Source organism: Haemaphysalis longicornis, unplaced genomic scaffold (genome assembly GCF_048455015.1).
Source record: "Haemaphysalis longicornis isolate Haplotype H1 unplaced genomic scaffold, Haemaphysalis longicornis Haplotype H1 scaffold_7, whole genome shotgun sequence".
Taxonomy (NCBI): domain Eukaryota; kingdom Metazoa; phylum Arthropoda; class Arachnida; order Ixodida; family Ixodidae; genus Haemaphysalis; species Haemaphysalis longicornis.
In genome coordinates this window covers 9,640,658-9,712,363 of record NW_027526422.1, presented here as the reverse complement: position 1 = coordinate 9,712,363, position 71,706 = coordinate 9,640,658, and the positions used below count along the sequence as shown (strand labels likewise).

General features: G+C 46.7%; 5 protein-coding genes across 5 annotated transcripts; 2 read left to right on the top strand and 3 right to left on the bottom strand.

The window, feature by feature from the left end:
* Window positions 1-4,358: 4,358 nt before the first annotated feature.
* LOC144144463 (uncharacterized) lies at window positions 4,359-11,246 on the top strand. Its single transcript, XM_077675922.1, has 5 exons — window positions 4,359-4,862; window positions 5,938-6,053; window positions 6,137-6,342; window positions 7,076-7,139; window positions 8,373-11,246. Exons 1-5 carry the CDS (start codon window positions 4,519-4,521, stop codon window positions 9,140-9,142), a joined length of 1,500 nt encoding a protein of 499 aa, XP_077532048.1. The 5' UTR covers window positions 4,359-4,518; the 3' UTR covers window positions 9,143-11,246.
* A 470-nt stretch (window positions 11,247-11,716) lies between these two features.
* On the bottom strand, window positions 11,717-13,973 carry LOC144144464 (uncharacterized). Its single transcript, XM_077675923.1, has one exon. It carries the CDS (start codon window positions 13,711-13,713, stop codon window positions 12,589-12,591), a length of 1,125 nt encoding a protein of 374 aa, XP_077532049.1. The 5' UTR covers window positions 13,714-13,973; the 3' UTR covers window positions 11,717-12,588.
* Window positions 13,974-26,214: 12,241 nt separating this feature from the next.
* LOC144146951 (uncharacterized) lies at window positions 26,215-28,447 on the bottom strand. The gene is made up of 3 exons (XM_077678925.1): window positions 28,410-28,447; window positions 27,535-27,811; window positions 26,215-26,296 (listed from the first exon to the last, which is right to left on the bottom strand). Coding segments are annotated over exons 1-3 (282 nt in total). The 5' UTR covers window positions 28,413-28,447; the 3' UTR covers window positions 26,215-26,294.
* Window positions 28,448-43,530: 15,083 nt separating this feature from the next.
* On the top strand, window positions 43,531-45,839 carry LOC144146949 (uncharacterized). Its single transcript, XM_077678921.1, has 3 exons — window positions 43,531-43,654; window positions 44,250-44,526; window positions 45,765-45,839. Coding segments are annotated over exons 1-3 (282 nt in total). The 5' UTR covers window positions 43,531-43,651; the 3' UTR covers window positions 45,767-45,839.
* Window positions 45,840-63,253: 17,414 nt separating this feature from the next.
* LOC144146948 (uncharacterized) lies at window positions 63,254-65,670 on the bottom strand. The gene is made up of 3 exons (XM_077678920.1): window positions 65,608-65,670; window positions 64,520-64,823; window positions 63,254-63,328 (listed from the first exon to the last, which is right to left on the bottom strand). Coding segments are annotated over exons 1-3 (309 nt in total). The 5' UTR covers window positions 65,611-65,670; the 3' UTR covers window positions 63,254-63,326.
* Between the last annotated feature and the right edge of the window lie 6,036 nt (window positions 65,671-71,706).

Sequence of the window (71,706 nt, the reverse complement as noted above, 5' to 3'; positions counted from 1 at the left end):
AGCCTCAAATGCACCACCGTGTGCTAAGCTGTTTTATCCCGAAGCATGTATGTCTAACGCTCTATGCAGGCTGGGAACACTTTGGGAACAATGAAGCTTGGAACACTTTCACCATACAATGAAATGCGTGCCCAAAATGACGCTGTTCACAAAACTCTTCAGAACCTTTTGAACACTGTTCCAAATCATGAGGGGAGTGTATCAACATGATAACCCGTAAGAGACCTGCTAGGTTCGCTCTCTACGCGCCAAGCAGGCTGTGTACAAGCTCCTTCTTCCTCGCGCGCCATTTCTCGCCCATTCAAGGTCACCTGCGGAATGGGTAGTCCGCACTTGTACCCCTCCTCCGGAGAACAGGTAGCCCTGAAAGAGAGACAACGGGAGGGGTCCCGTTAATTGAGTGCTGCCACAGCATTTCAAAGCTGATACAACTGTGTAAAATGCTTTCTTTGTATATGGAGATATCTCCCACGAAATTTGAACCGTAACCATTCAGTATAGAATAATTTGAATGCATTTTAATCTGAGCGCGCACGAGAAAGCTCAAAACGGATACCTTTTGAGCATCGGCATCAGCATGACGGCTTCTGCACGTGGCCACAAACTGCCGACGTCAGGTCTCCCGTGACCCGGCCAATGCGCTAGCGCAGTTGGCACGCGCTGTTGCGCCGTGTGTATGACTTCACTACAGTGTACTACGTCGTGGAGCGCGTCGTGCAGCCATTTTGTGAGTGGAACCCCTCATGTTAACGGTTGCGATAATTTGACTAGTATGCGTCAAGGAGGCTGCATATTTTGCGCATTCAAGGGATGGTTTTGCTGGCGTGCGTTCGCCCATCTCGTTTTAATAGGATCCAGTTTTGAAACACCGCATTCAGATAGGCTAGGACTATGTTTTCCTTCAATGGCGTTTCCAAAGAACATATATAACACCACCGTGTAGCCGTGGCGGCGGAGAAATTTTCCGCTCCAATGAAAATAAAACGCTCGAGTACACCTACGCACGTTTGAAAGCATAATGCCAGCTTAATGCCTTCGACGCCTTTTTTCGCCTCGCATTGTGGAAGAGCTCTACCAAAGTTGTCGCTGGAGGAGCGCTTTGTTTTCGAAAGGCTAGTCTTCGTGAAGGGGCCGTTATAGTTTGGACGCCGATGCCAGAAGCCGGGTTTTTCACTCAATCTCGGGTCTTGGAACGTCTCATAAAATATGATGCTTGCACATGACGACACCATTTTTAATCCGTCGTTCTCAGCTTGGTCAGCGCTGCTCGATGTAAGAGCTTTATATTTCCACCGCGCAAGCAGCCAACCAACACGGTAGCTACGGTCACGTCAGTGAGAGCTATCACGCCTCCTAAAAAACGTCGGTGAACTGTTTTGTTGTGTGCAAGCAAGGAGCTCGACAGATCACTGGGGCATTGCTGCCATGGCAGCCAAACAGGTGCACCACTTGGGTGCACGGCAGCCCTCGACTGCAAGAGATGTCCCCCTTCCTCACCCCCCCCCCCCCCCACGCACACCCATGCATACGAAAATGAGCGGTTTCAGTCCGACACCTACAGGTTTTGCCCGGGCTCTTAAAGGAACCGTGAAAAGAAAACACAAGTTTGGTTCATTCAAATCCTTGCCTCGTTAGAACTATACTGACACCATTTTTAACGTAAACTTCGCTCAAATAAGCTGTATACTTAGGAAAAAAGGGAACGGTAATCCGACCCACTAGCTCATTTCCCGCAACAGAATCCATTCGGCAGGCGCAAACATATACACTGCACACACCCACTCGGCTCCATCTGTTCCAACGCACGCCAGACACCCCTGTCCCACTCTGTCCCCACTGCCTTATTCCCCCTACCCAGGACCACATTCTGTGGGAGTGCCCCTACAACCCAACCCAACCACACAATTACACCGGAGAGTGGCTGGCTGTTGCGGCGAGTCTCCGCAATCAGGGCCCTCAGCGGCTGCCTGGACCGAGGCGGCTGATTCGCCCCACCATCCCATGAACAATAAAGTTTCTATCTATATATCTATCTATGACGTCATACCAGACAGCTCTGCGATTGGCGGAGGGCTATTTGCGCTTAAATTTAGGGCACATCCTTTTGAAAGCCCTAAGAATGGGGAAACAAACAATGCCTTAGAACCATCGCCCTAACAGTGCCTTAGAACAAATCGCTTTAGAACCATCATGTAAAACGCTCGCTGAGTAGCAAGATGACGTACTGTCAAGACGAAGTCCCACATTATAGTGTCTTGACCTTCAACAAAACGTTTCCTTCAGGAAACAGCCTATCGCTTCTTCACATAAACTGCAGAAGTATCAGAAACAAACAAGACGAAATAACCACACTACTTCAAATGCTACCTGTCAAATTTGACCTTATCCTACTTACAGAGACCTGGCTAACCATAAAGGACCTACCCCACCAATTGCCTGGGTATCAGTTTAAGCACCTGTGTCACGAAAATAAACGAAGAGGAGGTGTGGCAGTTTACATGAAAAATTCTATAAATTACGCAATTGTTGTAGAATTTTCCACAGTAAACAGCTATAGGGAGTGCTTTACGTTCAGCATAACAAGCACCACAATCTTTGTAGTCTACAGACCACCGACCAGAGATAAAAAATAGTTTTCTGAATTCATGGAACAGTTACTTAAGTTTGGTTGTTTCAATAATAATGCTTTTATCCTCATGGGTGACATCAACATTAGCATGATCTCCTCAGACTTCTGGTCTTCAGAACTTAACAATTTATTCTCAACCTATGGTTGCACAAATTATATTAGCATGCCGGCCAAGCTCACTACAAACTGTCAAACATTTCTGGACATATGCGTATCTAACCTAAATCAAAACGATCATACCTCCGGCATACTTTCTGCGAATATTAGCGACCATCTTCCCATTTCCTGCTTTGCCACTTAAAGGTCCACCGAACAGTGGCGTAACTAGCTAGGATGGCGCCCATGGCAAATATATTTTCGTGCCCCCCATGATAATAATAATAGTGGTTATATTATTATTATTATTATTATTATTATTATTATTATTATGCAGCATACCAGGGTGGACCTTGCCTTGAAACGGCTTGAAAGGCTGCCTTTTCAAGCCGTTTCAAGGCAAGGTCCACCCTGGTATGCTGCACAGCTCTGAAATAACTGAAAATGATCAGTAAGTACGAGAGTTTCGACATATACTATCAAAACACTAGAGGTCTACGAACTAAGTCCTCTGAATTTATTAGAAATATTGTATGCTCTAAATTTTCTGCTGTTGTCATTACTGAAACCTGTCTTTCCGATGATATCTCGTCTTCCGACTATTTCCCTTCTAACTATCAAATCTTTAGAAGCGGCAAAAAATTAACTGGACCTAAACAAAAAAATTCCCCCGCATTTCCCCGAGGGGGAGAATGTGAAAGTGCGAATGCACGGTTGTCGGCCCGCTTGCGGCGCTTGCGCTCGGCCCCCGCAGCCCACCGCCTCGCCGCCTTCTCTTCCATCTCTTCCATCGGGTTTGTAGTATCACGTGTACACCACGCAGTTATCAAGCCGCTATAACGCCGCTGAGTCGCCAACGCACGCCGCTGACGACGTAGTTTGAATGCGTTAAGGATATAAGGCGCGTCACTAACGCTGATATCACGTCGCGTCCGTGGCTTGGTCGGTAGAGCGTCGCGCTGCGGCCGCAAAGTCCGCGGATCGAAACCTGGCGCCGGATGCTGTTTCTTTATAGAGGAGCACTGCGGACGCCGACGCCGCCGCCGCCGCCGACGCCGGCGGTGGATGGTTTGGGGTCGCTTATAAAGTGCATTCGCACTTAAAAAGGTGGCGGGGTTCTCGTTGCCGTTGATCATTCAGTGCATTGCATGCGGCGTGCTGACCTCGAGACCCTAGACGAAGCAGTCTGGCTTGAGGTAGGTCTCACGAAGGGCGAGAAGCTACTCATCGGTGCATTCTATATATCCCCGGATGTATTACCTTCTGTATTTAATCGAACACTCACATCCATAGAAAATGTCTCAAATGCACACTCCAACCATAAGCTCATTATACTTGGAGACTTCAACACCCCAGGTATTCGCTGGAACAGTCTTTCCTTTGAGCACAAAAACCATTATGCAGCGCAGAAATGCAGCATGCTATTAGATTTTCAATCGTTCACCTCCATGCAGCAGTTTTGCCGCATAGAAAACTCTTGTGGTAATGTTCTAGATGTGTGCTTCTCAAACTTAAAAAACGTACAAGTGTGTGCCTCCGAAATATCCCTTGTGCACCCCGACAAGTTTCACCCCCCTCTTATTGTCTCTGTCTCGGTCACGACCCAGCATCGCTCTGGCGGTGTTGACAATCCGCCTTTTTCATTGCGGTGTGCTGCCACCTAGCGTGCCCAGCGGAAGTTGAAGCAGTAGGGTTCGCCGGCGTTTCCTCCTGCTGCGTTCTCGTTGTATGCACGGCATTAGGCGAGGAGCAGCCGAAGTTTTTCTTCTGTGTTCGTGTTATACCGCCTTAAGATGACAGCCCCTGGTCATCACATAATACCAGGCGGCTTCTTATTACTTAATGAGGGCTGGCAGAGAGATCTGGGACGTATCCGTGTGCCGTCCGAGCAGCAGAGCGAGCACTACTTGGCGTCGTCTGGCATGAACTGCGATCGCCAGCTCAACAAAGGCCGGCAGTTCGCACGCGAGGGCTATGTGCGAAACCTGATGTACAACGACCTGTCACGCGACGGCGATACCCGGGTCTTTCGAGGAATATGCTTACCGTCGATGAAGGGCGGCTACTACGTCGTGCACGCCGTTGCAAGTAAGAGCACGGGCGCCGTCGCAGAAGCACACTGCCTCTGTCCTGCGGGGTAAGTACACGTTACCTACAAACGAAGTCTTTGTTTATCGGAGACATTAGGTCCGAAAGAAAAGTTAGTAGCTACGATAAAGTTTTGGGTAATGTGATGGCGCTGGCCGAACATAAGATTTTGCAGTGTTTCTTCTCGCTAATCGTTTTTTTTTTTTTTGTTTACCGTGTTACCGGAAGCCGCTGGCGACGGTGAAGCCTGTGCCGGTAAGTTACCGTTCGCGGTAACTGTCGTGCTGCGCAGTCGACTACCGCAAACACGGTAAACGGTAACGTAAACACGGCAGCGATATGGTAAAACTCTCTATTTTCCCGTGAACGGCAACCAGATAACAGCAACTTAAGCCCCCACTCTACTCTGCGAAATGAGCCCTTCTTTTGGTCACACTGCGCGAAAGAGCACTGCAATGCGGAGTTTCGCAGGTTCCTTGTCATCGCCTCGACGATTCTCATCTGCGTTCTTTTTTTTCATCATCGCCTCGATGATTTTCGTCTGCGTTCTTTTTTTTTTCTGTGATTCAGGGTCGCTGTTTGGTTGGCAAGGCATACGGAATAAGGGAGAGCTTCATATGTACGCGTTTATTGTATTATAAAAGGAAGAAGGTCCACCTGATTAGAGGAACAACAACAGCCGTAAATTTGCCGCCTCACAGTGCGCGAACGTCAACGGCCTGCTGGTGTAGGGGTTGGGGAACGCGAGACAGAAGGCACGCAGGTCTAGGAGGAGGAAGGGGAACAGCTGGGGGTACAATAAAGATTGCAAGAGATGAATAGAGTGAATAAAAAATAGCAGCGTATGTACGCTGTGTGTCCGTGCATGCGTTTTAGGCAAAGCGTCAAGCTTCGGTACCTGTTTCAGTGAAAACATTCATATTGTGTTGACTTTAAAACTTGGTAAAAACAGGCTTTACATTTGGAACAAATGCCTGCTCAAGACGTAGTATTTCCACCTGCATTTATGAGTGTGATTCGTGCACTGCTAGCTTTTAAAACTTATGAAAGTTTTGCATATTGCATACTGCACAGGTTTCAGGAACAAGGTATTCATTTGCTTCTGTACCTTGCATGATCTGCAGCCTGAGTGGGACCTGCCAACACGTCGTGGGCCTACTGCTTACCGCAGCCAGCAGTGCAGCACAAGGGCAACCTACGTGTACAGATTTGCCCTGCAGATGGATTGTGCCACCTGAAGGTAGCTGTTACGCAGACGACCTACTTACACACGAGTGCCAAGAGATAACAAATTAAATAGTGCATTCATTTACTCTTTTGCAGCCAAGAGGCTTGAGCCATCCAAACCACTCGGTGACATAACCTTCAAAAAGAACGTTATAAATGAAGCCGACGGGAAGAAGCGCAAAAGGTCATACGACCCATGCCCAGGGTCAACACCCTCCGACGTCGATGGCTTCAGGATGAATTTGCAGGCTGCAACGCCCAGGGCACTGTGGCTGCGCTACAACAAGCCAGCACGGGTACAGGTGAGTTTTGTTGCTGGCCTGTTAGCGTTTTGATTGCTTCTTTTTGGCTATTCACATAAATTTGCCACTAAAGCACTTGGCCTTAGCATTACAGCTTAATACACACCCACTGTGATATCAAGCAACTAAAGTGGAGCAAATAATGTTGATCTACTATGTAGTTTACATGTCATGTAGGTTAACAGCTTGAAGAAACGTACAAACGAAATATAACGTTGTTATATTCGAAAGGTTTGGTGTTTTATAGTGCCCTCACCGCTTGTCCAGTTACGGTTAATAGTAATCATTTCATGAAACGTCGGGTATGACTTGACAAACAGGATCATGTAAAGGCAGTGTCGCTTATGCCAGTTGGCCATTGTCCTGTCAGACAGGCTGAACGTGCTGTATAGCTGTATAGGATCTTTAACGTGTGCCTAAATATCGAACACATGGGCGTTCTCACTTTTCGCCTTAATAAAAAAACCGGCTGCCGCGCCGGGCATCTAACCTGCGATTTTGGGATCGGCAGCATGCAACATGATGCCTTAGCCACTGAGCCACCGTGGTGAGTGAGTGAAGATTGCGTTAAAATGGTGTTAGTGTTATATTGAAGCAATGCTCAAATGGACCACAAAACTTGCATTTTGTATTCATGGCCTCTTTAAAGCAATGTGATATTCGCTCACACCAGCCATCTCAGTAGCCTGATTCTGCAGTTATGACTTGGATTCTTTACCTTGCCATTTTGCAGGCGGCAGATACATCAAGTGCAGCTGATGAGGTCCAGCCCCAAGTGCAAGCACCAAGCGCACCAGGTAAGATTTTACGTGACGTAATGTAATGCAGTCAAACACCGCTACAATGAATGCTTCTACTAGAAACAGCCTGTACAACGAAGCATGCCTAATGGCCTGGACACATTTCTACGTTTCCTATGTATTGTGAACCCCACTAGAGCAAAGACCACTACAGTGAATTTGCCTGTTGAACGAAGAACTGCATGCATTCCCCATCTCTGAATTGTTGTTTTGTAATGAATACGCCTAGTCGCACACGTAACACACAGCAGCGAATCAATACTGAGCTACCAGGCTGCTCCACATCAGCTCGGCGGTGCGTGGCCGCGTGCGTCCCAGTGGCACAGTGCTGGCTTGTGAAGCTGATGACAGCTGATAGGTGGGCCGACAGACGTGCGTCATCGAGTTCGGCAGCGGAGCTGCAGGAATCGATAATCATGTACAGTGCGTGTTGTGAGGCAGCATCACTTGTGATGACCCACGATTACGTCGTGATGGGCGACCAGGTCTTCCATTGATGTGACAACTGGCATCGTGGAGGCCATCATATAAAAAAAAGAAATTCCACAAATGATGAGGCCAGCACTGATGAAGGCTTGCAGAGTAGCCAAGTGTTATGACTACCTGCAGGGTGGTAGTGGCATTCGATGCGCGACAAACTTCGTCACTGCTTGACCTGTTGCCTCAACACGCTTTGATCCTCGACAGTATCAGGTCGGCGGTGGTTGTGCATCCAGTACGTCATACTACTGTGCAGAAGATCACTGACATTTTTTTCGAATATTAGAGTTTAAATCTGATGCTCATCTATTACAATATGCTCATCTGCTCTATAGGAAACCAGTGAAGTGCGCAACGCATGTAACGAAATGATGTGTATAACGAAGGGATCACAGTCCCACATGCAACATTATATAGGTATCTAACTGTATGCTCAAAATTAGCTTTGCACTAAAAAAAGTTGACAGCCATTACCCGTGCAGCCATGCCAGTAATTTCAAATAGTCTCACCCATATCTGCTGTGTTCATGCAGTTTGTTATGGCAGAAGTGCGTTTACAATGGGAACTGAAAACGACTTCGGAGAAAACTGGTGATGCAAAAAAAAAAAAAAACTAGTGACACAAAGCAAATATGTTCTTCGCATTTTAAGGTTTTGTTTTCGTATGTGTAATGTGTCCTGCAGTACAGACACCATCCATGTAGCCTTTCTGAGCTTGTGTTGACCTGAGTATACACTTTTTATTTTTAGCTCCGGAGAGCTTCAATGTTCCTGCCTTGGCCTTGGTGGATCTGGTGAAGTCCCACGGCCATTTAACTGGAGAGGAGTTCCTGGTCTGTTTGCAGGACACCTACACGGAAGCCGACATTTCCGAGATCGAGAGGCTGACGAGACTGCAGTCGAACTCTCCATTGTGGATGAGATACAGGCAAGGCATGGTGACTGCTAGTATAGCCCGTGCCTGTCTGACTCGAACAAAAAATTTAGACAAGGAACCACGACCCCACAATTTGCGGGGTGTCGTGAACCTAGTCTTACATGCTTCAACTTTTAAAAGCGCTGCCATGAAAGAAGGCATGCAAAAGGAATCAGAAGCCAAGAAAGCTTATGTCTTGATGTTGCAGGAGAAGGGCCACAGTGCTGCCATTGAAGATTGTGGCCTCACAATCTGCAAAGAGCTTCCCATTCTAGGCGCATCACCTGATGGTGTTGTAAAATTTTCTTGCGAGTGTTGTAAGCAGACAGTGCGCTTGCTTGAGGTGAAGTGCCCGCAGCAAACGAAAAACTCTTTCAGAGATGCTGACATGAGGCTGCCCAAACCCGTTTACGAGACGCAGATGAACGTCATAATGGGCATACTACACATCTCGAAGTGTGACTTTTTTGTGTATAGAAGCAAGGAAGAGACTGTAACTGTAACAACGGAGTTTGATGCAGAGAGTTTCAATGACTACGTAAACTCAATGAGGTACCTTTTTTTGGAGTACCTGTACCCAGCCCTGAAAAGTGAGTTTATTTAGCTAGCTCAGCAATATACGTGTTTGTCCTATTTAAGTAGACCACCTTATCAGCTTGTGTCACCCACCATGTAGTGCTGTTGTGTGGAAGTGTGTTGGTTGTTATTTACAGTGTTTTTGGTATATTTTTGCTTGAAGTATTCTTGCTCTGTCTTTTGTGATTGTTGCATACGGTCGTTTTATTCTCTGCAGTCATCCCATCTCTTGTTCGGCTAAAGCAGTGCATTGCGTCATGTGCAGTATTCAGCCGTATCATATTAAAGGGGCCACAGAGACAAAAACACAACTTTTGTTTGACTTGAATAAGAGGCAGCAGCTCACTTAGCGCCATTCCAGCCACAAAAGATGTGGTTTAAACTGGAAAGTGAATGAAATATTGGAAACCTCAAATTGCATGCTAGTGACATAATAGAGGCCAGCACGAAGAACAGTTATTAGTGTGTTAGCGTCCAAGTAATACAACGAAACAGAACTAGAAGCCGCACTACAGTCGGCCCAGTCATGTTCCTGGGCCGACTGTACAAGCCAGGTGTAAATACTGTCAAAAGCAAAGCAACGGCACAAGGCTGCATATGCTAGCACAACGTTGCCTGTATAAACAGTGCCTAACGCGTGAGCGAAAAATGGCCAAACAGCCACTCTCCTCTTGCTCTCTCCTACCCTTCCCCGCTCCGTAGCCTTCCAGCGTGCTTTCGTGTCCGCCAGCCAGCACCGCTTCTCGGAAACTATGCAAAATAGTGGAAAGTTTGTTTAGTGTTCCCGAGGCGGCGCTCCTACGCCTTCTTGTTTTTCACCATGCCTGTCTGGCTTGGTGTGTCACTGATAAAACTTCCTTTGTCACGAAGCAAAATCCCTTGCGCTGCCGCAGGCTGATGCCGGCTTTGCGCGCTTATCTACTCTGATCACAGGCCCTGAAATTTTCTGAGTGGGACATCCCCCCTCTATCCCCTCCGCACTTAGGTATTGTTTTGACCCCCCTGTTCGCACTCCGCATCGGTACGCACTTCTAAAATTGAGGACTGTACTGTAGAAGCGCCCGGACAGCGTGGTGGGATCGCAGCTGCTTATCCTTTTGTTTCCTATAATTTTCTTAAGTTTACAAGCACGTGATATTATTGGAAAGTAATCGTAGAAGTGAGCGCCTGAACAAAAAACGTGCACGCAAGTTTTTCTTCTCTAAATACTCCAGAAAGAAAAATATCAGTAAAATAATGGCTGCCCCATCCGAAAATATCGTTTTTCTGTTAGCAATATGTCTACCCGACAATCAGTGTGTTCTTAGACTATTTCAGTCCGCCTCCGTCTTTATCTTTGGAAAAATGCAGCAAGTATGAAGCGAGCGACACGTTGAACGAGATCCCCAGTGCGCCACAGAACTAGCGCCTCGTCACGGCTAAGATGTAAGCGAAACGGCCCTTGAAGCCCAACAGGCAAGCTGACAGACACACGTCGTAGAAGTGGGTGCAGCGTTCGCGACTCGCGAGCATTGACGTAAGGCGAGATGTCCGCCGGCACGCGCCACATAGCGGATCAGTGCCTGAACTAAGCGTCCCTACCCTTCCCATTGAAAAGCGCGCGACACGTCAGGCAATGTTAATACGGGCGGCGTTGGCTAGCACCATCTGGGAGGTTTGACGGCAGCAAGGCTGCAGAGCCGAATGGCACAGTGGAAGTTTGTTTGTGTCACCAAAACACACGATTTGGTGGGAGAATCAATATTTTAACCTAAATTGAATAATTTCTAGTGAATACAGCATCATTCGCTGCTGCGCAAGCACTGGGGATGCTGTAAAACACGAAATATTTCGAATAAAACAAACTTGTATTTTGTCTTCGTGGCTCCTTTAAGGGACATGGCGAAGGAAACCTGGCGGCACTGACTGTGAGGGAAGAACCCTTGTGTGAACGACTCTTGAAGGTTAAGCTTCAGAGTCCTCCAGTTCTTTTTAGTTGTGTCTTTGTGTGAAGTTAGCTGCCTTTGAGCATCATCACTGTACCTTGCTGCAAAGGAAAAAGCTGAACAGAGTAGACTGATGCAATTTCTCCTGGACTAGCATTTATTTCAAAAGAAACTGACTGTGCAAAAAAAAGGTTGCACAATAAATTTTGAACACATCCTCAACAATGCTTCATCTTTTCTTACTTCCACTATTGGTTTACTCCCATGCACGAGCCACACATGACGACAAAAAGTGCATGTACACACCAACAAATTCAAACAGAAAGGGGGGAACACAAGACAGTACAAGCTCTGCTTGGACACATAACTGAGAACAGCTAAGACAGTCAGTGAACCAAACTAAACAAACAAAAATAATAACCCAAGATAGGGAACAGTTAAAAAAATGTGAGTGAGCGGGATAGACACCAAAGCATAACTAGGAACACCTTAGAGAATGAAGTCAGTAAACAAATCTAACAAAATGCATTTTGAAAGGACACACCCTCCACAATGGATTGCTGTTCCGCCAAGTAAGGCGAAAACACCTCCTAGCTGTTTCATGCATAACAAGCTATGTACAAGAATAGTAAATGAAACTCCCGCACACAAGATGCGTATGCACAGCAACATAAAAAGGGGATGCGGAGGAGGGGAGACACCCTAAGGCAACGTACAAACTACAAATGTACAAAACAACTAGGTATAACAGGAAAAAGTAACTTTACTACACACTTAGAACACATACTTAGAGCAAAACAACAAAGCGGGGCTGTACAAAAGGGGATGCGGAGGAGGGGAGACACCCTAAGGCAACGTACAAACTACAAATGTACAAAACAACTATAACAGGAAAAAGTAACTTTACTACACACTTAGAACACATACTTAGAGCAAAACAACAAAGCGGGGCTGTACAAAGTGTGCAACTGCTCACATATCGTAAAGATGCGAAAGAACGGCCAACCAAATTTCAGAGATATGAAGTGAAAAATACAGGATAGGCAATCTTTTGGGTCAGGTGCGTAAAACTACAAACAGTGGCTGCACCTCCAACCAAAACTGCGGTGATATCAAGAAAACATACTAGGTGGGCGAACTGTCGGCTCAAGTGCAGGAAGGATAAATGAGTGGTTTGATCTTTGGGGTCTTTTAGTAAATTGAATATTGCACCCCTCGGAACTTTCGCTTGGAACTTTACGTAAAGTAGGCACATTACACATTCCATACACATTCTTTTTACCCACCGCGGTGGCTCAGTGGCTAAGGCGTTGTGCGGCTGAGCACGAGGACGTGGGTTTGATTCCCGGCTGCGGCAGCCGCTTTTCTGATGGAGGCAAAAAGCAAAAACGCCCGTGTGTTTTCGGGCGTTTCGGCGCACGTTAAAGATCTTCCCAGGTGGTCAAAATTAATCCGGAACCCGCCACTACGTCGCGCCTCATCGCCTGCGTTGCGTCGGCATGTTACACCCTACAATCAATCAATTACGCACTCCCTTTGTACACATTCTCTACAATGCTTCATCTTCCCTCACTTCCATTATCGGTGGCTGAAAGTTGCACAGGAATGCACACGTACGAAATATGCTGCTGGAAATGTCCAGCATGTTAATGGGTATCACCTTGTCAAAAAAATGGTACTCCTTAATGCGCCTGATCACCCTTTCAACATGAATCCTTGCACTAGCAAGCTTTCGCGTTGCTCCCACCTGTTCTCGCGAGAACTGGGGCGCTTTTTTGAAGGGTGGAATGTGGACAGTCACTCCAGGGGGCACAAGATTCTCCAAGCGAAAACCTTTATCAACCATTACGCCATCTCCTGGCTGAAGGATCTCTAGGATTCCACTTTTTTGAACCACCTCGGTGTCACTGGTGTGGCCTCCCCAGAGATCTGGCACAAACGACACGTAGCCATCGGGTGTCACGCCAACCAAAGCTTTAAACGTATTGTAATGTTTGTACGGTGAATACGTTTGCCGTTGTGCTGTCAACTTTGTGGACTTCTGAATCCTTACCTCTGTGCAATCAAGAACTATTCTGGTGTTAGGAAAGAATTTGAATGATTCTGGAAGGTTTTCCTTCACCTGCTCCAGTGTCGGAACAGTGGTCATGGCCGAGAGCTGTTTGTCTAGGAGGTTAATCCACGCACAAAATGTGCGGCTGACTGTGGCCTCAGACACCCCAAAGTTTCTTGCTGTTTCCTTCGTCGAAGAGCCTGTCCTTAAGCGGAAAAGCACAAGAAACAGTTCCTCTCGCTTGGACAGCTCTCGATCCCTGCCAGTTTCTTTTGCAGGCTGGTCGTTCCAGGGGTACATCATGCGTTCAGCGTTATCTTTAACAAGACCATACAGTGCATCAAACTGCCCTTTGTTGGCCAAGCCAGTGTAGAATTTGAAAACACTGTTGTCTAAGCTGTCGACAGCCAAGAGTTGGGACTTAAGCTTCCTGCACTCGGCCTCCAGTTTCACCACCTTCTTTTTTAACAACATGATCTCTTTCAAGAGCTTTGCTACAAGTTCTGTGCACGCAGCACTGCATTCCTTTGATGCGTCTGGAGGTGGCATGTTGGGCATCAGTAGTGCTGTGGCAGCCGTATGCTCATCGGGGCCTAAAGGATAAGATGTGAAAGTTTGCATAGATGCGCAACACAACTAGAAATTAAATGTGAGGTTGAAGTAAACACCAACCTATTTCAGTGGAGAAGTCTGCTGCACCACCGAACGTTGGAGCTGCAGTGTAGTCAGCTGCAATACCAAAAAAAACTGTAAGAACCCAGCCATAGTAAACCAACAACAGTTTAAAATCTTGTAGCCTCACTCACTTAATGGACTGCCACTGTCAACTAAGGCATCTTCACAAGGTGGGTTGCCTGCAAATGCACATGTTAAAAATAGAGCGTGCAACATAAATGGGAAAACACAAAAGCACTTGCAACGATATGTACCTGCTGTGCTTTGAGGCCTTGCACTTTCAACACCTGCAGCCACAGTGCTGTTGGCTGAAGTATGGGGGAGGGGGGGGGGGGGGAATGACAGTGAGTGGATAGTTTTGAAGTGAACTTAAGCTAGCTCTAAGCTAGAATAATCACACTATCTACCTTGGACACTTTGGAGGTTTTCGTCGTTAAAAGAACAGCCAGCTGCTCTTGGGTTACCTGAAAAAAAAAAACTCAATAAAGCCAAAGACAGTGGATAATGTAAACAAATAAACTGAAGTTGTACACTTGGCATTATCCAATCCTAACACATGACACTTGTTATTTTCCGGAATACAAACAGTACGCACACTGCGTTGACATCACCCTAAAAGGCACAACCTTACCACAGTCTCTCAAAAATACTGCATATAAGGGCAGTAAATTGCTTAAAGAAGGGAGCTCCAGAAGTGCTTTGGGTGACCTGTGCCGCAAACGCCGTGAAGTGTAGCAGTCCATTCTAGTTGAAAAATAACCCTGAGAAATATAAAGTGATTGATTGCCTCAGAAAAGGTGGCCATTGTAAAAAATAAAACATAACAAGATAACCATTATTTAAAAAAAAAATAACTGCACGTCAGAGCAACTAGGATTCGAACCCAGAGCTTCTGTGCCCAAGTCAGAGACTTCACCTCAAGACTACAAAGGCGACGCCACACTTCCGTTTTGTAAGAGATCATAAGAATGCACGAGTTTGTGTGCATAGCAGGTTAACTTCCATCGATGCTGCGCGCATAGCAGTCTAGTGCCGCTACATGACACGCACGCACGCACGCAGCGTTATGTAACAGCGTACCTGTTTGGGCAGCGCGCTAGTGAGCTGTGGCGTTAACGTTTTTCGGGCCGCAATCGCAAACGGATAGCGCCTCGTTAGGCTACGGTTAGCGTGCCCGCTAACGCTATCGGCGTTCTAAAGTGGTGATTTCCGCTATAGATAGCCAGACCATTTCATGAAAAAAAAAAAAAAAATGCTCAGTACAAGCTTCTATATCCGAGGGATCTCTGCACAAGGAGGTCATCTGAGGCACAAAAAACGACACGGCTCTTCTTCCTTCGCGCACCTGTTGCGCTCGCAGCTACCGTATGCTATTTTCTGCGCGCATCCATGAAATGTATCACGATCTTGTGTTTAACCTACCGTGCTCAGATCGCTTCTTTTTCGCCGACCGCTGTTGTTGGCGTAGAAAGCGCTCAAGCGCACTGCTCCGGCGGTACTCGTTTCCTGACGTGTGCGCAAACACCGACGGTACATAGTCCGGGTGTCGCGGTGAAAGCGACGGAGAGCCTGTCCGGAAAAAGAATAAAATTTAAGTACGGGAATAAATGCCATTAGGTTTTTTTGTAGTAAGGTACTTACCAGAGACGAAGTGTTTCCCGCATAACCGGGACCCACGACCCGGCTCCCATGGACGGCCATCTTTACTTTTGCGGCGCACGGCCTTTATCCATGCCAGCCGCCGTAGCCGATCGCGTGCGGCCGACGGGAAGCAGTAGAAGCCGACACCGTTCCCTTTTCGGCCCTCCGAGTTACAGCGGAACGCAGCACAAGTTGTGGGCATTGTTCCGCGCACAACGAGCACACACAAAAAATCAAACGATGTAAATACAACCACGACCCCTTCCCGCTTGTGCGGGAGCTGTGGGGAATGTCGTCTGCTGCCCCTACTGGACTGCTTCGGGACTTGGCCGCTAGGGGATTGCGCATGCGCAGTGGGGTTGTGAAAGAGGCGGATTGTGCAGTCCCGCGATATGCTTTCAAGCGTGGAGATTATGCTGGGCTGTATCACTTTTATTCATCTGCTGAATGGTCTAGTGTTTTGGATGTCAATGATGTTGACGAACAGGTTCGACGTTTCACTGAAATCGTCAGAAGGGACATGGAAAAGTATATCCCTTGTTATAAGCCTGTTCCTTCCAGATTTCCCCACTGGTTTTCTAAAGAACTTCGAAGTTCGTTTAAACTTAAGGATAGCGCCCACAAAAAGGCCAAGCGTTCTGGGCTTGACAAGTGGAAAGCGGAGTTTAGTCGGTATCGCTCACTTTGTAAAATCCTCTACCGGCGTGACCACCAGCTCTATATAGAATCGTTAGAGGCTGCTGCGTCTCAGAAACCGGCTGAATTCTGGAGGTATGTACGCGACCGTTCTAAGGCGTCTAAAGAACACGTTAGCCTGCTTAATTCCGATGGTGAAGAGGTTGAGGATGTTGCCACCAGTTTTGCTCAGTACTTTCATTCTGTCTTTTAACTGCCAGATGGCAACGACGAACGCCTATCGTTTAATAACTCTAATTTTAACACACTTAGGTTCGATGAAAAAATTGTCAATGATAGCCTTCAACGGATGAAACCATCATTTTCCTGTGGTGCAGATGGAATTCCAGCAGCCCTCATGAAGGCTTACGGCAACATTTTTGTGCCTGTCTTAACTTCCATTTATAATAACTGCTTACTTTTAGGTAAATTTCCTTGTGCATGGAAGATCGCTCGAATTTTTCCAATATTTAAGTCTGGTGATAAGTCAGCCATTTCTAACTATCGCCCGATCTCACTCCTTTGTGTCGCCTCAAAACTCTTTGAGTCAGTTCTGCACAAAGTTCTTGCTGCCTGCGTCAAGAACGTTGTGATACCAAATCAGCACGGCTTTTTCTCGGGTCGATCGACGGTCACAAATCTTGCAAGCTTTATGACACAGGCTTCGGCTGCAGTTTGTGAAAACGGCCAGTTGGACGTTATTTATTTTGACCTCAGTAAGGCGTTTGATGTGGTGAACCATCAGTTATTAATTAACAAGCTTGCTAAGTCCGGTGTAGACGCAAGCCTTGTTGCCTTGTTGTCCAACTATCTCCTTGACCGGTCCTTTTACGTAGATGTTAACTACAAAAAGTCTAGTGTTTACCCTGCAACAAGTGGTGTGCCCCAGGGTTCCGTGCTGGGTCCATTATTCTTTTCTGTCTTTATCAATGATGTGTCAACAGTGTTAACAAACTCTTCTTTTCTTCTCTATGCTGATGATGTCAAACTATTTAGGCACATTAGCGGTGTTCAGGACTGCTGTGCCTTGCAGAGGGATGTGTCGGAATTATCAGTCTGGTGCAGGAAAAACTGCCTAATTTTAAACCCCACTAAAACAAAGGTTGTCACCTACAGCCGGAAAACCCACCGTCTGCTGTTTTCCTAGAGTATTGAGGGAGCTCCTCTGCAAAGGGTTGAGGAGATTAGGGACCTAGGGGTGCTTTTCGACAGTACCCTCTCTTTTTCTCCTCATATTAGGCTCATCACCCGGCGAGCACTCCGAAGCCTTGGAAATGTGTGTCGTATTACAAAGGAATTCTCTTCTCCAGATCCATTTCTTATGCTATACAATGCAATATATATACCACAGTTAGAATATGCTTCTGTTGCCTGGAACGGCATCTCCAAATCTAGTAGTGAAATAATAGAACGTGTGCAGAAGACGTTTTTATCCATATTTAAGCACCGTCATCACAATCACAGTTTTCATCCTGATTCTGACTTACCCATAGTCCCTTCCATCCCTTCCTTGAACTGCAGACGTATGCGTGCAGACCTTAAATTTCTTCACAAAATTGTTCATGGTGACCTTTCTTGCGCAGACCTGCTTAACTGTTTAGAGTTTAGTGTACCACAAAGGCCCACCAGGTCACATCGCCCGTTCTTGACCGCTGCGCGCAACTCCAATCATTCTCCTGTGCGCAGAATACAGAATTGTTACAACCCCATATTTGAACGCCTTGACTTCTTTCAGAAATCCTTTACAATTTACCGTACAGCGCTGTTGAATACAGTATGTTAAACACCTATGATATGTCTGTCGTTCTTTTTTTTCTGGAATTTGGTTTCTCTGCGGTTGTGTCTATCCAACTGATAGTTGCCTATTTTTGAAACTGTTTACTGTCATTTGTTCGTCTTATCATTTGTCTCTACACTCTTGCCGTTGTTTTTGTTGTATTACTGTCAAACTTTGTTGCTCTGCCTGTCGTGTGGCCTTTACGACAGGCAGAGCAACATAGGCATCTTCTTTTTTTATTTTTTACCTGTACCCAGGCTCCGCCTGTGCTTTATTTGTCATTTTCACTACTTCAATTTGTGTGTCTTGTCGCTTGTTTGTTTCTTGCTATATGTTTCTTGTATTTTGTTTTCATGTAACTACCCGTGCGCCAGTACTCAGGCCTCTGGCTGTTCCTGGGCACGTAAATAAACATGATTGATTGATTGATTGATTGATTATTATGATTATCATCGTCATCTATGTTGAAAAAAGGCCATCTGGTTGTTTTCGGAAAGCGAATGACTGATTTTGTGATTGGTTGTTCGCTAGAGTGGACTATTGCCGTCTTAGCATATGTATGCATCGTACCATATACGCCAGAAGTCCACAAGGTACGAAAGAAAAGTGAAAGAAGAAATGAACCTCCTCGGTCACTAGCTCTCGTCTCGCTTGACACGAAATAGGACCATGAAATGTATTGCTCAAAATTATTTATTGCAAAGTTCATATCTGTATACCATGTCCCCATTTTTTTACTAATGCTAATGATACGTTAAAAAACTAATCCCGGCAATCCCTGTTGTCTCCACTTCACATATCACTGCCGCTTGTGACGACAGTGCTGATGCTCATCGTCAGCAAGTCGTCAAGAAAAAAAAACATTGGCTCCAATCCACGCTGTGAAGGTGAATGCAAAGCAAGCCTTTAAACGACACCCACAGCAACTACACCTGTGACGTCACTTGGATTCACACACGCGGCACTACAAAGAGTGAAAAAAGAGATTCTGCCAGCCGTTACCTAAAATTCGCGGGGGCGGCGTCACGAAGGCAGCAGCGCCGGCCATGGCAGGGCTAGAGCGGCGGATGCCGCCGCTGTAGCCCGGCCGTGCGTCGGCGAAAAGAAAACGGCGAGGAGCGTCTTTCGAAGGGTGAGACAGTGGAACCTAGCCATCGTTATGTGCCAGCTCGGGGCTGCACCACCACGCGACACTGGCTCAGACATCGAAACAATTCGGCATGTGAGCCTAGTGATCCCCATTTATACCTATTTAAACTATAGTTAGTTTAGCAAGTTTCAGAATTTAGAAAAAGCTGAGGGAACTTTTATAATCGCTATTTACCAGAACCAGTTGCTTCTTTCGCCTTTTGTAATACCTCTTAATTAAAGCATAACCGAATGGGTATTCACCAATTTAGAAAACAGAGTTCCATTCGTCACAAGAAGTGCGCAAACGGTAGCGTTTCTCTAACGGCCACATGTCTGTATATGGTCTCTGCATTTTGTTTTCCAGCCCTGCAAACCATTCCTTAACGTATCTTTGCATCGCGACCAATTAATTCGATCGTGTTCTGGTTACCCCGGAAATGCTGTCGAACACGTTAATCAAGCCGTGGGAAAGAAGCGCGCAATGGACGCGGAAAACAGGCCAAAACAGGCCCGAAACAATCTTTGCTAAACAGAAGACAAAGCCGACGGAAGCGTCCCACCGACGCGCCCGCCGGCGTGAGCGTGGGCAACGCTGGGTAATACCACCCATTCGCCGCGCCATCTGAATTGTGCTCCGTGAGTGAAAAGTGCCCTCCCCCTCGCAAGCCGCGCTGGGAGTTTCTTGTCCCGCACGCCACAAAGGAACCGTTGGCTGGTAGGGGTAGAAAGCTTTGCTTTAAAACTCGTTCTTTATGTTTGAAACGCTTTATTTACGTCATTTTGTTATTGATAACGTAAATATGAAAATACAGTAGACTTTAGATGAACGGATACAAGGGACCGAAAAAATTAGTTCCGTTAAGAGAAGTTCCCTTTACTGAGAGAGATGTGCAAAAGTGCCAATTGATGTGCATACACACCCTTAATACCATTTCATGGAACTCTAAGCACTAGAAGGTGAATGAAACTGATCGTTTTTTTTTCAGAAACCGAGAAAACAAGAGGTTTAATTACAACATTGACAAAGTTGATTTGGCAATAACGAGTCGTCGTGCACTACAAAATGCATCCATTATTTGTCCTTGCAAATGCATCTTCACGAAGGTTAGAAGGCTCAACTTCGCGCGTACTTACGAGCCACCCAATTTAGAAGACGGCAACGCGGCAATGAAGCGCGAATAGCACCACGATGGCACGAACGAGGCGGCAGGACCTGAGCCCTGTAACTTCGGCGTCTTGAATCGAGACCGAAGTACTGGAACAAGAACTGCGATGTTGCATTCGTTGCGCTAACACGGCTGATCACTAACGAGATGAGGCTAACGAGACCAACGAGGCTAAAAAAAACATGGAGGAAGAAAACAAAAACGGAACAGCCGGAACCGTAAAAAGATGATTCTCTTGCCAATGGGTTTCACAAGGAGGTCCATTTCTCATTCCGTTTACAAAGTGACGCGGCAAGTTTAGTTACGATTACAGAGAGATTTTTTTACGTTACATGAATACAAAACCAACCAACTTACAGGTTACTGTTCCATTTAAGCGGCAATTCCGTTCAAGCGATTTTCGTTTATCGAGATTCTACTGTATATGAACGGGAACGTTATACTATAGCGACCGAATAAAGGCACACACACATGACTTCCTTAGAATTAGTTATAAATTAATTTGCGTACAATTTATTTTGGCATAGTTACGATAAAAAATGAAGGAGGCTCACACTAACGCGTAAGACTTGGAGTTAGCGAAGCTGTACGCAACATTCACGAAGTCTACGACTGCAGCCGATTTGCTTCTTTGCTGCCGCAACGGCCTTCACTCCATCATTGTTGCTACTAGTGTGCGCTTCCTTCATTTTTTTTTTTTTCAAAGCGATAATCATTGGACATCACCTTGGAAGGGCGTACGCTATGACCTGTCTTTCTCGTTCCGAGCGAGTGATGCCAGGATTACGGCGAACGCTGGAGCTTTTCTCGTTCCGAGCAAGTGTTCCCACAATTGAGGCGAACGCTGTGGTTTTCTTCTTTTGGCCAATCTTGACCAATCTGCCTAATTGGGTATCCTTGGCTTGCAAGCACGTGCCGGGCACGCTGGGCGGTCGTCGTGAGGCGCGCACACGCGAGCGCTAAAATTTTTCTTGTTTTTTTTTTTGTAGCGTAAGCTACACTCGCCGAGGTTGAGCAGTTGTGCCGTGAAGGGCGGTTCTGCGCAAGCGCGAGGGACACTGGATTGGATTGGATTAAAGTGGATTGTGTTGGATTGTGTTGCGTCATAGTCGCGGCAGACGCACTGGACTTGGGCTGGCCTTGTAGTGAGACTAAATGACAACGCGTGGACCACCAGGGAAAGAGAGTGGATACGGAGAGACGGGTCTAGAAGAGGGAGGCCAACAACATAATGGAGGGGCGAAATACGGAAATTTGGGGACAGAGAATGGACTCGAGCGACGCAGGACAGGAGCGGTTGGAGGTCAGTGGGAGAGGCCTTCGTCTTGCACTGGAAATTGCTAGGCTGTTCATGATGATGATGATAATCATCAGTTTTATCTACATAGAACAATTACCCCAGCGGCGGCCTCCAAAGTGACCTATGTTTTCAAGGATACGAAAAGATGTTCCCGCAAAGTAATCAATATGCCAGAGTCATGTTAGCGATGCGGCGGCGTGGACAAAGGGAAGAAACGGGCACTTCGTTGTGAATTAGCAGTTGAGCAGTTGTGCTGCACTCTAAGAAAAAAGGGTGCGGTAGTTTCTCCCTTAAGGGTGAAACAGGAATGTATCATATATTGCTCCCTAAGAGGTAGAAAGATTCTCCCTTTAAGAGGGAGGAGGGCGTTTCTACCCCTAGGAGTGGAGGAAGATTTCCGCCTTTCGTGATCTAATGGAGGAGCGTTCCTCCCCTGGCACCGTCACCCAAGCAAGGCTTGTCATGCGAGAAAGACCTAGCGAGCTGATCGGTTTGAGGATCGAGGAAGTACAAATAAGTAGGTAACTGTGGTTGTGTGCGCTTAAAATGCGCTAAAATAACCAAGAAATTACCTACCGAGCACCAGAACTGCGGTTAGCAAGCGATGTCGCCAACCGTATATGCGCGACTTGCATTCGTCTCGCTGCGCGCCCCGCCTACGCGTTCAGCGCGAACGCGCCGCCGTAAACACAGTAGAAGTCTTACCGATTGCTTTCAAAATGCCGGCTTTATTTCCGAAAGGCTCGTAACCCCGCCGTTCACCGCACACGAGATCACAAGCATCTAATGCGGCCGTTTGAGAACAACCAGTTGTTGTTAGTCGTCTTACCTTGCTACAACCGATGCATCAAAACGCTGATTGTCTGCAATCGTAAATCTCAGCGCAAAGGCAATGCAGGCGACACGAAAAACGTATCCGTCGCGGTCGCATCCTCGACAATGCTCGCCCTCTAGCGGGCTCGAAGTAAAGCAATCGTAAACGTTTTAAAATGACCGATAGATGACGCAAAAAAAGTAGGGGTGGGCAGGAGGGGCAGCTACTAAGCATCACCATCAGTGGGCACTTCAAGGCGCTTCCTTGGTTTCCTTTATGGATTACGTATATTATTATAGCCAACATCACGGAGGCCGCATGTGGGCGGGCACATATTGGGAAGAAACATAGCACAACACAGCGACATACACTTCATTAAAGGCACTGCTAACGCACAATACACGCATACACGCAACACACAACATCGCAAGCATAATACACGTATTGGCCGCGAGGCCCACCACTGGAGAGGCCGGCGCTGCGATCGTTTTGACGTCACTTGTAGGATCCCCGTTCCTATCTTGCTGCGTAGTTGGCTTGCAGCGCGTGACACTTCGCTTAGGAGGCGTGTTCTAAAAGTATTCTTGTGTTAATTTCCTTCGTTTGAAGTTAATTCTCAGTGCGTCAAGCGCAATTCGACCTAATGGTGACTGTATAGCCGTATCAACTGTGGTAGATTATCCGCAAACATGCAAACACCATGAGAGTGGTGGTGTATTACGCATGCGACCGAAGCGTAAGCAGCGGCTTGTTTCCCCGATCAACAATGTGGACTACGATGATCGCCGAGTGAAGTTTCTAGATTTCCCTTGTTTGCAAGAAATGTATAAAGCAGGAAATCGTGAAGCGTTAACTGCTCGCAGAAGCACACGCACCCGCCGTGCCTGCCCGCACAGCCGACGGTGCGGCTCGAACCGATGCAGGTCGCGGCAGCAACAACTTGTCGCCACTTTTTAAAATCACACAAGTCGTGGAAAAGAAGTTCCAGATTGGTGAAAGTGGATGTTAGTGTGATGAAAAATTCTGATAGGTAGTGTCATCAGCTGTGGTTTTCAAAGCGATGCTCAAATATCTGCCGCGATTTACGCCGAACGGCCGCGGAGGTCGGTCCCGGCAGCGCCGGCACGTTCACGCACGGTGCTGCGAACGGCCGAAGGATGGCTATGCTTGCGCGCAAGAATCGGCCGAGGCCGTGCAGGTATCTTGATCGTCGATCGCTTGAACGAAAATCACCGCGCTTACAGAGTTTCCAGCGCGGTGAAACGTTCTGTTAGGAACTGTCACTCGCAACTCTAACGGCGAGGAAATATCTGCTGCGACGCCAAGCCTAAAGTTCCCAACATCCGATTACGTGCATCCGACGCCGGCTGCGAGCTGTTGGCGAAGTCCCTCCCGTCGCGCACGCGCGTGTTGCGTTTGGGTTCCTCTAACTTCTTGGGGGCCCCAACGCTCGGTTCTCCTATTCTAAATATCCCCATTACCCGAAATCATTAACGACGTGTTTCGCCTCGTACGCAGCCTCGCCTTCTGTGAGCAGTCGTGAGTTTCGAAATTGATGCTTGAGAAATGCCGGCTTACTGTAAACATACAAAACACGCTGCAATTATAAATTACCACGCCGAGCACCTAATGAAAACTAATTATAGCCTTGTCCGAACCCGCTGGAAGGCGTTAAAAACTCGCGTGCATACCGTTCATACATTGCGGACAAGTCGCGAAAAGTAAACATCAGCCTTGCAGAGTACAGGCTACGGCAGTGGTCGTTAATCAAATCCGGGCATGACTATAAAAACATCGTAGGGGAAATAGGCAATGATTAAGCCAAACTGCAAGCCATAACAATACTTTTAAGCATGTGCGGCGAAGCAATCGGATCACCGTTCTCGCGTCATTCATTTATCAGGTATACGAGCCGTTCGCGCGGTGAGATCATAAGTGAGCGACGCGTTTCCGTCGCTGTTACAAGGTGTTTGCTTGCACACACATGTCCCGTCACAAGTATTTCATAATGAATTTACAGCGTACTTCTCTCGGCATCAGTTGCATAGTCCTTGGCGTTAGCTGGCTGCGTATGTAACAGCTGTGGGTCGCGATGGTAGCAACTACCTAAACGCGGCGGTGTCGCCGGGAGTAAGCGAGTCGCTGATTGCTTGCCCGAATTATTTGGTTTACAGACAACTTTTTTGGTAATTTGCATCAAATCCACAAGGAGCGGGCGAGACGGTGGCCACAACAAAAAAGCACGCTTCCGCATACGCACGGGAAATGTGTTGTAGCAGACGACAACACGATACGGCGTCCTACAAGTGACGTCACTCGTAGGTGGCGCCACGGTATGTCCTCGAGGCCAATACACCACAACATATAGTACACTTTTCACATGTCCGCATGATCACAGGCCACAACTAAACATTGAAACGGCGAAAAAGTAATTATAACCCTGATCGCCGAGAATGCAGGTAGGAACAGTGAGATCGTTGCTTGTATCGATAACCCACGGCAGTGCGTCGGCGCCGACAGCAGATTGCAGACGACAGGGGAGAATATTTCCTCCCCCGTTTCGGTGTTTCGTAGAGGCCGTACAGAGGGCGCTACGCGTAATTAGCAAAAAGGGAGAATCTCGCTGGTCCGGGGGAGAAAAGCCTCGATTTCCTCCCTTTTTCTACCATTTTTTCTTAGAGTGTGGTGCGTGTCGCCACTGTTGATATGTCCATCCACGCTGATGGTATCGCTTTGTTTATGAAGGTGAGAAAACCACCGCCCCTGACTTCGGAATGTTAGAGCACCCCAGATACGATACTACAAAGTCACTATTCGGACTTCACGTTAGAGAACCCCTAAGGCTGGGTTCAGATTGTTGCCGCAATTGTCGGAATAACGTTAAATATCGAATGACGGGATTTTACGTCTCAGCCAACCGAACTGCGTGACACGCCGTTTTTTTACGTCCATACATCGCCATATGGCTTTTGCATCTGTATACTCTCATCATGACCCAATATTCCGCGTGGAGTAGTACCCGCGCTTTGAATTATCAGTTTGCCTCATACAACCAACCCCACGCCATTCACTGACTCCCCCTAAGTTGGATATTTGTTCGGCATGTAACTGTAATTTCAACATTGTACATATTTTCACTGTTTCGATGCTGCTGGAGCGGTGCGCTAGCAAGCGTTTAAGAGCTATAGCTCTATAGTTTCTGTGGTTTATTTTAGAGAGTTCAGTGCTGAATTTTTATGAAATTGCTTGCCTTTAAAAGTCACGGTATTTTTTTTCATATTTTTTACTACTTTCCCATTGTTTATACAAAATGAATACAAGTGTCAAGGCTAAGAAGCGTTCTCCGGTGCAAATACATTACAGCAGAGCTTCCGCGTGAAGGCGGCATTCTTGCAGTGCAAGAATCACAAGCACATCAATTTCAAATTGTGTCTATTTGGAACTTTAGTAAATATCCCAAGCGAAAAGAAAGTTTCGTTTTTTTTTTTTTTCGTCGACGAGGAATCATTGCGACGAAGTAGCAGCCGCAGGCTGTGGAATTATTATTTGCAAATAAGCTTCAATTCCACTGTTCCTTACATGATCCTCCCAACTGATTCTCTGTCGCCGCACTTGACGTCAGCAAATCTAGCGCAGAGATAATATATTCAAAACTTTTTCTAGAGTGGGCTGAACTGCGGTATTATTTCTTAAGAAGACATGCCAACATTTTCGCCTTTTCAGGAGAAGGCTTCTCAGCTTATAGTGAGGATCCGAAGGATTAGGGTGGTGTCGACCGTGCCATTCCCCGTGCTTGAAATTGTCTTTTGAGCTAGAACGAACAAAGCTGCAAGGCACGGCATTTCCGCATTCTGCCTTTGTCAGCGCTCCTTTTTCCCCAATAAAAGATAATTGCCATCAGCCTCTGACAGTACATGCAATATTCAGATCCAATCACAGCATAGAACATTACAATAAAGATGCGTTCTTTATTGAATCATTTCTCTCTTCGTCACTGCCATGAAGTCAGGGGTACCCGAGAATTTCTGAAAGACAAATAAATATACGGTTGTAAAGCAAGCACTTGACTTGACTTCACGCCACATAGCACGAGTGAATAAATGCCCCAACTATACATACTTCCCATGCTGCAAGTGGAACTTTTGTGCATTTTGTAAGCATATCAGCCCATATTTGTATCTATTTTCCAGGAATACACGGCTCAAACTGGTTGATATTATTAAATTCAAAATTGTGAATTAAAACTACCATAAGCAATGAAAATATGACAGAAACATAAAAATGTGGGAGTGTTGGACATTTTACTGCTTATGGCTGTCCAAAATACTAAACATTCTTATATTAGACTACTGGTAATCCCTGCAATCCATAATATTGTTACGTGGCGGCAGGACACAGATGAGTTGAACGATCGGGTGGGGTGAAGTGATCTATTTACAGAATGTACATGGCGGCCATAAGATAGCGCGCGCAAGGACACAGCCACTTCGTCGTCTTCGTCGTCTCGGGCCTGAGCCCACGCAGTATGGTACATTGGCCGCCTATACGTGTCCCGTGACAATATTAAACACAAATTTAACACACCAGTCATCAATACTAAACAATTTCACCTACCCATAGGCACAGTCACCTGTGGTGGTAATTAGATTATTTGAGGGGAAATCCCCAAGGCGCAATAAGTTTATGCAATGGAATATTTCACATGCTGAATCAAGACTAATTTTCCTTCAACTCCAAAGTTTGCGGGCAACCTGTATATCGAGCCGAACAGATGCAATTCATGTGGATGTCAAATATTCCATCGCATCACCTGTGGTTTGGGTGTTTGAAAACATATATGCGCTACGTACCTATTGTAAACTGGCGATTCATCCAGCCTTTCTTTTCTTTCACCAGCTCCGCTTCAACTCTGCTTTACGTTTGCGGTCACTAAACCATTCCATATCTTGTGAGAGTTACAAGTCAACCGGCAACATCGGATTGAGCCATAACAAACCCCCGTTCGACGCCAATTATCATAAACTGCAGCGGGGCGTTCAAAACAAGTGTCTTCAAGATTGGTTGCTTTCACGCATGATACCGCTGGAATCATCCACTATAAATTTGGAGGGCCTACAAAAATAAAACGAACAACAATTAATTTTTCCCCATATTCTCAGGCACTTTTTAGTGTCCTACTCAACCAAGGTCGATGAGTTGTGGTTGAAGATTCAGTCGTCGCAACCTGAACTGCCTAAGCTAGCATTCGTAGGGGAATACTCACATTTCTTGAACACGCCATATCCGTAGCCGAGACCGCCAAGGCCATATCCGTAGCCGAGACCTCCAAGGCCGTAGCCGAGACCGTAGTGGCCGAAGCCGTAGCCGTAGGCGGGGTATCCGACGCCGTGAGCAACGGTGGCCACAGCGGGGGCGTGGTGGACGGTGGAGACGGCGGCGGTCAGCGGGGCGTGGTAGGCGCCGTAGGCCGGGACGCCGTAGGTGCCGACGTAGCCGGCGAAGGCGCAGGTAGCCAGGGCAAGGACGAGACAGGCACGGATCTGCACGACGAGTTGGTGAGAATCGGTTACCAGCGCACCACGAACACAAATTGAGATTGGCTTCTTTGATGAGCGGAGGCAATCACGTTGGAATTGCGGACTTAGAGGGGTAGCTATTACTGGAACGACTGTATGTAAAAGTGCGCGGTAGGTAACAAATATTTTAAACGGTCATTTTCATCGCACTCAGAAGTTATGAAGAGACACAAAAGATTAATTGTGAATTTACATGTACCTCAAATTTATAAGGCAGTACTATGTGAAACGAAAATGTATGGCCATGCCTTCTTGGTTCACCATGGAAGTGAAACAAGAGTTGGCTTCGTGAGTAATTTGTCAGGCGCATGAATACGGCAATTTCGAGTGTCAGTGAAAATCACGAAGAAAACATAGTTTAGCGTTCTTTTAGCTTTTCGTACTTGATGGCTGGCGACACCGAAGTATTCCCGTTTGCAAGGAATACGATGCAATCCTTATAGTACGGTCTCTTGCTCTACGCAAACACTCCTATTTCTCTTAGCGGAAGGCGAGCTACTCAAACCAATCCTCTCTCGATGCATGGACGCACGTTAAGGGAGTTTTGAATAACGCCACTCACCATGATGAAGGCTTGGATCGGCGAGAGCAGGACCAAGTGATGCGACTGCCTGCACGGTGCGCCGTTTTTATAGACAGGGATTGGTAGGGCGTGGTCTCCGCCAGGGTGAAAAAAAAATTGTGGCGAATTCATATATTCATAAAAACAAAAAAAGTAATCCGTAAAAAAACGGCTCGTGAGAAATAGATGTGTTTATGTAGCTGTCTGCCACAGATTAACATTCAAGTCAGAGCTTCAACGGCCATCTCTACATACCTGAAATACTTATTTCGGACAGCAAGCTGTCGTCAGGGGAGCTCATTGCGGTCCACGTATTTTCCCCTGACTCGATTCCCGTGCTTTCCTTCTTTTTATCCAAGCATAAATTGGTATTCCGCAAGTGATTTCCCCGTGTAGACATGTGGGCTTTGGGTGATGTATGCACGTGCACAGTGATTTGGCGGAGGTATAATTGGAAAGTTCGTTTAGCGGAGAAAAACCCAAACCTTTTGGCCCGCAATATTTTATGCCGACGTTACAATGGTGCAGTGGAACTAGGGTTGCAGGCTCAGGCACGGTCGCTTTTTATGCCCCTTAAGGCAGTTGTTGAACTATTATCATAAAAAATATTTGCACAGCACAGGGACGATAAATTTCACATTAAAATGCGATTTGAAGAAATACTTGAACAATCTCTAGCTGACATCTCAGAACAGAAATTCTGAAAATAGGCTGCTGAAGGTGTATTAGCTTCCTTCTTCGCCGTTTGAACAGTAATCTCGGCCGAAAAACTGCTTATCGGTACAATGGCGGCCTTTTGGCAAGGCTGCGCGAAAGTTAGCCAGCCCTGTGCTCTCTAAAGTCTGGAAGCTTTGGGACCACGACAGCGGTTCGAAAACTCAATTTCCTTATTTCTTACATAAAAGCCGGTTACAAATCTGGGTTGCCCTTGCTCGGGCGGTCAGAGCCGGTGGTCATGAATATTTGTACTGCAAGGAGTTGTCCAGTTATTCACATTTTAGCGATGTTGCCTGCGTCGCCCCAGATCGCTTCCGTGCTCATAGCTCGGTATGGTCACGGTGTTTGCGACATAGCGTTAAACTTATTTGGAGTTTTTCTTCTTCGTAGATCAGTGTCCGGTGTTGCGGAAGGTCTTCTTAACTTTTTGAACAATGTTTTTACCCAACCGAACGAATAGTGTCCTTTTCTCCGAATTTTAGTCTGCGACTGGGGTGGTTAGGCTTGCTACTACGGTTTGTATACAGAGCGTACCGATGAGCGCTGTATTTCTTTTTTTTTTGCCTTTCGTTGTTTCTAAGTACGTGTCCGATGCAGCGGAATGCTTTTTTAGGCTATTTCAACTGTTTACACTGTATTTTGGCTGTACCTTTACCAAAAATGCGCCTAGCGAACAGTCCTGCGATAACGCGAATAATGTCTTTAAGAGACCACCCTGTAGCAGAAGTTAGCTAGCTTTGTTTTATTTGCTGTGACACCAGGTGTGACTCAACGCGGCCACCCCCGCGCCGGAAAAAAAAGGAAACGTTCGCATCTGTAAACCTAATTGTGCTAGGAGGTTCAAATTTGGCACAGAAGTGCTCTAGTACTTTATGAAAGAGGAATGCGAACGGGTTAGAACTTACATGTCCGATTTCCCAACGAGAATGTGAAAATACCCACTGCTTCGTCGAAATGCGTCCGCCGTGAATGAAAGGTTCTCGAAGCTACACTGGCTCTTTGCTTACATTTCGTCTTTTGGCTGTAAGTTTACCAAAAATGCGCCTAGCGATCCGATTTAACCTGCGAAACTATCGGAACAGCACCACAATAACGCGAGTATGGCCATTAATGGGTCACCTTGTCGCAGAAGTTAGCTATGTTTGTTTTTCTTGTGTGTGACTCAACGCGCGCCCGACCCGCGCATCGAAATAAGAAAACGTTGATAACTGTAAAACTAATGGTGCTAGGAGGTTCACATTTGGTACAGAGGTGCTCTAAAGCAGTGTGAAAAAATTGTAGCGTACATAGCATATTTCCTGACGAAAATGTCAAAATGTGCGCAGCTCTGTCTAAACGTGTCCGCCATGACGGGAGGGAAAGAGTTTGCCTGCTGCATTTAGTAATTCTTAAAACGTTTTCAAGAGTTCACTGCATGCTCGCTGTGCACATTGCTTGATGAGGTCGCTTCGTGAAAGCTGTGTGCTCACTGGTTTTAAGACTGGAAAGGTGATTGTACCGCTTAAAACGGGCAACAAATATTCACCTTCTATTTACCGGCCCATTTTGCTAACCACCATATCTTGTAAAATATTAGAACATATATTATATTCCAACTTGGCAGGGTTTCTTGAATCTAACTCATTTTTTTTTTTGTAAATGCCACCGTAGCTTTAGAAAAATTATTCGTGCGAAACTCAACTTGTATCACTCACACTGTCACACACCGACTAAACACCATTATTGATCATTCATCTATCGCTGATGGCATTTCCTTAGACTTTTCAAAAGCGTTTGATAAAGTATAGCAAAAGCTGTTACTTCATAGAATACAAGACCATCTTGATTTAAACTTTTATTTTGGCTTGAATGTTCCCTTTTTAAGCATTCTCAGTTTGTTTAAGCTGACGATAACATCTCACCACGAACGAACGTCTCTTCTGACGTCCCTCAAGGATCTGTTCTTGCTCCCCTGCTATTTATTATCTGCATCACCGCCTTACCTTGATGCGTTACTTCTCATAATTACTTGTTCGCCGATGATTGCGACCTTTTTGTGAAATATCTAATTGTAACGCCCTAGTATCCCTTCGATCCGATCTTAACCCTATTTCTGTGTGGTGCAAAACATGGGTAATGGAACTCAATACCAGCAAATGCAAGTTTCTTCGCGTATCTAGAACTAACCGCTTATTGCCCATTAATTATTTCAATGATGCTCCGTTGGAATCCGTCAGCACTTGCAGATATCTCGGAATACGCATTACTAACGACATCATTTGGTCCATGCGTACTGCGTGCGTAATTAATACGCTAATCGCATGCCTAGTTACCTACGTTAAAATTTGTCACAGGCTCCCTCAACATTACATCTAACGCTTTAAAAAACATTTCTCCGCTCTAAATTAGAATATGCTGCATCAGTTTGGGAGCCTTACCAAGAAAACATAACATACTCGCTCGAAATGGTTCAAAATAACCCTGTTCGTTTTATACTCTCGCGTCCCGTACTCTATACCCTACCTCCACTTCTCACTTGCCCCGACAAAGCGCCTCCGTGCCCTGTATCGTTTGCTACTGGGGGTACTTCATTATGCCGCCACCCAAGGCGTGTTAGCACTGGGCATCCACAATACCCTCGAGGAACGGATCTCATCTCATTTTCAGGCCCAGCTCGAACGCTTAAAGCTCTCTGCTTCAGGTCGGATGCTTCTCACCCTCAAACTAATAAACAGACAGCCGACGCCCCCTCGCTTCCGAACCTCCCCCCTTTCCTTCTTCCCAAATCCAGTGATTGAACGTATTCCTCGCCACATGCACCCTGCTCACAACTTGGTTCGCAGACAACAACGCACAAAAGCATTGAACAAGCGCATCAATTTACTTAAACAGAATGGAGTGGATATCGACAGCACGGACACCAGTTTTGACTCCACTGCTAGAACTGGTGCTATCGCCCTCCATAGCCCTACCCGGTCCGTAGACACCATCGTCCCCTTCAAAAACGCACCGACTTGTACAACCCTTCAAGCGGCCGCCGTCAAATACGCGTTCAAGGTCGAGCCCCCCCACCCCAATTTTCGTGTTTAGTGACTCGCAGGGGGTGCTACGGAATATTTTTCGACACACCACGCGCCCTCATACCTCTGACACCCTAAACTGCGCCCTTCGCGCCCATCCTCCCCACAAGATAACGCTGATATGGGTCTCCGACCACGCCAACTTGGACGGCAATGCTCGAACACACGCGCTTATCCGAGAACTCTCCCCGTCTCCGTCCATTTGTGGCAAAATGTGTATCAAAAATTTTCGAACATCAGGCACGCCGACAGCATCTCGGCGCGCTACGCGCAAGTAGGCCATGTTTCCCGCTCCCTCACCCCACCCTCTTCTGTGAAGCCGCATGTGAGGTCCGGAAAGCACAAACCCCCTGTATTGTCACTCCACCCCGTATCCACTACATACGTAGAATCCTCTCGCGCCCCACTTGCCCTACACCCAAGTACCCTTCCTACCCATCAGTACGACACCTTTACTGGGAGTGCCATCCACCAGACCTGCCGCCACACCTAAGTTCCCGCGTCGCTTCCTGGGAGAACAGGCTCAACCCAGGTTTTGGCATGGACGTGAAGTCGACACAAAAGCACCTGGCGGCCCATTGCGTTCGGTTTAGTGAGGCCTCTGGGAATTCTACGGACCGGCCGTATCCTAAAGAAGAGACTATGGCACGACGGCCCGGACTAGGGCTGTTAAACACTTAAGTCTCTCTCTCTCTCTCTCTCTCTCTCTCTCTCTCTCTCTCTCTCTCTCTCTCTCTCTCTCTCTCTCTCTCTCTCTCTCTCTCTCTCTCTCTCTCTCTCTCTCTCTCTCTCTCTCTCTCTCTCTCTATCTCGTGGAAAAAAATTTCGCCTTGGCCGCTTTCACAAGCTTTTCCATCACAGCCAGCTACGCAAGGAACTCATTCGGCCTCCTCTATACATTTCAGCCTGCATAAATCATGTCCATAAAGTCGGTTGGCCGCCCTGCAGAACTAACTCTTTTTCCTAGTCATTCCTACCGCATTATTGTGCTCTGTTTTGTAATACGTTTGTAGATATTGTAAACCCACTCCTCTCTCTAATGCCTCTGGCCCAGGGGGGATCTAAACACGCGTTCAAATAAATAAATAAATAAATAAATAAATAAATAAATAAATAAACCAAAAAGGATTACCACAGCTTGGGGAATCTATTTCAATAAACGTGGACCTAATGGGTGCGCTGTAGCCTGACTTGACAAACATCTGTTGCCGAAATGTATTAAGGCCTATAAGCAATTTTAGCGTGATAATTTCACAAGTAACAATTAGGCAAATAGCAAAGTACATTCCAGCTAAATGTTCGCTTTTCTTTGCGTTGCGAACGCGGGTGTGTCCCGAGTCATTGAGACGGAGAGAAGAAGAAATTCTACTCTGCGGAGTTGAATGACCAGCGAAGCTGGAGCCCTGATTAGACGCGGCATTTCCATTACGACGGCTTTTCAGTAAACGTGTGTTCATTACTTTCATTATGACAGCAGAAAGGAAGCGAAATTGAAATTGGGGAACGGCAACTTATACTGACGACGAGAAGTTCACCCTCGAGCCAGAAAAAAAAAAAATTGGCGCGTATCTTCCCCTTTCGCTGCAAATGTCGGCGAAAGATAGTCGTCGGGCGCTCCTGTAATGTAAATGCTTCCCTTCTCTTCCCCGCTCACCTCTTACGCTGTTCCTCTCCAGTCGTCAGAAAACAAGCCTTTCTGAAACGCCTCAACATCCGCAAGCACGCTACGGCAACACTGGAACGAGCTAGCCACAGAGGGGATCTGTCGCCACTGGACAAGGAAGTACCCAGCCGAGGCCCACAGGAGTCCAGAAAACAACCTGAAGACCCATTCCCCACCCTTCGGCGAGAACCTACACCACCACAACACAAGGAATCAAGGCCCAATAAGCCCTCACCACCAAAGAAGGTGAGTCAGCCACTCTCTCAAAAACATATTCACCGTACATACAGGGACGCCCTTACTCCACGTACAACTCCCACAATCCCAATATATAACTCGCAAGCATACCACCAACACGTAGAATCACAACCGGCACCTCCCCCTAGCGCACAACCCATGGAAAGTACTTCTATGGATACAACATCCGAGGCTAGAGAAGATACTGCCCCTCAAAACAAACGCACTCGTACAGAGAACGATGAAGCACAGGTACCCTCCGAAGAGATGACTCGCACCTTCCAGGCATTCATGCAAGAAATGCGCTACGAAATGCAGCTTATGAAACAACAAATAACAGAAATCAACCACACGGTGGAATTAAGAATAGAAACTCATGCAAAGGAACTCTTCCAACCTATCCAACAGCAAATGCACGCACTGAAGGTCCAACTCGATGCCATCATGCAGAAACTCAATGGACAGTAACAATACACTGTCTGTACTACAGTGGAACTGCAGAGGTTTCAGACAAAAACAAGGAGAACTCCATTCCTGGATAGAAAAGCTCAAAATCCGGCCAGACATAATCGCCCTTCAAGAACCAGGGAAGAACCCAAAACTGTATGGCTACACTACACATCAAGTAAGTCCAACAACAGCCTTCCTTACCCGAAAATATCTTCTGGCGTCACAAGAGGACGCGAATGATATCAGCATCACCTTAAGGATAGGAAGTGGAAAAGAGCCTTTATAAGTTACAAATGTATATAGTCCCCCAAAAGACGATCTGAGCGCGATCGGTACCTGTCTGCACCCCCTCAACTCCAAGCGAAGACACATTCTCATGGGTGACTTTAACGCGCCACATACAGCGTGGGGATATTCAAAGAACACCAAAAAAGGTCAGCGCCTCCTGACGATGATTCAAAACCACCAGTACATTCTCCACAATGACCTGAAAGAGCCCACACGACTAGGCAACTCCGTGGAGAGCGATACAACCCCAGATCTCACGTTCTGCTCAAAAGGCATTGGCATACGATGGCAGCACACGCAAGAGTACCTTAACAGCGATCATGCAATTATCAGCCTAATAATCTCCACCACCCCACAACGCATAAAATGGAAAACTGCACGTATAACTGAGTGGGACAAGGTACGTGCCATGCGTACTGAAAAAACGTATGATGATATCCAGATGGGGACTACCGATCTACTTAGAGATGTACAGAAGCATACCAAAAGTTTCACTCAATACGAAGACGAACCACCAATAGACAGACACTTAGCCCACTGCTGGGAAGCCCGTAACGGTCTTGTCAAGCGGTGGAAGCGATGCAAAACGAACTGCAATCTTAGGAAACGCATTACAAAGCTAAACAAACATATTCAAGAGTACACGACGCAAGCCTATACGGAAAAATGGCATCGAACTTGCGACCAACTTCACGGAACGATGGGTATGAAGAAAACTTGGTCGCTGCTCCGAGCCCTTATTAACCCAACCACCACCAAAACTTCAACCCTACAGAAAATACACCGACTCATCCAAGAGTACGACGACCCCCAAGAACTTCTTAAAACCGTGAAAGAGACCTATATCCCGCCCCATGTACAACCAAACTATAGGGAATACAGTGGCCCAAATAATCCCTGTATGGATACAGAGTTCAATCTTGCCGAGCTCAATGCAGCTATAAGCAAATGTGCGGGAAACAAAGCACCAGGACCAGACATGATGACGACACCCTGTTTACGTAATTTAGGGGATATGGACCGCCAGACACTTCTGGTAGAAATCAACCAAGTGTGGACGGGGAAAAAACCGCTGAATCCAGCCTGGAAAGAAGGACGAATGATCTTCATACCTAAACCAGGCAAAAGCATCGCTGCAAGCAATCTACGCCCTATAACGCTCACCTCAAACGTAGGTAAACTTATGGAACGTATGGTGCTACAGCGCTTGCACGATCACCTTGAAGAACTTGATGTCATTCCGTACAACATGCTGGGATTTAGACAACATCTGTCCACACAAGATGCCCTCCTAGCACTCCACGAAGAAGTTATGGCTGAACCAAGCTTGGCGCAACTCAAGGCCATACTCGCAGTTGACCTCAAGAAGGCATTTGATTGCGTGGACCACGATGCCATATTAGAGGAGCTGGCCGCCAGCAACTGTGGACCAAGCCTGTACAACTACGTCAGGGATTTCTTACGAGGACGCTCTCTCGTGATTTCCATAGGTGAACATGAGACATCACCGTTCCTCCATCCGCAACGAGGCATACCACAGGGTGCAGTACTATCTCCCACCCTGTTCAACCTTGCAGCCCTTAAAATTCACAGGGCGCTAAACCAGGTGGAAGACGTACATCACCTCATGTACGCAGATGACATCTCCATATGGATCAAGACAGGCTCCCCTGGACATATTCAAACACAACTACAAGAGGCCCTCAATAAAGTCCAAGAAGCAGCCGAAACAATTGGCCTGACATGCTCCACGGAAAAACGGAACTACTGATGGTTACCAACAGAAGATGGAAGCCACCCCCCATTCAGCTTACGCTACAGGGCACAGCCATCCCTACCCCGCCAACTATCAAGATTCTTGGCCAACACTTCCAGAAGGATGGCGGGGGCCACACCACAGTAAACAGGATTCTAAAGCAAGGAGAACAATTACTCCAACTTATGAAACGTGTCTCCAATAGGCAGAGAGGACTTAAAGAAGAAGACCTACTCCGGCTTAAGGAAGCACTCATCACATCTCGCATAAGATACTCCATTCCTTATACAAACGTCAACAAAACCCAAATGCAGAAATTGGACACTCTACTACGAAAAGCCTCAAAGATATCCTTAGGACTACCGATAACCGCCTGTAATAAGGTCATCGAGGACATGGGCACCACAGCCACCATTGAGGAAATTGTCTCAGTCCATAAACACAGCCAACTTAGGAGACTGAGGCAAAGCAAGGCCGGAATTCAACTCCTGCAATCGATCGGCTATGATTCCCAAGCAACGGTGCTTGACTACTGCAAGATAGAACCTATAGACAGACAGCAGTTAAAGATAGCACCCATTCCCAGTAATATGGACGGCACTAGACACGCAGAGCGAAGAGCCATCAGGGCCAAATATTTCAATAAGAAACCGGAAAGAGAACCCCAGCAAATGCATGTATACACGGACGCGGCGGGAAAAGGCACTTCGTGGGCTGTCGCGTACTGGACGGTGCTCAACAGATCCTATACAGAAGGGAACAAACAGTTCAACTCAGCAGAAGAAGCGGAACTATACGCCATTGGTAAAGCTGTTATCCACCTCTCCCAACCAGCCCGTCCCCTAAATATCTATACCGACAACAAGAGGGCATGTCGACTCTTAGACTCCGGTCATATATCCCGCTCGGCGGCACACCTGTTTAAGCATATTCAAGGAACTGTGAAGCTGTACTGGATTCCTGGCCACGCCGGGGTACTGGGAAACGAAAAGGCTAATCAGCTTGCCCGAGACGCATACATCCGGGCTCCCAGCAACGGCTGCCAAAGTCCGACCTCTCAGGAGCCAACTCACCCGAAACTTCACCTTAAAGAATACAAAACAGCGAAACGACTACTCCCAGCTCCCCACCCTAACCTAACAAGACAGCAGCAAACCCTATTCCGACAAGCACAAGCCGGAACACTCGAAACACCTGCGAGGCTACATCTCATCAGATATGGCAAAACAACACCCTTACCATCATGTTCACAGTGCAAAATTACAAATACCCAAGACCACATTCTTTGGCAGTGCCCCCAATACATCCAATTTAGAAAACAATACACTAGAGAGTGGCTGACCTCACCTAGACGAGAAGAGGAGCAACGCGGCCTGATTGACTTCATTCAAGAAGCCGTCAGCAGAAGCCTGGACCGAGGCCTCTGAATCTCGCAGCGCTCCCTACAACTCCTCCTCACTTTCTACCTGTGAATAAAATATTATCTCTCTCTCTCTCTCTCCATTTTCGCTCCTCCCAAAAAATTGGCCGCGTATCTGCTCCTTTCGTTGTAAATGTCGTCAAAAGACGATAGTCTTTGTAGACATTTGCCAGGGAAATGCCCCCTTTGCTTTCCCGCTCACCTCTCATGCTGTTCCTGTACCGTCGCGCTCATCCCAAGGTAAACACACTAAAGGTTTGCGCAAGGCGATTTGAATTTACCGCTTTCCACAGGTATACCGGCCGGGTTCCTCGATGCCAGCGCTGCAGCACAGCGGAGACGCGCTTGAATGGAGGCGGCCGACTAGAAGGTTTACAGAACCGTGTGGCCGTGCTCCACGTGCGTTCCAAGCAGAACGTGGAACCTATCTAGTGGAACCTTTCGTTGCTGCTGCCGCATGATTTTTCATATGCCACCAGGAGGCGGCGGTTTTCTGCAGTAGATATAGAATAACATTTGTGATAGAAAAACCAAGCCTCCATCAATTGTTTAATAAAGGAACACTGTAAATATCCCTTGTGTACTAACTTCTTATCTTATATTTGCGTAATGTCTTGTTCTTGTTCAACAAAGTTGACAAGTATGAACATATAAACCGGGCTTAGACGTTTACATTTGGCTATGAGTATATAAGACTATTGCGCAATATCAATTTTACTTTGGCCGGGTGGCTGACAGACGGACAGACAGACAGACAGACAGACAGACAGACAGACAGACATACAGACAGACCAAAATTTCTGGGTTTAGGTAGCCCAAGAAAGACTATCGTCTTTAATAACACGGTGGAGGTTTGCTCAAGTCAATTTAAATTCACCGCATTCCGCTACTACAGGCTGCGTGCCTCGACGCCAGCGCTACCGTACAGGCGGAGACGCGCGTGACTCGAAGCACCCTACGGAACGCACGTGGAACTTTTGTTACTGTTGCCGTTTCATTTTTTAAAATTCCGCCGGGAGCTATAGTGGATATATCGCAAAAATCAAGCATCCATATTTTTTTAATCAATGCAAACTGCAAATATTACGCATGCATTCATTTTTTACCTCATATTTGCGTAATGTTTTGTTTTTGTTCAACAATGTTTACCGGTATGAACATTGCCACCGCACTTAGACGTTTAGATTTGGCGGTGGGTATATAAACCTATTGTGCAGACCCGTTTCACTTCGGCCGGGCGGCTGAATCGATTGACAGACAGACAGATAAACATACAGACAGAAAGACCAAACTTTTTGCACTGAAGTAGACCAAAAAAGACTATCGTCTTTAAAATAGACAGGCAAGCCCTTGGAACTCCGGCAAAGCGGAGACTGTGCGAAGCTCTATACATACTCGATGGGGGTTTCACGGCGGCTAATCTTTGAGAAACTATTATTATCTAGTTCAGAGTCAATTGTTCTTGGAAATCTTTCCTCTTCATAAATACTATACTGAAAATTCGTATCCAAGTGATTAGACGTATAAGCTTTTGCATTGAAGCAACTATGCATGCAATTCTCGACTTGAGTTTGAGCCCACGGAGAACAAAAAGCATGCACCTCTCCCTCTAACGAGGACGGTGGTTGAGCGCGAAGCTTTCTCGGCAGGGATTCCTTGGTTGTTGTCTGAGTTTGGAATTAGACTCGCGGACTGTTTCGACTGTTACTTCTTAAACTGCGGGTTTGACTGGCACGTATATTGTACTTTTGATCTCAGTGGCTTTGATTTTGACCCTCCGCAATTATATTTCTCACGAAGAAAGCTTCGCGTTCAAACATTGTCGTCATTAGGCGGAGGGGTGAATGATTATTCTATTTTGCCCGCTCATGGTCCCCTCTCCAAGATAAAGGTTCACCTAGCCATTGCGGCCTTTCACATAGAGGCGTGTGTTAGACACATGTAATAATGTCTACATGAGAGATCTGAGCACACCAGTTGCAGAAGTAGCAACTACGCGAGTAGCAGGGCATATACGTCCCTGCAAACCATTCCTTTGCTTTGCGATGCGGTTCCGGTAATGTGCTGAGTTAAACTAGTCGATAGAAGACGACGAAGGCACATAGGGTAAATTATGATGATCATCATCATCACCAGCCTGTCTACGCCCACTGCAGGGCAAAGGCCTCTCCCATATTTCTCCAATTACCGCGGTCCTGTGCCAACTGTGATTAATTTATCCCTGCAAACATCTTGATCTAATCTGCCCATCTAACTTTCTGCCGCCCCCTGCAACGCTTGCCTTCTCTAGGGATCCACTCTGTTAACCTTAATGACCAACGGTTATCTTGCCTTCGCATTACATGCCCGGCCCACGTCCATTTCTTCTTCTTAATTTCTACTAGTATGTCCTTAAAGGGACACTGAAGTGATATGTAAACATTGCGAAATTACTAGCGCAAATTGTAGTCCGGAGTCCCCAGGCCATGTTTCGACCACTCTAGGCGCGTTTACGCGATTTTATTTAGTAGAAAAACTAATTCGAAAACGCTGTCCTCCTCTCTTTACGCTCGCCCATTTTCTGTGGCGTTTTCGTGTGACGTCAGGAGGGGATGAGCTGGCAATTGGCTGCGCCACGGCTGCGCTACTGCACGGCTCCCCGGCCGACAGAGTCAGTCGGCCCAGCGTTTCGTCCGCCGGCCGCCGGCGGGTCGTCGCAATCAAGGAGGTTAAAAAAAGATTGCTTGGTCGCAATTCGTTCGCTTAGTTGAAACGAAGCCAGGACACGTTTGTGAATGGAAGAATGTGCCTTTCTTTACTTGGTTTGTTTGTACACTGTATCTAGCTCCAAGTCAAGGTCGCTTCACACAAGCGCTGCACATGCGACGCTTCGCTGACTGGTACGCCAGTAGGAAAATATAAGGCCTCTTGAAGGCGGGAGAAGAGTCAGCGAAGTCAATATAGGTACTAAGCAAATAAAATCAACTGATATTTTTACCGTACAGCGTAAAACTAGGGCGCGGGAAGCACTTTTTTGCGCTGGGCGAACAAGCACAGCGGTCAGCAGCACGACTACGCATCTGCGAACGCTTTTCCGTCTACGAAATGCAATTGCTAGACGTGAGCTACTGTGGAAACTCGGGCGACGCTTACTGCACGATCGCAGTACAACAAATAGTCACCTAAGCGGCTTGAAATGCCAAAACTAAATAAAAGTGTAAACAGGTTGTACAATATATACCCTATATTAGCAAGACCTTCCCGTCCCGCTCCGTAGCCTAGCAGTCTGAGGCGCTAGGAATTCATTGCAAATGTTTTGCAAGTCACGAGTTCGAATCCCCGCGGGTACGTGCTTTTTTTTTTTTGTAAGTTAACTTTTTTGTTTTCCGCCGATGTTTTCTATATTGAGTTCACCTTTTTTTGGGGCCGCAACGTTCATGGCTACACGAACTAGTTCACAAAACGCGCGCAGGCTGGCACTGGCGCGCTAGCGAGTTCTCGTTGGCGTGCTGTTGCCGTAAGCACCGACTGCTTGCAGGCAGTGGGCACAGGCCAGAATGAACAGACCCTTGGCCTGGTGCGAACACGCTTTTTACGATACAGGCATGAGGGAGGCAAGCTCCAAATATGGGGGAAAAGCGCATGACATTTGGGCGTCTGCGGGTACGCGGAGGGCGTTCATGCACTGCGTAGGTCTCGGCTAGTGAATGCTACGACTACAAGCCGTCCTGGGAGGCTTATCTTGTGCATTTTACAGCCGACAACATGGCAGAAGCGCGGTACGATGATTACTGAGATACTGAGAATGCCCATCCAACAAAGCCATTGGTTATGTTTTACAGAACCGAAACCGAAACCGAAACCTGTGTGATTGCTAACCTTGGGCATCGTCCAATCACGGCGCCCCTCCTCTCAACGTCACAGCCTTAGTTGGTGCGGCCGCCGCAAACCGCGCATGGTAGTTTTTCTTCTTTCGCGCTTTGTAAAATAATTACCGATTTGTCAACCGGATAAACGATGAAAAGTGTGCTAATTTGAGCCAGTCTACGCAGTGCAAGCAAAAACGGGAGCTTGACAAATTCACTTCAGTGTCCCTTTAACACGCGTTTGTTTCCTGACCCACCCCGCTGATAGAAACATAAAAACATTTGCAGATTCATTATTTCAGAATGGCTAGATGCAACTCAAATCCGCGACCTTTTGATCAGTAACGATGTAACTTAGCCACTTTATCACGATAATGAATGCATAAAAGTCTTTCTATGGCAAGCCCCCAAAACTATATTTCCCGTCCCCATAGATATTTTTCAACTGAAATAACTGAATAGTGCGTAATTCATGCTACAGTGAGCTCTAGGTACCCGGTCAAATTTTTAGCGATGTTTGGCCTGAATTTTGAGCATATGCCAAAAAAAAGTAAAGAAACAACAATATATTGATTGTACAAGTTTGCTTTGTGTACAAACAAAAAAATTATTTAAGAAGCCGCAATGACTGAGTTAAGCTGTTCAGCTGCTGAGCCCAGGGACGCGAATTTGATCCCCGACGCTGTGGCGGCTTTTCTGATGGAGACGAAAAGCGAAGACGAACGTATGTCGAGATTTCGGCGCACGTTAATGATCCCCGGATGGTCCAGGCGTCATCCGAAGCCCTCCATTACCGCGGGCTTCATAGGCCAGGTGCAGCTTCGGCTCGTTAAACCTCACAATGAAATCACCAGAATATGTTCACTATTTTCAGAATTTCTGTTCTGAGATGTCAGCTAGAGATTAACCAAGTAATTCTTCAAATCGCATTTTAATATGAAATTTATCGTCCGAGTGCTGTGCGACTATTTTTTATGCTAACAGTTCGAAAAGCGCCATAAGGGACATAAAAAGCCACTGTGCCTGAGAATGTAACTCTGGCGTCATGTTTTATGCAGCAGTTATTTTTGCAACCTCGCGCGCATAAAACAATGTAAGGAACGCTTCAGTAGTAAATCACTTATAACAAAAGTTGACGCCATTACCTACACCGTACATCTGAAAATTGTTGGCATGAAGTCCAATGCAAACGCGTTATTGCTTTATTCTAGCTTCATTCTGCTGTTTATAATTTGAACAAGAACGCTCATCAATAGCACGCTGTGGAATTGAAACACTAGTTCCACTGCAGCATTGTAACGCCGCGGCATAAAATATTGCGGGCCAAACGGTTTTGGTTTTGCTCCGCATAAACGAAGTTATACCTCCTACAAATCAGTGTGCACGTGCATACATCACCCAAAGAACACATGCCTACAAGGGGAAATCACTTGCGGAATACCAATTTATGCTTGGATAAAAAGAAGGAAAGCACGGGAATCGAGTCAGGGGAAAATACGTGGACTGAAATGAGCTCACCTGACGACAGCTTGCGGTCAGAAATAAGTATTTCAGGTATGTACAGATGGCCGCTGAAGCCCTGACTTGAATGTTAATCTGTGGTAGAGAGCTACATAAACACAGCTATTTTTCAATAGACGTTTTTTTACGGTTTATTTTTCTGTTGTTTTTATGAATTTACGAATTCGCCACCATTTTTTTTCACACTGGCGGAGACCACGCCCTACCAATCCTTCTCTATAAAAAAGGTGCACCGTGCAGGCAGTCGCATCACTTGGTCCTGCCTTAGCCGATCCAAGCCTTCATCATGGTGAGTGGCGTTATTCAAAACTCCCTTAAACGTGCGTCCCTGCATCCAGAGAGCATTGGTTCGAGTAGCTCGCCTTACGCTAAGAGAAATAGGAGTGTTTGCGTAGAGCCAGAGACGTATTATAAGGATTGGATGGTATTCCCTGCAGACGGGAATACTTCGGTGTCGCCAGCCATCAAGTACGAAAAGGAAAAAGAATGTTAAACTAGGTTTTCTTCGTGATTTTCACTGACACTTGAAATTCCCGTATTCATGTGCCTGACAAGTTACTCACGATGCCAACTTTCATTTCACTTCCATAGTGAACCAAGAAGGCATGGCTATACCTTTTCGTTTCACTTAGTACAGCTTTAGAAATTTGAGGTACATGTAAATTTAGAATTAATTAATCTCTTCTGTCTCTTCATAACTTCTGAGTGCGACGAAAATGACCGTTTAAAATATCTATTACCAGCCGCGCCCTTTTACATACAGTAGTTCTAGTATTACGTCCCAATAGCTAATTCCAACGTGATAGCACCGCTCATCAAAGAAGCCGATCTCAAATTGTGTTCGTGGTGCACTGGTAACCGGTTCTCACCAACCCGTCGTGCAGATCCGTGCCTGCCTCGTCCTTGCCCTGGCCACCTGCGCCTTCGCCGGCTACGTCGGCACCTACGGCGTCCCGGCCTACGGCGCCTACCACGCCCCGCTGACCGCCGCCGTCTCCACCGTCCACCACGCCCCCGCTGTGGCCACCGTTGCTCACGGCGTCGGATACCCCGCCTACGGCTACGGCTTCGGCCACTACGGTCTCGGCTACGGCCTTGGAGGTCTCGGCTACGGATATGGTCTCGGTGGTCTCGGCTACGGATATGGCGTGTTCAAGAAATGTGAGTATTCCCCTACGAACGCTAGCTTAGGCAGTTCAGATTGCGACAACTTTGATCTTCAACCGCAACGCATCGACCTTGGTTGAGTAGGACCTTAAAAAGTACCTGAGAATATGGGGATGCACAGCTTAGAAATAACTGGTTGTTCGTTTCATTTATAGTAAGCCCTCAGATTTATAGTAGATTATTCCAGCGGTATCACGCGTTAAAGCAACCAATCTTGAAGACACTTGTTTTGAACGCCCCGTTGCAGTTTATGATAATTGACGTCCAACGGGGTTTTGTTATGGCTCAATCCGATGTTGCCGGTTGACTTGTAACTCTCACGATGTATGGAATGGTTTAGTGACCGCAAACGTAAAGCAGAGTTGAAGCGGAGCTGGTGAAAGAAAGAAAGACTGGATGATTCGCCATTTTACAATAGGTACGCAACGCATATATTTTCAATCATCCAAACCACAGGTGATGCGAGGGAATATTTGACATCCACCTGAAATGCCTTCGTGTGGTTCGATATACAGGTCGCTCACAAACTTCGGAGTTGAAGTAAAATTAGTCTAGATCCCCTATGTTAAATATTTCGTTGCAGAAACTTACTGCGCCGTGGTGATTCCTTTCATCTGTTCTATTTACCACCCCAGGGGCTGTCCTAGCAGATAGGTGAAATTGTTTAGTACTGATGGCTGGGGTGCTAATTTGCCTTGGGATATTGTGGATTGGTTCGGTGACCAGTAGACTAAACAACGAATGTATAGTTCATCTTGAAAACAGGCGCAGAAAGTCGTCGACCAAGAAAAGAAATACACAGGACGACGCGTCGCCCTGTGTATTTCTTTTCTTGGTCAACGTCTTTCCGCGCCTGTTTTCAAGATGAATTAACACCAAGTCGCCTAACTTTTCATCCTGTTTAATCTATAGTGCTTTGGACAACCACCCCCAGTAAATAATAGTCCAACACTCAGACATTTTTATGGTCCTGTGACACAGCATTGCTTGCAATAGTTTGCATTCACGGTTTTGAAGCTAATAAATATCGTCCGTTTTGATCCGTGTATTTCTTTAAAATATAAAAGAATGGGCTGATATGCATACAAAACGCACAAAACGTCCACTTGCAGCATATGAAGTATGTATAGTTAGGGCATTTATTCATTTATTCACAAGTGATTATTGGCGTGAAGCCCTGATGGTGTGGTGACAATTTTCGCTTTACAACGGTATATTGTCTTGTTCTTCAGAAATTCTCGGGCATCCCTGACTTCATGGCAGTGACCAAGACGGAAACGATTCAATAAAGATTGCATCTTCCTTGACATGTTTCACTGTGATTCAATCTGAATATCACATGTACTGCTAGAGGCCGATTGCTACTAAGCTTGTTTTGGGGGTAGAAGGAGTACTGATGGAGGCCAAATGCGGGGAATGATTCGCTGTGCAGACTTGGCTGCTCTAGCTCCGAGGACATTTTCAAACGGGTGGAATTGTACGACCGGCACCACCACTACTTCGGATCCGTCGCTGTATGCTGAGCAGTGTTCTCGTGAACACCTATGACTAACATTATTTGAAGGCTTAAAATGCGAAAATGTTGGCCTCACAACTTTTTGAACATATTCTTTTTGAACATATTCTCCCGGCGCTAGATTTCTTGACGTCCCATCCGGCGTCAGAAAATTAGAGGTGAGGAGGATCTAAGGAAGAGTTGAATTGACGGTTTTTATTTTAAAAGAAGGCTGAAATTATTAAATTGCACTTTCGCAGCCTGCACTAGGACGTGACCCCAATGGCTTTGCATCGACGAAAAAAATAAAGAAACCTTCTCTTCTCTTGGGGTATTTACTAAAGTTCCGAACGGACACAATATGGAATTTGTGGGCTTGTGATTTTTGCTTTGCATAGATGCCGGCTTCACACGAAACCTGCAGCTGGAATATATGTCCACCGCAGAACGCTACTTAGCCTTGACACTTGTATTCATTTTGTATAAGAAATGGGGGACCAGTCACAAAATTTGGAAAACAAAACTTCCCCCTGGCTTTTAAAAGCCAGGAATTTCGGAAAATTCAGCATCGATTGTCTAAAATACACTACTGAAAGAATTACACCTATAAATCCAAAACACTTGCTAGCGCACGGCTACTGCAGCATCGAAACAGCGGAAATGTCGACAATGTTGAAATTATAGTTACATGCGGAACAAGTTTCAACTTCTGGGGCAAATGAATTTCGAGGTGTTGCTTGTAGGAGAGAGAGAGAGAGATCAAACTTTATTTAAAGCGGCCCATGTCCGGGCTGCCGAAAATGTGGTTCTGGTGGGCCTGGAAGACGTTCAGGTCTGAATTCCGCAGGTGTCAGGGCCCCGCACGTGGGCAATGTGCCGGGCGAGGCGAGGCCCAAGGATGGGGCGAAGATCAGGCGGAGGAGCGGCCCATGAGTATGGAATGTGGGATGGTAAAAGGTGTGGATGAAGAAAGTGAGGTGATCGCCTGGCGCGGGGACAAGTCCAGTAGGTGTGTTTAACGTCGGGATAGGCACCACACACCTGACAGTGGGGCGTGCCATCTCGGGTCATGATATAGAGAAGGAGGAGGTCACAAGGGAGGGAGAGAGTCTGAGCCTGGCGGATGTAAGTGCCTTCGCGGCGTGTGAGGTCAGAAGTGGGAGGAGGAAGATTACGGCGGGATCTGCGAAGAACGCGCCGCCCATCGCAAGGCCCGGAGGTTGTAGGAGGAAAGGTGATAACACAAAGTGCGGGTACTATTCCACGCGGAATATTAGGCGTTCTGTAAAGTGAAGTTCGAAGAATGAACCTGCAGCAGCTGGGGTGCTCTAACGTGCCCAAGTCAGGGGCGATATGGTTTTCTCAGCTTCATAAACGCAGCGAAACCAGCAGGGTGGATATCAGCTTATCAACAGCGGTGACACGCACTAGCACAACTGCTCAACTGCTGACTCACAAGGAAGAGCACGTTTCTTCCCTTTGTCCACGCCGCCGCATCGACTGTGGCATATTGATGACTTAACGGAAACATCCTTTCGTATCCTTGAAAACAGGCGTCACTTAGGAGGCAGCCTCATGGGTAATTGTTCCATGCAGACAAAAATTGATGATGATGACGATCAGCGACAGCCTAGCTATGTCCACTGCAATACCGAGAGCTTTCCTGTTGACCTCCAACCACTCCTGTCCCGCACCTCTCGAGTCCATCGTCTTTCACCGAAATTCCCCATTCCTTCTCTCCATTGAGTTATTGGCCTTCGCCTTCTCGCAGACCCGTCTCTCGGTATCCACTCTGACACTGGTGGTCCACCGGTTGCCACTTTTTCTCACTACGTGGCCAGCCCAAGTTAATCTTTTTGCTTTGTTTGAACAATGATATCACGTAGTCGAGGCTTTTCCCTGACCCAGGAAGCTTGTTTCTGGTCTCTAAGTGTTCCTCCTATCATTATTACTTCGATAGTCTGTTAAGCCAGCATGCGTTTGCCGTTCCTGTCGTTTAGTAAGGCGCCAGGTTTCCGCTCCATATGTCGTCACTGGAAGGGCGCATTGGTTGTATATTCCTTATAGAGGAAGCTTACTTTTAATTATTGGGAGCGCTTGCCCAGTGCAGCCCAGCCCACACCTATTCTGGGTCCGATTTCTCTGTCACGGCTGGGGTCAGCACAGAGAACCTGCCCGAGGTACTTATATTCTTCTACTTCTTCCACCATTCCGTTACATATGCTGAAGAAGGCGCTCTCGGCATTTTTGTTTACCATTAGTTTATATTTATTGATAAATATCTTTAGCCCCACGGCCATGCTTTCTGATAGTGGTTTCTCAAGCGTTTATGCTAGTGTTGCGCCTCGATAATTTGGAGTTATTAGTCGCAGGCACAAACAATCGCGCTTCCTCACTACGCTTTCATTCGTGACAAGAGAATGGCGATGACAATAAAGACTGCACTTGACGCACACTGAAGTGAATTAGTCTATGCCCCATTTGTGGCTGCATATCGCAGCCATGTATACAACCAACAAATAATACCTGTGTATTACTTTGTAATAAACGTCTGTGTAATTATTGTTTTTGTGACTGCTCATCCGAATTCTGGAGATTTAATTTAATTCTGTAATTGGGGGGGAAGGGATGAGGGCAGATAATAAAACACCGGGCGCAGTTTGCGACTTCCGCGCGAATTTACCCTAATGACGTCATGCTGCTTTGAAATCTTTTTCAGGTCCCCTCTTAGTCCCTAAAATTTTCTTTTCATTCACGCAGGAGATGCCTGACTAAGAACGCCCCCGTGCGAGTGCTCGAAACAAACCTTCATTCCCCCTTCATTCCGGCTGATTCATTCCGGGGTTAACATATACTTTTTTTTATCCACATACAGGTTTACATGGTAAACGCGATAATAGACCATGTAATTTATTCCTGCGGAGTTTCCACTATATTGTCACAGCTGACGTCTGTAAATTGCATAGAAGGGGACGAGAGCCCAAATCTGCAACCGACACGCTTTTTCTTTTTTTCCTTTAGGAAACGCGTACATCAGCTGATAAAAAAAAACTTACATAGATTACGCATTACAGTAAAAGCTCATTAATTCGAACTCGGTTAATTTGAACTCACGGCCTGGTCCCGGCACAGTCCCCCGGCACAGCCCAACGGGGAAAAACTCACGATAATGCGAACTGGTCGGCATCCAGAACGGCTAAGTTGAACTATGATCCCCTGGTTTCCATCGCTCATCGCAGAATAAGTCGGCCGAGAGTGATTAAAATGTGTTGCAAATACAAACCAAACCATATTTGCTAGAAATGCAAAACAACGAAACAGAAAGCGTGACGCGCGCGCTACACTCCTGCAACAGCTTATTTCGCTCCAACAGAGGGCGCTGCGCCACCAGCGCCAGTGCTCCCTCACATTTAATTATTATTTAGAAAACATTATTTTCGAAATCACCTCCCACAAACGTGCAGCAGAGCTTAATTAGCGATAACGGGTCCAGAGGGAGCTTCTTTGTCTTCGGCCCGCGCAGTTTGGCGCGATTTCCATTCATTGTACCGCCCTCCCACTAATCCGAATTCCGCTTAAAGGGACACTGAAGTGAATTTGTCAAGCTCCCGTTTTTGCTTGCACTGTGTAGACTGGCTCAAATTAACACACTATTCATCGTTTATCCGGTTGACAAATCGGTAATTATTTTACAAAGCGCGAAAGAAGAAAAACTACTATGCGCGGTTTGCGGCGGCCGCACCAACTAAAGGCTGCGACGTCAGGAGGGGGGGGCACCGTGATTGGACGATGCCCAAGGTTAGCAATCAAAAGTTTCGGTTTCGGTTCTGTAAAACAACATGCTTGACATCTGATGGCGTTGTTGGATGGGCATTCTCGATTTTTCAATTATCGCCGTACCGCGCTTCTGCCATGTTGTCGGCTGACAAATGTCTAAGATAAACCTCCCAGGGCGGCTTGGAATCGTAGAAATCACTAGACGAGGCCTACGCAGTGGATGAACGCCCTCCGCGTCACCGCAGACTCTCAAATGCCATGTGCTTTTCCCGCATATTCGGAGCTTGCCTCACTCATGTCTGTTCGTAAAAAACTAGTTCGCACCAGGCCAAGGGTGTGCTGATTCAGGCCTGGGCCCACTGCCCGCAAGCAGTCGGTGCTTGTGGCAACAGCACGCCAAGGAGAACTCGCTAGCGCGTCATTGTCAGTATGCGCGCGTTCTGCGATCTCGCTCGTGGAGCAGTGAACGTTACGGCCCAAAAATGGTGAACTCAGTTCAGAAAACATCAGCCGCATACGGAAAAATCAACTTACAAAAAAAAAAATACATGTATTCTCGGGGATTCGAACTTGCGACTTTCAAAACAAATTCCAGCGCCTCAAACCGCTAGGCCACGAGCCGGCGCTGGCCGGATTGGATATATAAGGTTTATAATGTATGACCAGTTTACACTTTTATTTATTTTAAGCATTTTAAGTACTTTATGTGACTATTTGTTGTATATCACTCCTGCAGTAAGTGTCCCCCAATCTTCCACAATATCTCACGTCTAGTAATTGCATTTCTTTGACGGAAAAGCGTTCGCAGATGTGCGGTCGTGCTGCTGACCGCTGTGCTTGTTTACCCAGCGCAAAAAAGTGCTTCCTGCTCCCTAGTTTTGCGCCGTACGGTAAAAGTTTCAGGTGATTTTATTTTCTTAGTACCTATATTGACTTCGCTGACTCTTCTCCCGCCTTCAATTGGCCTTAGATTTTCCTACTAGCGTAAAGTCAGCGAAGCGTCGCATGTGCACTTTTGCAGCGCTTGTGTGGAGCGACCCTGACTCTGAGTTTGACACAGTGTACAAACTAACAAAGTAAGGAAAGGCACATTCTTTCATTCACAAAGGTGTTGTGGCTTAGTTTCAATTGAGCGAGCGAATAGCGACGACCCGTCGGCGGCCGGCGGACGAAACGCTGGGCCGACTGACTCGATCGGTAGGTCGGCTGGTCGGCGAACCGTGCAGTAGCGCCACAGGGCGCAGCCATTTTCCAGCTCATCTCCTGCTGACGTCACACGAAAACGCCACAGAAAATGGGCGAGCGTAAAGAGAGGAGGACAGCATTTTCGAATTGATTTTTCTACTAAATAAATTCGCGTAAACGCGGCCAGAGTGGTCGAAACAATGCCTACGGACTCCGAACTACAATTTGCGCTAGTAATCCCGCAATGTTTACAAATCACTTCAGTGTCCCTTTAATTGGGAGAATTTTATGGCCCCCTTCGAGTTCGAATTAGTGAGCTTTTACTGTATAAGCTATAACCTGATGAAAAAAATATAAACAGTGGATTAGATCGGCTGTATCAGGATCTACGTAGCGTCAGCTAAGGTCCAGCTGGTTATTGTTAGCTTTCCTGGTTGTCTAGGATTAGCTTATCAAGCTTACTACTGCTTCAATGACACATACGCGGTATGCGCATTATGTGACACATATATGTTTATCAAGCAGCTCCGGCGCAGCGTCACCAATTGCTCCAGCGCTAAGCTGGTTCCACAAGCGCACGCCGGTGTTGCTGCGACGCACGAGCCATCGGTTCCGCACCCGGCCACCCCTCGCATGATCATCAAGTGGACCGAGCAGCCACATGCTGGACGGGGATCGGCGAAGACGCTGGGCGCGTGGGGTGTGTGAGAGACGCCGGGCAACGAGCGACGTTCTGTGCGCCGTCTGACGTCACTGCTCCTCGCGCATGCGCAGCACCGCTCTCCAGGAGCCACACGAAACTGCTCACCCTCGGCCAGTAAGCTCACGCCACAAAATCCGACAATATTTAATACCCGCTTTCGAGGTTCCTGCATGCAGTTTCCTAGAGGTAACAAAGAAAGAGGGGAGGACTTGAGGCGATTGTTGTTTAAGTGGGAAATATTCGACTTCCAGAAACCCTAGGATTTAAGGGTGGAACAGAGGGCGTTAAAATCAAGGCTGTCGAGACGACTAAAAGAAGATTCAAATCCTGCTGGACCGAAAGTAGAGAGGGGAATAATGCCTAGCTACCACCTACAACAGAAAAAAAAATTCTGCGAAAATTCAGAGAATTATCTACTAATGCGTAGCGTTCTTATGCCGCTTTTCTTGAGTGTGAGTTTTCTCCATCCAAATTTTCTGGTTTTTGTAAATCTTGTCTGACAAATTATCTCCATTTACGTTATTATTAGGATTACATCTAGAACTTTCGCGAAATCTGCATTATTGTGGAAATGCAGGGCGTTACACCGTTCGCCATTTTCGATAAATATTTTATATTTTTCCGAATTTTTTTAGTTTTTCAAAATTTTGTTCGACCAAGTATCTTCATTTACGCTGTTAAAACGATTACAGATGGAACTTTCGCGAAATCTGCTTTATTGTGGAAATGCTGGGCGTTACACGGTTCGCCAGTTTCCGTAATTATTTGATATTCTTCTTATTTTTTTAGTTTTTCAAAATTCCGTGTTACCACTTATCTCCGTTTACGCCATTACAGCCATTACAGGTGGAACTTCCGCGATATTTGCATTTTTGTGCAAATGCAGGGCGTTACACGGTCCTGGCTTTGGGGGTACTCGGCAAAGAATGCTAGGCATTAAAAAAATGTATTTTGTGCTAGCCCTCGAGCAGCGCTAGTAGTAATAAACGAAGAGTATAAAACATAGATATAAAAGTTTTTTCTTGATAACATGACATGTCATCCGTCCGTTTCAAAGGGGGTAACAGTAGCAATTAATCAATCGATCAATGATTTTTAGTTTCAGCTGTCATTAGTATTAGTAGCTTCACCCGTTGTGCAATCTGATGTCGTGACTGATGCTATTCGCCAACAAAGTTCTTGTGGTGTTAAACCGTGCAGTTTCTCAGCAAGACAAAAACATAACGTGCGTTGGGGATTTTCCATTACGGTTTCCGGTAGCTTCGCCAGTGCACAAGGTGTGCTAGAGGTTTTCCTGTATTCTGTGCCACATGATGTAACCTTTGAATCGGAATTTATCCTCTACGGCCAACGAATTGTGGCTGTGGCGTCCGTGGCGTTGAAGGTATCAGCATTTTTGCAAGGTAGTAAAACCACAGCCCATCGTTGAAAAAGATTACGACACAATAGCGGCCCTTCTGGAAAAAAGTTTACTCAGTACTTGCACCCCTCCTTTAGCATGGGCCTTTTTGAAGCTATTTTAGCCTGTTCCACCTGCAGGACATCTGCAATTGTTGAAAGCCCTTCATTTCTGCGAAGAACCGGCAATTTCAGTGTCATGTACCTCGAACGGACGATTAGAAGAGGTCGTTATCGGCCGAAGGTGGTGACGAAGGATCTCTAATCGAATAGACTGGTTGTCACGAGTCAAGGTCAGACCACGTACAGTGGATCGGCCAAAACCCCCTAGAAGAAGACTTGATATTTGAGAAAGAAATCCGCGAGTGCTGCGACGGAGCCCGAAGTAAATGAGGGGGAGGAGAGAAAGAAGCAGAAGCGTCAGGAAGAGGCAGCAAGGTCTCGGACGAGAAACACAGGGGTGACGCTGCCAGGACACCAACGTCACAACCGAAGCCTGGGAGGGACCGGAGTGACGGCGCAATGGTTCCAGTCTGCTGGACGGCCCCAGCAGTGACGATCGTGTCAAACATAAACATGGCCGATACCCTTCGCGCATATCCCGGCACGTCGAAGCAACTCATCCTGGACCTACAAAGCAGGTATTTACAAACGAAAGTTACACACAATCCCCTTATTCTCGGATCGTGACGTAGGGAATGGTCCTAGAAGGTCCATTCCGATCTCTTGAAGGGCCTCGATGGGACGGCGATCGGTAACAGAAGTTCAGCGGGTCTCGTCGGCGGCGTTTTGTAGCGTAAGCTACACTGGCCGAGGTTAAGCGGTTTCACGTGGACCCTGAAGGGCCGTGGTTCGCAAGCGCGAGGAGCATTGGATTGGATTGGATTGGACTAAACTGGATTGTATTTATTAGATTGTAAATCCAATCCAATTGGAGTCCGGGTGTGTAGAGAATTAGTTCTGCACATTCGCCGGTCTCCATCCGCAGCTACCATCACCGTCCACAAAGAGAGCAGTAAAATACCTATTAGGAAGGGCGTCAGACAAGGAGACACAATCTCGCCAATGTTATTCACAGCATGTTTACAAGAAGTATTCAGAACGTTGGATTGGGAACAGGTGGGAGTAAGGGTTAATGGAGAATATCTCAGTAACCTCAGATTTGCTGATGACGTTGCCTCGCTAAGTAACTCGTGGGACGAATTGCAAAGCATGCTTTCCGCACTGGACGAACAGAGTAGAACCGTGGGCCTGAAAATTAATATGCAGAAAACCAAAGTAATGATCAACAACATCGGGACAGCACAGCGGTTTGAGATAGGTGGCGATGCAGTGGAAGTGGTAAGCGAATATATCTACTTAGGTCAAGTTGTGACCCCGGATCCCAACCATGAGGCAGAGATATATAGAAGGATAAGAATGGGGTGTAGTGCATACGGCAGTCATTCTCAGATAATGAATGGCAGCCTACCATTGTCCCTGAAGAAGAAAGTGTATAACAGCTGCATCTTACCGGTACTCACCTACGGGGCAGAAACTTGGAGGCTCACTAAGACGGTTCAACTTAAATTGAGAACGACTCAGCGGGCAATGGCGCGGAAGATGATAGGTGTAACATTAGGGACCAGAAGAGTGCGGAGTGGGTCAGGGAACAAACGCGTGTTAAGGACATACTAGTAGAAATTAAGAAGAAGAAATGGACGTGGGCAGGGAATGTAATGCGAAGGCAAGATAACCGTTGGTCATTAAGGGTAACAGAGTGGATCCCTAAAGAAGGCAAGCGCTGCAGGGGGCGGCAGAGAGTTGGATGGGCAGATGAGATCTAAAAGTTTGCGGGGATAAATGGGTCGCAGTTAGCACAGGACCGGAGTAATTGGAGATTAGTGAGAGAGGCCTTTGCCCTGCAGTAGGCGTAGATAGGCTGGTGATTATTATGATGATGATGATGATGATGATTATGATGATGATGATGACTCGCTGGTCTTCGCATTCCAGAGGGGTGACGTCATAGCCGTGGCAGACGCACTGGCGCCGGCGCGTGCTCTGCTGTGCGCCTCCGTTGCCCACTAGCCAAGTCTGACGCGCCGGAGACGCTTGATAGCCGTTTCTCGTGGCTCCTGGAGAGCCGTGCTGCGCATGCGCGAGGAGCAGTGACACGACTGGACTAGACTAGACTGCATTAGACTGGATTGTATTTGATTAGACTTGACTGGACTGGACTGGATTGGATTGGATTGGATTGGATTGGATTGGATTGGATTGGATTGGTGAACCTTAGCTCGCGCTACGTATATACTGGTATAGCCGAGCTAAGCCACTGCTAATTTTTTCGTCGCTGGCAGTCGCGGCAGCTCCGGACGTAATAGGAGACATCGGTTGTTAGGCAGTGCCAATAATACTTACCTTTGATTTTTTCAGTAGTGCGTGCTGTGCCGGGATGTCTGGACGATGGGTCGTCGTAACACGCTTCCAAAATGTCGTCCCGAAGGTGTGCGGGGATGATAAGAAGATAATTTGTTCTCATTCCTGGGTTAAAAATGTTTTTCACGAGGACGGAGGCTTTGAGTCTGAATGCAGGTAAGCTGCGTTTGAAGGCCCTTGGCACGCTGATGTTGCGTCCTTCGAGGTAGTCGACCATGACGCGTAACTCGGGGTCGGCACGCTGCTGGGCGGCTATGTCACTCTCCGTAACGACTACGAAGAATGCGCCGTCTTCATTGGAGTCTTGTGGTGGTGGGTCGACGGGGGCGCGAGACAGGCAGTCGGCGTCGGCGTGTTCCTTGCCGGATTTATAGACTATTTTAACGTCAAATTTCTGCAGGCGTAAGCTCCACCTTCCGAGGTACCCCACGGGGGTCCTTCAGATTGGCGATCCAATTGACGATCAAACCTTGAACGGTCTGCCATACACGTATTGGCGAAATTTTAAAATGGCCCATATAATAGCGAGGCCCTCTTTCTTAGAGGCTGAGTAGTTTTGCTCTGCCTTCGACAGACCACGGCTGGCATTGGCAATTACTCTTTAGTAACCGCTTTGCCTTTAGACGAGGACGGCACCCAACCCTATATCACTGGCGTCCGTGGGCATTTCTGTTTCGGCGTTCTCGTCGAAATGAGCGAGCATGGGCGGGCTTTGTAGGCGTTGTTGCCGCTCGCAGAACGCTTCCTCTTGGGAGTTTTCTCAGCTGAAAGAGGTGCTATATTCGAGGCCATTCGTACGTCGGTGTTAACGCTGAAGGCTGAAAAGCACCGCTTCGCGTACGAGGAACTCAAGCTTTTGGGCCCCGTCGTCAACGCCGCGGCAGTGCTGCCTGAGCCGGCAAAAAACTTCAGCCATAGTGAACTACCCAATACCGAAAGACAAGAAGGGCTTGCGCAAATTCCTCGGACTGTGCGCCTACTACCGACGCTTCGTCGCAAACGTAGCACGCATTGCACAGCCACTCACGTGCTTGACGAAATATAGCACCTTTTTCAGCTGGGAAAACTCCCAAGAGGAAACGTTCTGCGAGCTGCAACAACGTGGCCCAAAAACTTGAGTTCCTCGTACGCGAAGCGGTGCTTTTCAGCCTTCAGCGTTAACACCGACGTACGAATGGCCTCCAGTACACTCCAACCTTTTACGGTGTTCATTGAAAGTCCGAGCGAATACCACAATGTTGTAGAGGCAGGTGTGCAACTTCAGGCGAGCTAGCGCTATGCCCTTGTCTCCTTGAAACGTTGCTGGTGCCGTTCACAAGACAAACAGCATCACCTTGAACTCGAATAGGCCGTCCTGCATTATGAACGCAGTCTTCTCTTGGTCTCTCTCGTCCACATCAATTTTCCAGTAACCTGTCTTCAGATCCATCGAAGAGAAGTAGTTCGCGTGGCAGGGTTGTTCAAGGGCTTCGTCGATTCGTGGCAGGGGTACATGTCCTTTTTGGTGATTTTGTTCCATTGCCGGTAGTCAAAGCAGAACCATAATGTGTCGTGTTTTTTTCTTCTCGAGTACCACTGGCGCCGCCCAGGGGCTTTTTAATGGCTGTATGATGTCGTCGCTGAGCATGTGTTCTACTTGTGTCTGGATAGCTTCGCGTTCGTGGGAGGACATGTAGTATGGTGACTGTCGGGTAGGTCGGGCTCTATCTTTGGTTATAATTCGTTGCTTCGCTAGAGGTGTCAGGCGTAATTTTGAGTTCGATGAAAAGCACTCGCTGAAGCGACACAGCAAAGCCAATAATTTCTTCCGTTTTTCCTGCTGTAACGCAGTGTTCACGTCGAAGGGATGCGGAAGCTTGACGGCATCTTCCGGTGCGCGTTCAAAGTCGGCGACCGCTACCACGTCACTTGCTTATTGCGTTCCTTCGAGGAATGCAATTGCAGTGCCCTTGTTTAGATGCTGGTACTAGTTATTGACTTTGTCTGCAGATAAATTATTTCACCGTTATTCGTCAAAAAAATCTATTCCGAGATTTCCGTCGCGGGAGCAGTTAGGCAAAATGGCGAATGCAGGAGGGTACGTGGTGCGTTCCATAGTGACGCGCATGTGCACGTTCCACTTGGCGTTACGAGATGGCCTCTTGCTGCGCGTATGTGCGGACTGCCACATCTGGTCGCAACTTTCTTCAGCTTAGACACGAATGATCGGCTGATTACTGAGTAGTCGACTCCCGTGTCTATGAGGGCGAATACATCAAAGCCGTTGACGGGCAACTGGACGTCGGACGGCGCCTTTCTCGAGTTCCGGGTGGGTGCCGGCGTAGTATCTCGGCTTTTGCGTGTTGACGGTCGGGCACCAAACGTCGTCGTTGCCGTCGCCTTGTCAGCGGCCGGCCCTATCATGTCGGGTACGCGTCGCGCCGTGTGGATATATCCTCGTGTTCGGAAGTCACGTAAGGGTGAGACCGGGTCTTAGGGCTGAGGGCATGTCGTCGATCACGGTCTTCAGTGCGTCCTTGCGTCGTTGGAGGGTTTCCGGTTGTTCGCCATTGAAGAACTTCACCTCCCTAAGTTGCTGCTTTTAGTTTCCCTACGTGGTCTGGGGGACCTCCCACTTGCGAAGCCTGCGTTGCTTCGACGGCTTGGCGATCGGTATGGGAAGGGCGACGGCTAAAGGTTGAAGCACAGTGGACCTCGGTTGTGCTTGGGCAGGAATTCTTCGATCTCAGTGAGGCGCTGGCTGAATAGGGAGAGTGGTGCGTCGACGGAGAACCCTCGCAAACCGAGCCTCTTGTAGGGGCAGCGATGGTAGATGTGGTCGGCCTCTCCGCAGTGGTAGCACAGCGGACGATTATCGGGGGTTCGCAATACGTCTCTCCTCCTCAGCGTCTGGGTTTGGACTAGGGGGGGTGGGGCGAGCGACAGTGGACGGCGGTATGGTGGGGCCTTCTGGCGACGAATTGGAGCTGGGCGACGTCTACGAACAGCTTCGGCGTAGGCCATAGGTTGTGGCTCACGGGGTGCTTCCGGCCGTGTAGAAGTTCCCAGTGCGTGCTGAACTTTTTCTCGGATCACGTTTGTCAGGGAAGCTACTCGAGGTTGTGGCGTTATAGGGAAAGGTTTCCTCAGCTCCTCCCTGACCACTGCACAGATGGTCTCGCGTAGTCTATCGAAGTTAATGGACCCGGCTGCGTGTTTCCAAATGCTTCGCTGCATGGCGCCCCACGTGGCATGTGCGATGCCATTGCGCGTGCTACTCTATTGAGCTGTTGCTAATACGATCCCGCCGTTCGGGCTCCGCGGCCTCGAGGTAGAGTTCTAGGTACTTGCACTGAAGGCCCTGATACGCGCCTCAGCGGGTCTACCTTAGTTTTTTCACTGCAAAATATGTTTTTTTATTGCCCAAGAACTCAATTATTTGTGTTGTTTCCGTAATAAATTGTTATTTGGTATGTTTTGGGTCGCTATAGGTTCAGAGCGCAGCCTATATGACCCCGTTTAATCAACGTTTTGTGTCTTGCGAAAACCCATGTCACGTGATTCACTGTGAAGCGAAGCTTTAGGGAATACGCGCCCCGCCTCCGATCACCTCTGAAACCAGCGCATTGACTGGGCGGTCGTTCTGCCTCGCTCGAACGTCAAGCGTCTTCTCCATCGCCATGGCCTCAGACGCGAATTCGGCAACCGTCTTAGGAGGGTTCCGGACAAACAAGGAAAGAGCTTTTGCTTTACTCCTCGCATGAGAACCCTTAGTTTATTCTGTCATTTCCGGGCCCGCACGGTGAAACAATTTCTTCGTCTACTCAACGAAGATCACGACCCCTTGGTTGGGGTGTTGCGGGCGCGTTTCCAAAAAAAAAAAGTGCTGCTCGTTCCTTTCGCGCGACGGTGGGGGACGCTTTAAGGCACTCGCTGCTCGAAAAGAGTGCAGTCAGTCAGGGAGATTTTGTGGTTCTCGAACTAAATTCGAGCTGCATCTTGTAAATAGAAGAACACATGCAGAAAAGTTTCCGTCATCCCACCTGTTAAAGATCCGGACCCGCTAGGCTTCCTCCAGCCAGTCCTTAGGGTCTTCACCGGGAGATCCGCGAAACGATGGTGGTTCCGGACGATGGGGAGCGTGGCTTCATGCACCATTTTGGTGGTTGCGGCGGTCTAACTATTGGTTTTTATTTTTGTAGCTATGAGATCAAACTCGGCCGTTAAACATTGCCGTCGGCGGCTTTCTCGGCTTGGGCTGGCTTGTCGGCCTCCAGAGGGTGTATGCGGCATAAAGGGTGCGTACCCCCTACCTCTACCAGATGTCACGTAGCCAAAGAAGTCGCAGTTGTCTTTCAGGAAAAACACGTTTATTGCATTGATTGATTGTAAGGTTTAACGCTCCGACGCAAAGCAGGCGATGAGGCGTGCCGTAGTGGAGGGCTCCGGATTAATTTTGACCACCTGGGGATCTTTAACGTGCGCCGAAATCTCGTACACACGGGCGTTTCTGCTTTTCGCCTCCATCAGAAAAGCGGCCGCCGCGGCCAGGAATCGAACCCGCGACCAACAAGTTTATTGTAGCGAACTTGTGCCCCCCTAACAACTCAAAGAATACACCTGCGGCGAAGCAGCAGTCAACAAGGTGACATGTGCAGGCAAGTGTCGGATACCGTGGCGGCTGCCGCGGGAGCATTTATCTGAAGGCGTGGTTCTTTCTCGAAACTTCGAATTGCAACTACAAAACTGGAGGTCACAGAAGATTATTCTAGGCTAGTGACATTAGGGCCAAACACTCTCCATATCAAACTAAGATAGCCCGTGCAGCATTCAAAAGAAAGGAAAGGATTCATGCACTTTCCTTGAACTACTTGTAACACAGCCGGGCGTCGCTGGTTTGTAAAAACGAAGCAGAAGTATGCAAACAGAATGCATAGTTCGCGGCAATATTAACCTTGGAATGTGTGAAGAGGAATGAAGGAAGAATGAACGTTTCTTTCGAGCAAAACGTTCGAACCGCTAACTCACAAGGGGGACGTTCTTAGTACAGCATGTCCTGGGCGAATGAAAAGAAAATTTTGCGGACTAAGAGGAGACATGAACAGATTTCAAAGCAGTAGGACGTCTGTTGATTCTCTAATGCGGGAAAGGGTGCGTGCACTCTTACTTTGGAGAAGAGGAGAAAGAAGCGCGCGGTGTTTGGCTCGCGCGCTCAGGCTGAATCGGAAGAAATAAAAGTTGAAGGTGTTCCGAAAGGCAGCGCGGAGTCGGGTCTTATCGAGTTAATAACGTCATTAGGGCAAATTCGCGCGGAAGTCGCAAACTGCGCCCGGTGTTTTATTATCTGCCCCCCCCCCCCCCCTCCCTCCCAATCACAGAATTAAATTAAATCTCCAGAATTCGGATCAGCGGTCAAATGAACAATAAATTACACAGGCATTTATTTCTAATATATTGTTAATACATACGTATTATTTGTGGTTCTATGGCTGCGATATGCAGCCACAAATATTGCATAGACCAATTCACTTCAGTGTGTGTCAATTGCAGGAGTTTTTGTCATCGTCATTCTCTTGCCACGAATGAAAGCGTTGTTTGGAAGCGCGCTTGTTTGTGCTTGCGACTAATAACTGCAAATTATCGAGGCGCAACACTAGCATAAACGCTTGAGAAACCACTATCTGGAAGCATGGCCGTGGGGCTAAAATATTTATCAATAAATCTAAACTAATTATAAACAAAAATGCCGACAACGCCCTCTTCAGCATATGTAACGGAATTCTGGAAAAAGTAGAAGAATATAACTTGGTCGAGCAGGTTGTCTCTGCTTACCCCAGCCGTGACAGAGAAATCCGACGCAGAATAGGTGTGGGCTGGGCTGCACTCGGCAAGCACTTCCAAATAATTAAAAATAATCTCCGTCTATCACTGAAAAGAAGAATATACAACCAATGGGCCCTTCCGGTGATGACATATGGAGCGGACACTTGGCGCAATTACTAAACGACTGGAACGGAAACGTAGGCCAGCTTAACGAGCTGTCGAGCTAATAACTATCGGAGTAACATTTAGAGACAACAAAGGAGCTTCCTGGATCAGGCAAGGACCTCGAGTTCGAACAAAGCAAAAAAATTAACTTGGGCAGGCAATGTAGTGAGACACTGTGGCAACCGGTGGTCCGCCAGTGTCAGAGTGGATACCGAGAGACAGGTCTGCAAGAACGCAGAGGCCAATAACTCAGTGGGGAGACGAAATAGGGGATTTTGGGGAAAGACAATGAACTCGAGTGGTGCGGGACAGGCGAGGCTGGAGGTCAACAGGAGAGCCCTCGGTCTTGCAGTGGACATTGGGGGGCTGTTCATCATCATCACCACCATCATCATCATCATCATCATCGTCAATTTTATCTACATAGCCCAATTACCCAAGAGGCTGCCTTTCAAGTGACGCGTATTTTCAAGGATACGAAAGGATACTTCCTGTAAGTGATCAATATGCCACAGTCATGTTAGCGATGCGGCGGCGTGGACAAAGGGAAGAAACGTGCCCTTCGTTGTGAGTCAGCAGTTGAGCAGTTCTGCTGGTGCGTGTCACCGCTGTTGATATGCTGGTATCCACGCTGCTGGTTTCGCTTCGTTTATGAAGCTGAGAAAACCATATCGCCCCTGACTTAGGCACGTTAGAGCACCCCAGCTGCTGCAGGTTCATTCTTCGAACTTCACTTTACAGAACGCCTAATATTCCGCGTGGATTAGTACCCGCGCTTTGTGTTATCAACTTTATTATCAGCTTGTATTACAACCAACACCTCGAAATTCATTTGGCCCCCAAGTTGAAACTCGTTCCGCATGTAAGTACAATTTCAACATTGTCGACATTTCTACTGTTTCGATGCTGCAGTAGCCGTGCGCTCGCAAGTGTTTTGGATTTATAGGTGTAATTGTTTCAGTGGTGTATTTTAGTCAATCCATGCTGAATTTTGTGAACTTAATAGTTTTCAAGAGCCACGGTGAATATTGTTTCCTACTTTTTTACTCCTCCACAATTTTTTTATACAAAATGAATACAAGTGTCAATTCAAGGCTAAGTAGCGTTCTGCGGTGGAAATATATTACAGCTGCACGTTTCGTGGGAAGCCGGCATCTATGCAAATCAAAAATCACAAGCACATTAACTGCAAATTGTGTCCGTTCGGAACTTTAGTAAATACCCCAAGAGAAGAGAAGGTTTCTTTTTTTTTTTTTTTTTCGTCGATGCAAAGCCATTGGGGTCCCGTACTAGTGCAGGCTGCGAAAGTGCAATTTAATAATTTAAGCCTTCTTACAAAATAATAACCGTCAATGCAACTGTTCCTTAGATCATCCTCACCTCTGATTTTCTGACGCCGGATGTGATGTCACGAAATCTAGGGCCGAGAGAATATGTTGAAACATTTTTTGAGAGTGTGCTGAAATGCCGCATTATATCTGAAGATGAGAAGCCGACATTTTCGCCTTTTAAAACTTTAAAGAATGTCAGACATAGGTGTCAGAATGTCAGAACACTGATCAGCATACAGCGACGGATCCTAAGTAGGGGTGGTGCCGGCCGTACCATTCCACCCGCTTGAAAATGTCATCGGAGCTAGAACAGCCAAGTCTGCATAGCGAATCATTCCCCGCATTTGGCCTCCATCAGTATTCCTTCTACCCCCAAAACAAGCTTAGTAGCAATCGGCCTCTAGCAGTACATGTGATATTCAGATTGAATCACAGTGAAACATGTCAAGGAAGATGCAATCTTTATTGAATCGTTTCCGTCTTGGTCACTGCCATGAAGTCAGGGATGCCCGAGAATTTCTGAAGAACAAGACAATATACCATTGTAAAGCGAAAATTGTCACCACACCATCAAGGCTTCACGCCACGAATCACTTTTGTGCGTTTTTCAAGCATATCAGCTGATGCTTTTCTCTATTTTCAAGGAATACACGGATCAAAATGGTTTATATTTATGAGCTTCAAAACCGTGAATGCAAACTATCCTAAGCAATGGAAGTGCGACAGAAACATAAAAATGTCTGAATGTTGGACTCCTCTTTACTGGCGGTGGTTGTCCAGAACACTATTCATTCGTTTTTTAGTCTACTGGTCACCGAACCAATCCACAATATCAGGAGGCAAATTTAGCACCCCAGTCATCAGTACTAAACAATTTCCCCTATCCGCTACCAAAGCCCCTGTTGTGGTAATTACAATAGTCGAGGGAAAATCCCCAAGGCGCAGTAAGCTTCTGCAATGGAGTATTTGACATGCTGGAACACGAGTAATTTTCCTTCGGGCTGACTAACAGCGGGCATACACGAAAGACGAGGGCGAAGCAGGCGACGAGACGCGTGGTGTCCCGCTGGCCTTCTTTGCCTTTGCCTTTCGTCTGTGCGCGCTGTTGGTGAGCATGAGTTAGTACGAACTCGCCCAATTGGCGGTTCTTCTGCTAATTTTCCTTCAACTCCAAAGTTTACGCGAAAGATGTACCTTGAGCCGAATGGATGAATTCCAGGTGGATGTCAAATTTTCTCTTGCAACACCTGTGGTGTGGGTACTTGAAAAATATTATCTACGTACCTATTAGAAAAATGTCGATTCAGCCGGCCTTTTTCTTTCTTCACCTGCTACGCTTCAACTCTGCCTTACGTTTGCGGTCATTAAACCATATCATATCTTGTGAGAGTTATAAGTCATCCGGCAACGGCGTATTGTGCCATAACAAACCCCCGTTGAACGTCAATTATCACAAACGGCACTGGGGCGTTCAAAACAAGAATACTGAAGATTGGTTCCTTTCATGCATGACGCCCATAAGAAACATCGAGAATAAATATGAAGAGCCTACTGGTATGAAACGAAGAAGCGGTTAATTTCAAGCGCTGCGTCCCCATATTCTCAGGGACTTTTTAATGTCCCACTCAACCAAGGTCGATTCGTTGCGGTTGAAGATTCAGTTGTCACAATCTGAACTGCCTAAGCTAGCGTTCGTACGGGAATACTCACATTTCTTGAACACGCCATATCCGTAGCCGAGACCGCCAAGGCCATATCCGTAGCCGAGACCGCCAAGGCCATATCCGTAGCCGAGACCTCCAAGGCCATAGCCGAGACCGTAGTGGCCGAAGCCGTAGCCGTAGGCGGGGTAGCCGACGCCGTGAGCAACGGTGGCCACAGCGGGGGCGTGGTGGACGGTGGAGACGGCGGCGGTCAGCGGGGCGTGGTAGGCGCCGTAGGCCGGGACGCCGTAGGTGCCGACGTAGCCGGCGAAGGCGCAGGTGGCCAGGGCAAGGACGAGGCAGGCACGGATCTGCACGACGGGTTGGTGAGAACCGGTTACCAGTGCACCACGTACACAATTTGAGGTCGGCTTCTTTGATGAGCGGTGGCAATCACGTTATAATTGCGGACTTAGAGGGGTAGCTACAGGGACGTATTACTGGAACGACCGTATGTAAAATTGCGCGGCTGGTAACAAATATTTTAAGCTGTCATTTTCGTCGCACTCAGAAGTTATGAAGAGACTCAAGAAATTAATTAATTCTAAATTTACATGTACCTCAAATTTCTAAAGCAGTACTATGTGAAACGAAAAGGTATGGCCATGCCTTCTTATTATTACGTATTATTAAAACGACTGTATGTAAAATTTCATGGGTGGTAACAAATATTTTAAACAATAATTTTCATTGAAATTATTAGTGATGAAGAGACACAGCAGACTAATTCATTCCAAATTGAAATAGAGCTCAAATTTCTCAAGCAATGCAAGGCCATGCGTTCTGGGTCATTATAAGTGGAAACAAGAGCTTTCTTCCAGAGAAACTTGGCAGGCACCAGAATACGGGCATTTCAAATTTCAGTGAAAATCACTAAGAAAAGCTAGCTTAACGTTCTTTTTGCTGGTAGTACTTGATAGCTGGCCGCAGCGAAGTATTCCTGTCTTCAAGAAATACCATGCAATTCTTATAATCCGGGCTCTGGCTCTGCACAAACACCCCTATATCTCTTGGCGCAAGGTGAGCTACTCGTACCAATGCTCTCTGGGTGCATGTACGCACGTTTAAAAGGACGTTTTGAACAACGCCACTTACCATGATGAAGGCTTGGATCGGCTAAGGCAGGACCAAGTGATGCGACTGCCAGCACGTTCAACCGCTTTTATAGACAGAGTTTGGTAGGGCGTGGTGTCCGCAAGTGTGCAAAAAATTCTGGCGAATTCGTAAAAACAACAAAAAGGTAAACCGTAAGAAAACGGCTTCTGAGAAATACCTGTGTTTATGTACCTCCCGGCCACAGATTAACATTCCAGTCAGGGCTTCAGCGGCATCTCGTCATACCTGAAATGGTTATTTCGGACAGCAAGGTGGCGTTGCATGAGCTCCTTTCAATCCATGCCTTTTCCTTGACTTGATCCGCGTGCGTTCTTTTTTTTTATCCAAACATAAATTGATATTCAGCAAGTGCGCTTTGGACGGAGTACGTGCATGAGCAGTGATTTTGTGGAAATAACATCGGAAAGGACGTCTATCAGTATGGCCCGCAGTATTTTATGGCGACGTTTTCAACGCTGCAGTGAGATTAAGTTTTCAATTCCAGAACGTGCTGTTCACAAGCGTTGTGGTAACAGCAAGATGAAGCTAGTATAACGCATTGATGCAGTTGTATAGGAAATGATGGTGACAACGTTTTTCAGATGTACGGGTTTAGCTGACGGCGTCAACTTTTGTTAAAAGTGTGCTGCTGTGGTAGTGCTTCTTACATTGTTTTTATGCCAGCGAGCTTGCAAAATGCAAATACTAAGTAAGACACTTTTGGGATTGAATTCTGAGAAACAATTACGTCTACTCAGTGTGCCAATCGACAAACAATATTTAGTTAGAAAATACAGCAGCATGACACTCAGGTGAAGAACTACACATTGAAGGGCCATTTGAAGAATAACTTGATTCATCGCTAGCAGACATCTCAGCACAGAAGTTCTGAAAAAGAGTAAATGCATTTTGGTGTTTGTACACTAATTTAAAATAGTATAATTAATACACGCTGCTTTTCAACTTTAATTTCGGCATAGGCCGTAAATTCCAGCCAAACATCGCTAAAAACATTGCGAGAGGCACAGTTGACTGTACCATGGATGACGCGCTAAGTGGTTGGTTAAGTGTGAAAAACTGAATGGGAATATCAAAGATTGTTTTGGGGGCTTACCAATTCTTGCAATACTTTTTCCATGTTTACCCCTCCCAAAAATGAAAAGAGTAACTTGGGGAACAACACCCGCTCCAGCAACGCACTGGTACGTTTGCAGCCAATCGAAAATAAATGAACAGAGGTTATAACCCAAACACTCTTTTTGCTGATAAAGGCAATTTGTAGAATGCGAAAATAAATACTCCCACATATTGGTTCACTTTCGGCCATATCATAGCAGTTAGGCCAGTTCATAGCAGTTAGGCCAGTTCCTACTCGCACGGCCACGCACGTCCACCTGCCCGTCCACACGCGTACTGAACGCTTAAATGAGCGTACACCATATTAAAATACCTCAAAACATGCCACTAGAAGACGGTAGGGTCACCGGTCTTCCCGTGCCCTCCCGAAAGCATGGGAACACCACTTTCAATTTGCGAACGGGCCACGCTGCTTGAGCACATGCAGCAGGACCACAGCACTGAGGAGAACTGGTCAGAAGAACCACGCAGTAGATGACTGTACAGACACGGCTACCCCACGAACGCCACAAAAGTTGTAGAAGAACATGAGAAGAACATAAAACCACAGAATGGCTTTTATACACTCATCACGGTGGTACTGTGGCACTGAGGCTAAGGTATAGTGTTACTGAGTACAAGGTCGCCGATTTGATTTCCGGCTATTGTAGCTATTGATCCATGGAGGATAAAATCAAATTACGAGGGCACCTAAAAACACTTCTTACAATATAGGGATTGCGAAGCCAGGAGTTTCGCATTGCCCAACGTGCACATGTCGGGATGTTATTATCATCATTATCATACCCTCTGTGCCTTTTTATTCTTCAGAAGTATGGTTTCATGGGCGAGTTGGTATAAAAACCAAGGTGTCGGCCACTTTTATATTTAGCCAACATTTACGTGGTTAACACCCTTGAAATCCACTCGCTTGGTGTCACACTTATACTCATATATAGTTGGTTTCACGTAGAAATGTGTGACCCTGCTGTCCCATATGCATGCATTATTTCCTCTTTTTGAAGATGATAGTCTTTCTTGGGCTACTTAAACGCAGAAATTTTCGTCTGTCTGTATGTCTGTCTGTCTGTCTGCCCGTCTGTCTGTCTGTGACTCGATTCACCCACCGGCTGAAGTGAATCAGAAGCTGCGCAATAGCCTTATATACCCACACCCAAATCTAAACGTCTAATTCCGGTGTCAATGTTCATACTTGCCAACATTGTTGAACAATAACAAGACATCACGCAAGACAAGTCGCAACCAACGCTATAAGAGCTGTACCGTTCCTCAGCATCGACAGTGGGCGCGGTGAAAGCACTGGCAACATGTGTCTCACGGCCTTCCGTTTCTTCATCGTGCAGGTTAGATATTAATGTTAAATACGTAGTGACAACAGATTTATTGTTATTCTGCCGTGCCCACGCACCTGCTTTCTTATTGCGTATGAGTGCTACTGTTCATGCAAAATTATTCTTTGCGGGGACGTAGAAAGAAATCCTGGCCCTACTGTTGAACAAATGTTTCAGGCAATCCTGGATGGATAGAAGGACATCAAGGCACAGATAGCTGACTTAAAAACTCGTCGTGAAGGTGCTGAAAAAGCGATCGAGAGTTTTGGTGTGCGCCTAAATGCCCTTGAAGCTAAGGTTAAAGAAACCCATACAAAACTAACCACTACAGTTGAAACTGTTCAAGACGCCGTTCAAACCCAGAACGCGAAGTTCATTAGCCTAGAAAACTACACCAGCAGATCGAATTTGATAGTTTTTGGTATTGCTGAATCTCAGAATGAAACTGAATCGGATCTGCGACGTAAGGTTATTGATGGGAATAAGTTAGGTGTGAATTGCTCCTCTCTCGCTCGTATTCACAGGCTTGGACGCAATTAAGAAAACAGGACGATAATTCTATATTTCCAAGACCACAGGGAAATACAGGCTATCTGGAAAAACGTTTCAAAACTTAAGGGCTCTAATATTAGTATTGAAAACAACTACTGTGCGGAAACGCGTCGGAAACGTAAATTTCTTTGGCAGTCAGCAAAGGCATAAAAAGATGCCGGTAAAGAAGTATTTTTTGTTGAACATAGGCTCTGTATTGGCGCCGACCTTTACAGCTGGAACGACTCTTCAAATTCTCGGCAATGACCGTCAAAGGTTAAAAAGCACCCTGCTAAGACATAGCGATTCCCAACGTTCCAGCTTCGCTTGATATCTTTTAATGCTAGGAGCGTAGCTAACAAAGTCGATAAGCTTGAAAGTCTTCTTTTATATGACCCACATATATGCGTCATTACTGAGACCTAGCTGCATGATCTGATAAGTGATAACGAAATTGTACCGCCTGGATATCAAGATTTTAGGCGGGATAGAGGCTCTCATGGTGGCGGAGTGGCGGTTATTGTAAAAGGTACTATTGACGCCTGTCTCGGAGATCAAATTGCTGATCATGAAAACCTTTTTTTTTTTTTAAATATCGCTTGACCATACTACCTTTTTACGTTGTGCTCTTTAACGTACACCCGGTGCAGATGATATGTTTTTGAACAAATTATATGATCGACTTTTAGGTTTATATGGGAAAAGCGTATTGTTAACAGGTTATTTTAATTTTCCATCAATTGTTTGAGGCGATTTAAGCTATGGCTGCTCTCCTTCTGGCGACTCAATTCTTGACATCACGTTTTTGCTCAACCTCGAGCAAACGGTGGATGTCTGTACTCGAGGCGGGTCGATTTTAAATTTACTGTTTTTAAGTGAAACCTTTTCGGATGGCTATGTTGCAATCGAACCGGGCATTTCTGATCATAAACAGATTTATTTTACTTGGAATAAGGCTTTAAATCGAGCTACAAATACCCAACGTGCCACACTTATAAAAGAATTTACTAAGGCGAATCATGTAGCTATAATTGACTACCTTGAAACCCATATCGGATCCTTGTTACACAATGTTGAGACCCCTTGGCAATTCTTTGTTAGAACCATACGTCATTGTGTTGAGAATTTTGTACCGTGTCGAAAAACTTACAAGCATCGTGCAAACCCTTGGATTAGCCGGGAAATAATTCACATGAAGCGTAAAATTCAAAGGCTTCGCAAGAAGCATGTACCAATGACACCCCAGCTTAACGATCTCTAACACAAGCTACAAACAAGCTTGGCACAAGTAAGAAACCATTTTTATAGTATTACGCTGACCGAATTTCTTCAGAGTAGCCCTCAAAAATTTTGGCGGTATTTAACCGAGTCTAAGACCAGGATTAGCAAAATGGAGGTTAATGGTGTAATAATAACGGATGCTCGTACTATTGCTTTAATGCAAACTTAAAGGGCGTTTTTTCTCAAACCGATGCTTATGAACTTGAGCATATATTCGTTGACCTATTAGTGACGCAAGAAGGCGTATTGCACATGCTATTAAAACTTGATCCCAAAAAATCTTCGGGGTCTGATGGCATTCCTAATGCTTTTTCAACCTCTACGCTGAGTACTTATCGGAATTCCTAACTGGTCTTTCACTTGCTACGGGGAAAATACCGGCTGATTGGGTTATAGCACGTGTTAAACCAATTCATAAAAAAGGTGACCCTTTATCGTTTGAGAATTACTGCCCCATTTCTATTACAAGCAGTTGTTGCAAACTTCTTGAGCACGTTATTGCTAATTACGTCTACGAATTTCTCAGTGAACACAATGTGCTATCAAAGCATCAGCATGGCTTCAGAAGGGGGTTATCTACTGTTGCCCAGTTAGTTACAACTGCCCATGAATTTTCACGTGTGCTTGATGTTTCTAGGCAAACTGATGTACTGTTTTTAGATCTTTGTAAAGCGTTTGATATAGTGCCACACGGGAAGTTGTTATACAAATTACAGTGTTTAGGATTACCTACAAAATTGTTCAGTGGATTCAGGCTTATCTTCAAGATAGACGCCAGTATTTAGTGATTAATAATTTTTCATCGACTGTTCTTCGTGTGTCTTCTGGAGTCCCACAGGAAAGTGTGTTAGAGCCACTTGTGTTTTAAATGCAGAGCGTTTCTTTAACTCACGATGTCAACCGGCGTTGTCGGCGTTGGCGTGCCTCGGCGTCCGCAACAGCCGTTCCAGGTGCGCCCTCTCCCCCACTCCTCCTCTCCCGCATCACGCTACCCTCCTCGCTCTCAACAACAGGTCCGCACCCCTCCCCCTACACTATATAAAAAAATAATACTTACCGGCGCCTGGTTTCGATCCCACGACCCTGCGGGCGGAACGCAAGGTACATGGTGCTCTACCCACTGCGCCACAAAGCCGACACAGAATGGAAGGCTACGAACGCGCCTTATATCCTTGACTCATTCAAACTACGTCAAGAAGCTGCACTACCTGTGGGCGGAACGCGAGGTACATTTTGTTCTTCCCGCTGCGCCACAAAACCGACACAGAATGAAAGGCTACGAACGCGCCTTATATCCTTCACTCATTCAAACTACGTCAAGAAGCTGCTGATACAACGCATTCCCTACCACCAACTCCCCAAACACTAAACGTTAACGCAATACACCCACCCCCTATGCGACGCATTTACTCGAGTCCCCCTCGCGGGGAGATGGGCCCTTTTTTAATCTATGTTAATGATTTAGCTTCTGTCATTCCTGAAAATGTGTCTGTGCGTTTCTTCGCGGATGATTGTGTCATTTTTAAACATATTTCCTCACCGAGTGATCATGTGGCTTTACAAGAAGCACTTATCGCTATTGACAACTGGTGTCAGAACGGGGGCATGCATTTAAACACTAAAACAACTGTGGTACTGCGTATCACCAGGAAACTAAGTCCCAGTCAATTCCACTTTACTCTAGGGGCACTAACATAAATAATGTAGGGTCACTCTCACAAGCAAGCTAACTTGGTCAACCGACATATCTGGCATTACCACTTCCGCATTACGTAAACTGTGGTTTCTAAAAAGAAAACTAGCATCTGCACCCTCGCGC

Excerpts from the sequence above, each read along its gene's own strand:
- LOC144144463 (XM_077675922.1), top strand. The coding sequence starts at position 4,519 with ATGACAGCCCCTGGTCATCACATAATACCAGGCGGCTTCTTATTACTT. Across the intron at positions 4,863-5,937 it reads CACTGCCTCTGTCCTGCGGG|CCTGAGTGGGACCTGCCAAC; the intron begins GTAAGTACACGT and ends CATGATCTGCAG. Across the intron at positions 6,054-6,136 it reads ATGGATTGTGCCACCTGAAG|CCAAGAGGCTTGAGCCATCC; the intron begins GTAGCTGTTACG and ends ACTCTTTTGCAG.
- LOC144144464 (XM_077675923.1), bottom strand. The coding sequence starts at position 13,713 with ATGCAAACTTTCACATCTTATCCTTTAGGCCCCGATGAGCATACGGCT.